General features: G+C 46.2%; 1 protein-coding gene across 6 annotated transcripts; it reads right to left on the reverse strand.

The window, feature by feature from the left end:
- Positions 1-1,178: 1,178 nt before the first annotated feature.
- LOC132386779 (NACHT, LRR and PYD domains-containing protein 3-like) lies at positions 1,179-47,533 on the reverse strand. Of its 6 annotated transcripts, none has more exons than XM_059959111.1 (11): positions 47,414-47,531; positions 43,541-43,727; positions 42,758-42,925; positions 33,987-34,079; positions 27,400-27,566; positions 26,332-26,503; positions 26,167-26,232; positions 10,626-12,360; positions 5,654-5,740; positions 2,177-2,344; positions 1,179-2,012 (listed from the first exon to the last, which is right to left on the reverse strand). In XM_059959111.1, exons 4-11 carry the CDS (start codon positions 34,045-34,047, stop codon positions 1,904-1,906), a joined length of 2,565 nt encoding a protein of 854 aa, XP_059815094.1. In that variant the 5' UTR covers positions 34,048-34,079; positions 42,758-42,925; positions 43,541-43,727; positions 47,414-47,531; the 3' UTR covers positions 1,179-1,903. The 6 variants fall into 6 exon arrangements, with proteins under 6 accessions (XP_059815094.1, XP_059815095.1, XP_059815092.1 ...); XM_059959112.1 differs by having other exon boundaries at positions 43,541-43,730; positions 47,414-47,530; XM_059959109.1 differs by lacking the exons at positions 43,541-43,727; positions 47,414-47,531 and adding exons at positions 45,255-45,352; positions 46,685-46,921.
- Between the last annotated feature and the right edge of the window lie 24,556 nt (positions 47,534-72,089).

Here is a 72,089-nt window from a genome sequence, read left to right on the forward strand (position 1 = left end):
TGGTGCAGACGGTGCTTCACTGTGTGTTTGGCATTGCAAGTGTGTGTTGGGAGGGTGTGGAGGGAGATTCACTCTGTGTCTGACCCCGGGTGTGTGTGATGGGATGGTTTTGAGGGAGATTCACTGTGTCTGACCCCGGGAGTGTGTGATGTGATGGTGTGGAGGAAGCTTCATTCTGTGTCTGACCCTGAGAGTGTATAATGGCATGCGGTGGAGGGAGCTTCACTCCGTGTGTAATGTCGGTATTCCATCCCCCATCCGTCTCGTACTCGGGGCCTCAGTGGTTTACAATATACTTTAATGATTTAGATGAAGGATTAAAAGTAACATTAGCAAATTTGCTGATGACACAAAGCTGGGTGGCAGTGTGAATTGTCAGCAGGATGTTATGAGAATGCAGATTGGGTGAGTGGGCAAATGTATGGCAGATGCAGTTTAATATGGATAAATGGGTTATTCAATTTGGTGGCAAGAACAGGAAGGCAGATTACTATCTAAATGGAGTCAAGTTAGGAAAAGGGAAGTACAAAGAGATCTATGTGTTCTTGTACATCAGTCCGTGAAAGCGAGCATGCAGGTACAGCAGGCAGTAAAGAAAGCTAATGGCATGCTCGCTTTTATAACAAGAGGAATTGAGTATAGGAGTAAAGAGGTCCTTCTGCAGCTGTACAGGGCCCTGGTGAGACCCCACAGGAATATTGTGTGCAGTTTTGGTCTCCAAATTTGAGGAAGGACATTCTTGCTATTGAGCGTACGTTCACAAGGTTAATTTCCGGAATGGTGAAACTGTCATATGTTGAAAGATTGGAGTGACTGGGCTTGTATACTCTGGAATTTAGAAGAATAAGAGGGGATCTGATTGAAACAGATAAGATTATTAAGGGATTGGACACACTGGAGGCAGGAAGCATGTTCCCGCTGATGGGTGAGTCCAGAACTAGAGGCCACAGTTTAAGAATAAGGGGTAGGCCATATAGAACAGAGATGCGGAAAAACTTTTTCACCCAGAGTGTGGTGGATTTGTGGAATGCTCTACCCGGACTCTGCCAGTCCGAGCTCTCTCAGCCTGGAGCTGAGACGCTACTGTGTCAGTGAGAGGAGCTCCGACCCACTGTTGCAGTGCACAGGGTGCGGGGGGCAGCAGAAACCTCAAGTAAAACTCGAGTCCGGCACCAAGACAGGAAGGTACAGCGGTTTATTGATTCCATTATGACAAATGTAAATGAAACAATGTGTGAGCTGCTGACGTGCGGGAATAAATAAGCTGCTCCCGACTCACTCACAGTCACACACAATTAACTGACCGGCGACAAGGAGTGACCGTTGAATAATCAGTCCCGTTTCTCACCGTCACTCTGCATCGGGGAACCGATGATTATAAAATCACACTTCTGGGCCGTGTCCGGGATCGCTACAGATCCAGGGTCACTGCCGAGGGATTTGTCCATTTAACATCATTATATCGGCCAGGCTGCCGAATGCACCGTCCTCATCAAAGGGGGCAAAAGGATTCTCTCCCGGGATCATACCCCCCACCCCGGGACACCAGTGTCCCAGACTGAGCCCCGGACCCCGGGCTCTTCCTGTCCGGGTAATTCCCCGGGGAGTCACGTCGGTGTCTCGTACACGCACTTCCGGCGGAAGCTGTCCCGCCGGACAACAGGCGGAAACACGTCACTGCGGGACCGCTCCGATCGACGCACGCAGCGCGAGGCCCGAGCCGGGTCCGTTAAAACCGTTGGGAATCAGCCCCGGCGCGCGGCCGTTAAAGGTAAGGGCGGGAGTTAAAGGGGAGGGCGGGGAGTCGGCCAAATGTCCCCATCCCGCGGGCGGGGATGTTCACACATTCAGAGGTTCACAGATCCACCATCAGTCCGGGTCTGGGTTCCAGGTAAGATAAAGGTTAAAGGAATCGGCCAAATGTCCACAGATCCACTCTCAGTCCGGGTCTGGGTTCCTGTAGAGATCTCAGTTCCTTCTCCCCGGTCTCACTGAACCGATTCCCCACCAGCCTGAAACAGATGGGAGAATAAAGATGAAATAAACAGATCACACAACAGTGTCAGTAACAGGGGACCGGGGTTAATGTTTCAACAACTCTCACAGACAAATATCACCAGAAAACCTGCGGATCCGCTGATATTTTATCACATTGAACATTAACACAAACACTCACCAGATCCGCTCCAGACTCGGGAGGGTCAGGATGAGGCGGCGGAGAGCGGGGACAGATCGGTCTGTCAGAGAGTTTGATCCCAGGTACAGCTCCGTCAGTGATGGGTTTGTACTGAGAGCGGAGGCGAGATCCTCGGCACCAGAATCTGTGAGACCGACACGGTTCAGCCTGGAGATGAGAGAGACTGAGAGTGAAGGACACAGAGAGACAGGAGACGGTACAAATCCCCAGTGTTTATCAGTAACACAATTACTGATCACATTAATGTTCAGTGTCAGACACCCAGTAACTGTAAACACAATCTCCCACAGTCTGGAGATGAGAGAGAGTGAGGGTGAAGGACACAGAGAGACGGGAGACGGTACAAATCCCCAGTGTTTATCAGTAACACAATTACTGATATTTTCTTCAGCACGACTGGGCAAGTCGGCCAGTGGGAACAGCGAGAAGAGTTTAAAAGGAAGACAGATTTACAGAGCGAGCGTCAGAGGAGCGGGAGACAGAGTAGGAAGGCTTTGACTCAACGGGGCTTCGGCGATAAAGGGTCGAGGCGAGGTAGGTTATCTGTTTACAATACAGACAGAGAGTATGTGTGTGAGGCTGGTTTTCTGTGCTCGGTGTCAGATGTGGGAGATCCTGGAGACTCCCAGCCTCCTGGACGGCAACATCTGCACCCGGTGTGTCGAGCTGCAGCTCCTTAGGGACCGAGTTAGGGAACTGGAGATGCAGCTCGATGACCTTCGTCTGGTCAGGGAGAGCGAGGAGGTGATAGAGAGGAGTTACAGGCAGGTGGTCACACCGGGGCCACGGGAGACCGAGGAACTGGGTCACAGTCAGGAGAGGGAAGGGCAAGAAGCAGGTACTAGTGAATACCCCAGTGGCTGTTCCCATTGACAATAAGTACTCCGGTTCGAGTACTGCTGGAGAGGGAGCAACAAAAGCTGCACCTCTGGCACAGTCTGGCCCTGTGGCTCAGGAGGGTTGGGAAAGGAAGAGGATGGCAGCAGAGATAGGGGACTATAGTTAGGGGGTCAGACAGACGATTCTGTGGACACAGTAAAGCAACTCGGATGGTAGTTTGCCTACCAGTTTCCAGGGCCAGGATGTTCCTGATCACGTCCAAGATATCCTGCAGTGGGAGGGAGAACAACTGGAGGTCGTGGTACATATTGGTACCAATAACAGAGGTAGGAAAAGGGAAGAGGTCCTGAAAGCAAAGTACAGGGTGTTCGGAAGTAATTTGAGAAGCAGGACCTCAAAGGTAGTGATCTCGGAATTACTGTCTGTCCCACATGACAGTGAGAATAAGATTAGGATGAGGTGGAGGATAAACGCGTGACTGGGGAATTGGAGCAGGAGGCAGGGATTCAGATTTGGAGACAGTGTGAAAGGGAGGATACGCAGGTGATAGAGAAGGGAGGCACTCAGTCCGATGGTTTGAGATGTGTCTATTTTAATGCAAGGAGTATGATGAATAAAATAAATGATTGTCTGTGTCTGAGTGAGTCTCTGTGGGTGGAAGTTAGGAACAGGAAGGGGTCAATAACTCTACTGGGTGTATTGTATAGACCACCCAACAGTAACACGGACATCGAGGAGCAGATAGGGAGACCGATTCTGGAAAGGAGTAACAATAACAGGGTTGTTGAAGTGGGAGATTTTAATTTCCCAACTATTGATTAGCATCTCCCTAGAGTGAGGGGTGTCGATGGGGTGGAGTTTGTGATGTGTGTTCAGGAAGGTTTCTTGAAGCAATATGTACATAAGCCTACAAGAGGAGAGGCTGTACTTGATCGGGTTTTGGGAAACGAACCTGGTCAGGTGTCAGATCTCTCAGTGGGACAGCATTTTGGAGATAGTGATCGCAATTCTATCTCTTTTACCATAGCATCTTGGAGGAAGGGGGATGGGGAAGACAGATCCCACAGCAGGAAGGGGATGGGGAAGAGAGATCCCACAGGAGGAAGGGGATCGGGAAGAGAGATCCCACAGCAGGAAGGGGGATGGGGAAGAGAGATACCACAGCAGGAAGGGGGACGGGGAGAAGAGACCCCACAGGAGGAAGGGGGACGGGGAGGAGAGATCCCACAGGAGGAAGGAGGAAGGGGACGAGATCCCACAGGAGGAAGGGGGAAGGGGACGAGAGACCCCACAGGCGGAAGGGGGTCGGGGAGGAGAGACCTCACAGGAGGAAGGGGGACGGGGAGGAGAGACCCCAAAGGAGGAAGGGGGATGGGGAGGAGAGACCCCACAGGAGGAAGGGGGACGGGGCCGAGAGACCCCACAGGAGGAAGGGGGAAGGGGCCAAGAGACCCCACAGGCGGAAGGGGGTCGGGGAGGAGAGACCCCACAGGAGGAAGGGGGACGGACAGGAGAGACCCCACAGGAGGAAGGGGGACGGGGAGGAGAGACCCCACAGGAGGAAGGGGGACGGGGAGGAGAGACCCCACAGGCGGAAGGGGGACGGGGACGAGATCCCACAGGAGGAAGGGGGACGGGGAGGAGATCCCACAGGAGGAAGGGGGACGGGGAGGGGAGATCCCACAGCAGGAAGGGGAGATCCCTCAGGAGGAACGGGGACGGGGAGGAGAGATCCCTCAGAAGGAAGGGGGACGGGGAGGAGAGATCCCACAGAAGGAAGGGGAACGGGGAGGGGAGATCCCACAGGAGTAATGGGGACGGGGAGGGGAGATCCCACAGGAGGAAGGGGGAGGGGGAAGGGAGATCCCACAGGAGGAAGGGGGACGGGGAGGAGAGATCCCACAGGATGAGGGGTGACGGGGAGGAGAGATCCCACAGGAGGAAGAGGGATGGGGAGTGGAGATCCCACAGGAGGAAGGGGGATGGGGAAGAGAGATCCCACAGGAGGAAGGGGGATGTGGAAGAAATATCCCACAGGAGGAAGGGGGATGTGGAAGAAAGATCCCACAGGAGGAAGGGGGATGTGGAAGAAAGATCCCACAGGTAGAAGAGGAATGGGTAGCAATCTCCGAGGAGGAGGATGTGAAATGTGGAAACCATAGACAGGGTGCAGAGGAGATTTACAAGGATGTTGCCTGGATTGGTGAACATGCCTTATGAGAACAGGTTGAGTGAACTCGGCCTTTTCTCTTGGAGTGACGGAGTATGAGAGGTGATTTGATAGAGGTGTACAAGATAATGAGAGGCATTGATCATGTAGGTTGTCAGAGTCTTCTCCCCAGGGTTGAAATGGCTAGCATGAGAGGGCATAGTTTTAAGAATGGGCTGCTGGAGGCGAAAACTTTAAACTCCAGGATGGTTACATGGAGCTTAGAAATATAGAGCACTATGGGTAAAACCGAGATAATTCTAAGGTAGAAAAATGTTCAGCACGGCTTTGTGGGCCGAAGGGCCTGCATTGTCCTGTATGTTTTCTGTGTGTCTACTGATCACATTCATTCTCAGTGTCAGACACCCAGTGACTGTAAACACAATCTCCCACAGTCTGGTACTTACCACAGTGTCTGTATTTTACACTCCGGGTTCCTTAGAGCCGCAGACACCAGTTTCACTCCTGAATCTCCCAGTTCATTATGCCCAAGTCTAAACACAAACAGACAGATTGATAAACAAAGTGATTCAAACCGTGGGTCTGGGGGAATTTCTCTCACTCGGATATTTCAGGAAACATTAAACTGTCCAGTAAATCACTGATCGGAGTTCCCATCACTGTCAATGTCCCTCACTGCCCAGCTCCAGTGTATTTACCCAATGTCGGTAATTTCGTCTGTCGGTGTGACCCTCTAAACCCCACATATACTGTCCCATTCCCCAATGGAGAGAAGTGTTTCTGACCGAAATGCAGAAATGTCAATGGGACACAGCGAAATAGACCCACCTAAGCTAAAGCGATGCGGAAGAGAGATCCCACAGGAGGTAGGGGGTTGGGGAAGAGATCCCACAGGAGGAAGGGGGATGGGAGAGAGAGATACCACCAGAGGAAGGGGGATGGGGATGAGAGATCCCACAGGATGAAAGTGGATGGGGGAGAGAAATCCCACAGAAGGAAGGGGAATGGGGAAGAGAGATCCCATAGGATGATGGGGCATGGGGAAGAGAGATGAGACAGGAGGAAGTGGGTGGGGAAGTGAGATCAAACAGGAGGTTGGGGGATGAGTAGGAGAGATCCCATAGGAGGAAAGGGGATGCTGAGAAGAGATCCAACAGTTGAAAGGATGGGGGATTGGGAACAGAGAGCCCAGAGGATGAAAGGGGGATGGGAAAGCGAGATCTCACAGGAGGATTGCTACCCGTGCCACGTGCCAGTGAGGCTAGAAATAGGAAGATAATGCAGCTAAATACGTGGCTGAGGGGCTGTTGCATGAGGGAGGTGTTCATGTTTCTGGACAATTGGGATTTCTTCCAGGGGAGGTGGGACCAGTTCGAATTGGACAGTTTGCACCTGAACTAGAGGGGACTAACATCCTTGTCGGTAGGTTAGCAAGTTCTGCTCCGGGGGTTTTAAACAAGGTTGCAGGGGGAGGGGAACCAGAGTGTTAGAGCAGATAGTGAGGTGGTGGAGGATAAGGGTCATGCGAGGACTGCTTGTATAGACAGATATCAATGGTTTGTATGTGATAGAAATGTTCTCAGGTGCATCTATTTCAATGCAAGGAGTATTGCAGGTAAGGCAGATGAGTTTAGATCGTGGATTGGCACGATGATATCGACATTATTGCTATTAGTAAGACTTGGTTTGCAGGAGGGGCAGGACTGGCAGCTTCATGTTCCGTGTTTCCATTGTTTCAGATGTTTCAGGGATGAAAGGGGAAGGAGTGGCATTACCAGTCAGGGAGAATATCACAGCTGTGCGTAGACGGGACAGCCCAGAGGGTTCGTCTACAGAGGCCATATGGGTGGAGCTGAGGAACGGGAAAGGTGTGACCACACTAATAGGGTTGTATTATAGACCGCCCAGTAGTCAGAGAGAATTCGAGGAGCAAATCTGTAGAGAGGTAGCACACCAAATTAAGAAACAGAAAGTCATAATCGTAGGGGATTTTAAATTTCCACATATTGACGGGGACTCCCATTCTGAGAAAGGGTTAGATGGCGTGGAGTTTGTCAAATGTGTCAGGAAAGTTTTCTAAATCAATATATTGAGGTATCAACGAGAGAGGGTGCAGTACCTGATCTCCTATTAAGTAACCAGACAGGTCAGGTGACAGAAGTATGTGTAGGTGAACATTTTGGGTCCAGTGACCATAATGTCATTAGTTTCAAGATAATTATGGATAAGGATAGGACTGGTCCGCCAGTTAAGGTTCTGAATTGGAGAAGGGCCAATTTTGTGGAAATGAGAGAGGATCTGGGAAGAGTGGATTGGGATAAGTTGTTTTCTGGCAAGGATGTGTTCAGTAAGTGGAACGCCTTCAAGGGTGAAATTTTGAGAGTGCAGAGTTTGCATGTTCCTGCCAGGATTAAAGGCAAAGTTAACAGGCAGAGGGAACCTTGGTTTTCAAGGGATATTGGCGATCTGCTTAAGTAGGTGTTTAGCAGCTATAGGAAACAAGGAACAAATGAGGTACTTGAAGAGTATAGAAAATGTAAGCAAATACTAAAGAAGGAAATCAGGAAGGCAAAAAGAAGACATGAGGTTGCTTTGGCAGATAATGTGAAGGTAAACCTGAAGGGTTTCTACAAGTATATTAAGAGTAAAAGGATAGTAAAGGACAAAATTGGTCCCCTAGAAGATCAGAGTGGTCGTCTCTGTGTGGAGCCTCACGAGATGGGGGAGATCTTAAACAGTTTTTTTTGCGTCAGTGTTTACTCAAGAAACTGGCATAGCGGATATGGAATTAAGGGAAACAAACAGTAGTGTCATGGAACATATAGAGATTAAAGAGGAGAAGCTGCTTGCTGCCTTACAGTGAATAAAGGTAGATTAATCCCCCGGGCCTGACATGATATTTTCTCGGACCTTGAGAGAGACTTGTGTAGAAATTGCAGGGGCCTTGGCAGAAATATTTAAAATGTCCTCAGCCAGGGGTGCGGGGCCGGAGGATTGGAGGGTAGCTCATGTTGTTCCGTTGTTTGCAAAAGGCTCCAAAAGTTCACCAGGTAATTACAGACCAGTGAGCCTGACATCAGTAGTAGGTAAATTATCGGAAGGTGTTCTGAGTGATCGGATATACAAGGATTTGGACAGCCAAGGGCTGATTAAAGATAGTCAGCATGACTTTGTATGTGGTAGATCATGTTTAATGAATCCTGTAGTGTTTTTCAAGGAGGTTACCAAGAATGCATATGAAAGAAAGGCTGTGGATGTTGTCTACATTGACCTTTGTAAGGCCGTTGACAAGGTCCCACATAAGAGGTTAGTTCTAAACATCCAGTCACTAGGTATCCATGGAGAGGTTGTAAACCGGATTCGAATTGGCTGAGTGGGAGAAGACAGAGAGTGGTAGTGGATGATTGCTTCTCAGACTGGTGGCCTGTGACTAGTGGTGTGCCCCAGGGATCTGTGCTGGGACCATTGCTGTTTGTTGTCTGTATCAATGATCTAGATGATAATGTGATAAATTGGATCAGCAGGTTTGCGAATGACACTACGATAGAGGCGTTGTGGACAGCGAGGAAGGTTTTCAAAGCTTGCAGAGGGATCTGAACCAACTGGAAGAATAGGCCAGAAAATGGCAGATGGAATTTAATGCAGACAAGTGTGAGGTGTTCCATTTTGGAAGGACAAATCAAGGTATGACATACACGATAAACAGTAGGGCACTGAAGAGTGCGGAGGAATAGAGGGAGCTGGGGGTTCTGATACATAATTCCCTGAAAGTGGCGTCACAGGTAGACAGGGTTGTAAAGAAGGCTTTTGGCATCCTGGCATTCATAAATCAAAGTACTGAGTATAGGAGTTGGAATATTATGGTGAGGTTGTATAAGACATTGGTGAGGCAAAATTTGGAGTATTGTGTGCAGTTCTGATCACCTAACTATAGGAAGGATATCAGTAAGTTCGAAAAAGTGCAGAGAAGATTTACTAGGATGTTGCCGGGTCTTCAGGAGTTGAGTTACAGGGAAAGATTGAACAGGTTACGACTTTATTCCTTGGAGTGCAGAAGAATGAGGGGAGATTTGATAGAGGTTTACAAAATTATGAGGGTACAGACAGGGTAAATGCGAATAGGCTCTTTCCACATAGATTAGGAGAGATAAATATGAGAAGACATGGCTTCAGCGTGAAAGGGGAAAGGTTTAGGGGGAGCATTAGGAGGAACTTCTTCACTCAGAGGGTGGTGAGAGTGTGGAACGAGCTGCCATCTGATGTGTAAAATGTGGACTCAAGCTTTAAGAATAAATTGGATAGATACATGGATGGGAGAGGACTGGAGGGTTATGGACTGGGTGCAGGTCAATGGGACTAGCGGAATAAGGTTTTGGTACAGACTCGAAGGACTGAATGGCTTGTTTTCTGTGCTGTAGTGTTCTATGATTTTATGATTCTATGGGGAGGAGAGTTCCCACAAGCAAAAGGGGAATGGGGATGGGGAAGCGAGATGCCACAGGAGGAAGGGAAATGGGGAAGAGAGATCCCACAGGAGGAAGGGGATGGGGAAGAGAAATCTCACAGGAGGAAGGGGGATAGGGAAGAGAAATCCATAGAAGGAAGGGGGATGGGGAAGAGAGATCCCACAGGAGGAAGAGGGATGGGGAGGAGAGATCCCACAAAAGGAAGGGGGATAGGGAAGAGAGATCTCACAGGACGGGTGGTGGGGTGTGTGGACAAGACATCCCACAGGAGGATGAGGAAAGAGTAATAGAGAGTCCACGGGAGTAATGGGGATGGGGGCGAGATTCCAAAGAATGGAAGGGAGATTGGGATGAGAAGTCCCACAGGAGGATTCCAAGGGTAAACGATAATCCTACAAGACGAGAGGACACAGAAATTTTTTGTATGTGTGTGTTGGGTCTGAACAGAGACCCAGAGTAGATGCGCCCTCGCTCTTTGCGTATCTGGAAGTGAGCAAAGTCACACACGGGGAAGGGCAGTGGGAGGACAATCTCACAATGGTATTTCTTTCCTTCTCACTGGGACAGTCTGCTGACGGTCTCTTGTCCCTCACCGGGAAGGGGGTGTGAATCTCTGACCCACCTGCTGCAGTCAGTGTCCGTCTGGGTGTCAGTAACAGTGAGAAGGAACATTGTCAATGGACGTGTCACAGGCAGCGAGAAACACGGCCATTCCTGAGATTTACTACCATTAAACCAATGGTCATTGTTAACTGATCTGATGAAGTCTCCAACATCCCTTCACAAGGAACCACAGAACCCTCCCGTCCTTGGGGAATTACTGACTGATCCCCTGGGCATTTGTCACAATTCTTCACAATCTGATTTACTACAAATTTACTAAAATTCCTTTACATTGAAACAACACAATGGAACAGTTTCACAGATCAGAGTGAGAGATAAATCAAGTTACCTCAACTCCTGGCACTTGTGCAGCCCGGGTCCCAGCCGCTGGATTCCTTCACACTGAATGTGGCAGTTCTCCAGGTCGAGCTGTTTTATTGTATCACAGAGTCCGATGACATGAGACAGGACTGCGCAGTCAATCGGGGTCAGTGTCATTCCAGTGAGTGAAAACCTTTCCACAGATCCCAGTGCAGCCTGAGCCAGTCGACGATTCTGAGACTCAAACAGGTAGTGCAATGTGTTCAGGAGGCTCCTTTTACCAGCTTCACTCTCTGTGTTTCCACTCCGGCGTTTAACCTCCTCCTTCACCCAGTCAATCACCCGGCAGGTTGTTTCATTGGGAAATGGACCCAGAAACTCCTCCAGGCACCGAGCTGTCATTGGGTTGGAGAGTCCAGCAACAAAACGGAGAAATACCTCAAATCGCCTATCCCTCACGCAATGGGCTTCAGTGAGGAGTTTCGTAATATCTCTGCCATCTGGATTCAGGAATTGTGCGACTGCAGCTACAAACTCTTGGATGGTCAGGTGTGGGAATGTGTACACCACGCTCCGGGCAGAATCCTCTCTATCCAAAAGCTCCATCAGGAACCCGGACAGGAACTGGGAAGGCTGCAGATTGTACTTGATCAAATCTCCATCTGTAAACACAATCTTCCTCTCGGACACTCCTCTGAAGGCCATCTGACCAACCCTGAGTAACACATCACGCGGGTTCTCAATCTCACGGCCGTGGTTTTTCAGGATGTTGTAAATATAGTAGGAGTACAGTTGGGTGATGGTCTTGGGAACTCGCTGCGGGTCCCTGACTCTTTGTGTGAAGAAGGGGCCCAGTGTCAGAGCGAGGATCCAGCAGTAGGAGGGGTTGTAGCTCATGGTGTACAGGATCTCGTTCTCATTCACGTGTTTGAAAACAGCTGCCGCCACCGTCTGATCTTCAAAATGTCTGATGAAATATTCCTTCCGTTCCTCACCTGAAAATCCCAGGATTTCAGCTTCGGTACCGATCTCAGCCTTTTCCAATAAATGTAACGCAGTGGGACGGGTGGTCACCAGCACTGAACACCCTGGGAGCAGCTTGTGCTGGATTAAACTGTACACAATGTCAGACACCTTGCACTTGTATTCAGGATCTATGCATGTGTACCGAGTTTCCGTGTCTCTCCGACTGTCAGAAAAATTAATTTGGTCATTGAATTCATCCAAACCATCAAATATAAACAGCGATCCCTCTGGGTTCTTCCAGACCTCTCTCAGGATATTCCCAAAGTAAGGATACTGATCCAGAATCAGTTCCTTCAGGTTTATTCTACAGTTAATGGTGTTTAAATCCCGGAATTTGAAACTGAATACAAACTGGAACTGTTGGTATATTTTCCCCGTGGCCCAGTCGTAAACAATCTTTTGTACCATTGTTGTTTTCCCAATCCCTGGGACTCCGGCCACTGCTGAACTCCCAGATTTGGAGTTAGTTTGGGAAAAGCTGCTCTGGAACAACTGATCCATCTGAAGTTTCTCCAGCTCTCCGCAGAGATGTTTTTCTCTCCACTCCTCGTGGTCTCTGCCTCTTGCCAGTAGCTCATGTTCCACCAGTCTCCGATCTCGAACAGTAGAAATGACCGTGAGCTCAGCGTATCGATCAACCAGCTGGAAAACCTTCACCTTCTCCCTCATCAGGATCGTGTTCACTCTCAGTGTTTCAGTTTGTGCCCGCAGAGTCTCCTTGTGTTTCTGTTGAGCATCTTCCATGGGAACAGATAGTGGACAAACAGTTAGATGCCTCAGCTCAGAACTCAGTATTTAAGCACACAAGAGTTAGCTCAGAGCTGTTGCATTAATTGGATTTGTCAATGGTTGTTCGTACAGTAAAGTAAATTTGATTAACAGACCTCTGACTGGACAGAGAGGCCTGTTCCAGATAAACACCAGATCATCACATTTCCACATTAACTGTGCTGTGAAGATGAGTATTTCCCTGGCAGTTTACTGACCCCCAACTGTCCCGTACTGGACAACATCTCACTACTGCCACAGATATTATTGCTCCTGAGGAAGTATCTTTTAATCCCTTGTGTTGATGTGGCGTATGGAGATAGAGAAGAAGGTGGTGGGCATTCTGTCAATGGAACAGGTCGGGGAATCACAGCTCACCCTCCCCTCCCACCATCACTGAATCAAAATACAAAGCAGCAGATTTGCTGATCAGAACATGAACTGTGGGTGGGTGGGTGGGGTGCGTGGGATCTCAAACTGTGTTCGAAACCTGTCGGGGTGTGTGGGGTTATGCACTGTGTCCGGCCTCTGCCAGGGATGTATGGGGAGAGCACAGTGTGTCAGGACCCTGTCAGGTGTGTGGGGTCTCACAGTGTGTCAGGAACCTGTCAGGGATGTGTGGGGTCTCACAGTGTGTCAGTATCCTGTCAGGTGTGTGGCGTCTCACAGTGTGTCAGGACCCTGTCAGGTGTGTGGGGTCTCACAGTGTGTCAGGACACTGTCAAGTGTGTGTGGGGTCTCACAGTGTGTCAGGACCCTGTCAGGGGTGTGTGGGGTCTCACAGCGTGTCAGGACCCTGTCAGTGGTGTGTGGGGTCTCACAGTGGTTCAGGACGCTGTCAGGGGTGTGTGGGGTCTCACAGTGTGTCAGGACCCTGTCAGGTGTGTGGGGTCTCACAGTGTGTCAGGAACCTGTCAGGGATGTGTGGGGTCTCACAGTGTGTCAGTATCCTGTCAGGTGTGTGGCGTCTCACAGTGTGTCAGGACCCTGTCAGGTGTGTGGCGTCTCACAGTGTGTCAGTATCCTGTCAGGTGTGTGTGGGGTCTCACAGTGTGTCAGTATCCTGTCAGGGGCATATGGGGTCCCACAGTGTATCAGGACACTGTCAAGGGCGTGTGGGGTCGTAAAGGTTGTCAGCGCCCTAACCGGCATGTGTGGTGTTTCACGGTGTGTCAGGACCCTGTCAGAAATATGTGGAGTCTCGTAGTGTGTCAACCTGTTTAGGGGTGTGAGGGGTCTCAGCATGTGTCAGTATCCGGTTAGGAGTGTGGGGTCTCACATCCTGTCAGGACAGTGCCAGCGGTGTGTGGGGTCTCAGTGTTTCAGGACCCTGTCAGGCATGTGTGGTGTCTCACAGTTTGTCAGGATCCTGCCAGGAGTGTGGGGTCTCAGGGTTTGTCAATTGATAATAGACAATAGGTGCAGGTGCAGGCAATTCAGCCTTTTGAGGCAGCACCGCCATTCAATGTGATCATGGCTGATCAGCCACAATCAGTACCCCGTTCCTGCCTTCTCCCCATATCCCTTGACTCCGCAATCTTTAAGAGCTCTATCTAACTCTTTCTTGAAAGCATCCAGAGAATTGGTCTCCACTGCCTTCTGAAGCAGAGCATTCCATAGATCCACAACTCTCTGGGTGAAATTTTTTCCTGAATTCCGTTCTAAATGACCTACCCCTTATTGTTAGCTGTGGCCTCTTGTTCTGGACTCCCCCAACATCAGGACCATGTTTCCTGCCTCTAGTGTGTACAATCGCTTAAAAATCTTATATATTTCAATCAGATCCCCTCGCATCCTTCTAAATTCCAGAGAATCAGGACCCTATCTGGAGTGTGTGGCATCTCATGGTGTATCACGAACCTGTCAGCGGAGTGTCGCGTCTGACAGTGTGTCAAGACCCTGTCAGGGATGTGTGGGGTCTCACAGTGTGTCAGGTTCCTGTCAGGGGTGTCTGGGGTCTCACAGTGTGTCAGGATCCTGTCAGGGGTGTGTGGGGTCTCACAGTGTGTCAGGACCCTGTCAGGGGTGTGTGGGGTCTCACAGTGTGTCAGGACCCTGTCAGGGATGTGTGGGGTCTCACAGAGTGTCAGGATCCTGTCAGGGGTGTGTGGGGTCTCACAGTGTGTCAGGACCCTGTCAGGGGTGTGTGGGGTCTCACAGTGTGTCAGGACCCTGTCAGGGGGGTGTGGGGTCTCACAGTGTGTCAGGACCCTGTCAGGGGTCTGTGGGGTCTCACAGTATGTCAGGACCCTGTCAGGGGTGTGTGGGGTCTCACAGTATGTCAGGACCCTGTCATGGGTATGTGGGATCTCTCACTGTGTCAGGACCCTGTCAGGTGTGTGTGGGATCTCACAGTGTGTCAGGACCCTGTCAGGTGTGTGTGGGATCTCACAGTGTGTCAGGACCCTGTCAGGAGTGTCTGGGATCCCACAGTGTGTCAGGACCCTGTCAGGGGTGTGTGGGGTCTCACAGTGTATCAGGACCCTGCCAGGGGTGTGTGGGGTCTCACAGTGTGTCAGGACCCTGTCAGGGGTGTGTTGGGTCTCACAGTATGTCAGGACACGGCCAGGGGTGTGTGGCGTCTCACAGTGTGTCAGGAACCTAAAATGAGTTTGTGGGGCATCAGTGTGTCAGGACCCTGTCAGGGGTGTGTGGGGTCTCACAGTCGGTCGGGACCCTGTCAGGGGTGTGTGGGGTCTCATAGTGTGTCAGGACCCTGTCAGGAGTGTGTGGGGTCTCACAGTCGGTCGGGACCCTGTCAGGGGTGTGTGGGGTCTCACAGTGTGTCAGGACCCTGTCAGGAGTGTCTGGGATTCCACAGTGTGTCAGGACCCTGTCAGGGGTGTGTGGGGTCTCACAGTGTATCAGGACCCTGCCAGGGGTGTGTGGGGTCTCACAGTGTGTCAGGACCCTGTCAGGGGTGTGTGGGGTCTCACAGTCGGTCGGGACCCTGTCAGGGGTGTGTGGGGTCTCATAGTGTGTCAGGACCCTGTCAGGAGTGTGTGGGGTCTCACAGTCGGTCGGGACCCTGTCAGGGGTGTGTGGGGTCTCACAGTGTGTCAGGACCCTGTCAGGAGTGTCTGGGATTCCACAGTGTGTCAGGACCCTGTCAGGGGTGTGTGGGGTCTCACAGTGTATCAGGACCCTGCCAGGGGTGTGTGGGGTCTCACAGTGTGTCAGGACCCTGTCAGGGGTGTGTGGGGTCTCACAGTGGGTCGCGACACTGTCAGGGGTGTGTGGGGTCTCACTGTATGTCAGGACACGGCCAGGGGTGTGTAGCGTCTCACAGTGTGTCAGGAACCTAAAATGAGTTTGTGGGGCATCACAGTGTGTCAGGACCCTGTCAGGGGTGTGTGGGGTCTCACAGTCGGTCGGGACCCTGTCAGGGGTGTGTGGGGTCTCACAGTCGGTCGGGACCCTATCAGGAATGTGTGGGGTCTCACAGTGTGCCAGTACCATGGCAGGCGTGTGTGGCTTCTCACTGTGTGTCAGGACCCTGTCAGAGACTTGTGGGATCTCACAGTGTGTCAGGACCCTGCTAGGGGTGTGTGGGGTCTCAGAGAGTGACAGGACTCTGTCAGGGGTGTGTGGAGTCTCACAGTGTGTCAGGACACTTCCAGGTTTTTATGGAATCTCACAGTGTGTCAGGACACTGCCAGGTGTGTGTGGGATTTCACAGTGCGTCCAGACCATGGCAGGTGTGTGTGGCTTCTCAGTGTGTGTCAGGAACCTAAAATGAGATTGTGGGGAATCACAGTGTGTCAGGACCCTGTCAGAGACGTGTGGGATCTCACAGTGTGTCAGTCTCCTGACATGGGTGTGTGGGTCTCACAGTGTGTCAGTCTCCTGACATGGGTGTGTGGGATCTCACAGTGTGTCAGGAACCTGTCAGGGATGTGTGAGGTCTCAATGTGTCAGGACCCTGTCAGGGATGTGTGGGGTCTCACAGTGTGTCAGGACCATGCCAGGGAATGCGGGGGTCTCACAGTGTGTCAGTCTCCTGACAAGGGTGTGTGGAGTCTCACAGTGTGTCAGTCTCCTGACATGGGTGTGTGGGATCTCACAGTGTGTCAGGAACCTGTCAGGGATGTGTGAGGTCTCAGAGAGTGTCAGGAACCTGCTAGGGGTGTGTGGGGTCTCCCAGTGTGTCAGGACCATGCCAGGGAATGCGGGGGTCTCACAGTGTGTCAGGACCCTGTCAGAGACGTGTGGGATCTCACAGTGTGTCAGGCTCCTGACATGGGTGTGTGGGATCTCACAGTGTGTCAGGAACCTGTCAGGGATGTGTGAGGTCTCAATGTGTCAGGAACCTGTCAGGGATGTGTGGGGTCTCACAGTGTGTCAGGTTCCTGTCAGGGGTGTGTGGGGTCTCACAGTGTGTCAGGATCCTGTCAGGGGTGTGTGGGGTCTCACAGTGTGTCAGGACCCTGTCAGGGGTGTGTGGGTCTCACAGTGTGTCAGGACCCTGTCAGGGGTGTGTGGGCTCTCACAGTGTGTCAGGATCCTGTCAGGGGTGTGTGGGGTCTCACAGTGTGTCAGGACCCTGTCAGGGGTGTGTGGGGTCTCACAGTGTGTCAGGACCCTGTCGGGGGTCTGTGGGGTCTCACAGTATGTCAGGACACTGTCAGGAGTGTGTGGGGTCACACAGTGTGTCAGGACCCTGTCATGGGTGTGTGGGATCTCTCACTGTGTCAGGACCCTGTCAGGGGTGTGTGGGGTCTCACATTGTGTCAGGACCCTGTCAGGTGTGTGTGGGATCTCACAGTGTGTCCGGACCCTGGTAGGTGTATGTGTCTTCTCACTGTGTGTCAGGAACCTAAAATGAGTTTGTGGGGCATCACAGTGTGTCAGGCCCCTGTGAGGGGTGTGTGGGGTCTCGGACTGAGTCAGGACGCTGTCAGGTGTGTGGGGTCTCAGAATGTGACTGTATCTTGTCAGGTGTGTCTGGGGTTTCACAGTGTATCAGGACCCTTCAGAATTATCTGTCTCACAGTGTATCAGGACCCTTCAGAGTTATCTGCTGTCTCACAGTGTGTCAGGACACTGTCAGGATTGTGTGGGGTCTTACAGTGTGTCCAGACCCTGTCAGGGGTGTGTGAGGTCTCACAGTGTGTCAGGAACCTGCTAGAGGTGTGTGGGGACTCCCAGTGTGTCAGGACCATGCCAAGGAATGCGGGGGTCTCACAGTGTGTCAGGACCCTGTCAGTGACGTGTGGGATCTCACAGTGTGTCAGGACCCTGTCAGGGGTGTGTGGGGTCTCACAGTGTGTCAGGACCCTGTCAGCGTTGTGTGGCATCTCACTGTGTGTCAGGACCCTGTTAGGGGACTGCGGCATCTTACAGTGTATCGAAAACCTGCCATGGGTGTGTGGCATCTCTAAGACCCTGTGAGGGCCATGTGGTCTCACAATGTGACAGGACCCTGACAGGCGTGTGTGGGGTCTCACAGAGCGTCAGGACCCTGTCAGGGGTGTGTGTGGTGTCCCAACGTATCTGGACCCTGTCAGGGCTGTCTGGGATCCCACAGTGTGTCAGGACCCTGTCAGGAGTGTGTGGGGTCTCACAGTGTGTCGGGACCCTGTCAGGGGTGTGTGGGGTCTCACAGTGTATCAGGACCCTGCCAGGGGTGTGTGGGGTCTCACTGTATGTCAGGACACGGCCAGGGGTGTGTGGCGTCTCACAGTGTGTCAGGAACCTAAAATGAGTTTGTGGGGCATCACAGTGTGTCAGGACCCTGTCAGGGGTGTGTGGGGTCTCACAGTCGGTCGGGACCCTGTCAGGGGTGTGTGGGGTCTCACAGTGTGCCAGTACTATGGCAGGCGTGTGTGGCTTCTCACTGTGTGTCAGGACCCTGTCAGAGACGTGTGGGATCTCACAGTGTGTCAGGCTCCTGACAAGGGTGTGTGGAGTCTCACAGTGTGTCAGGACCGTGTCAGGGATGTGTGACGTCTCACAGTGTGTCAGGACCCTGCTAGGGGTGTGTGGGGTCTCAGAGAGTGACAGGACCCTGTCAGGGGTGTGTGGAGTCTCACAGTGTGTCAGGATCCTGTCAGGGGTGTGTGGGGTCTCACAGTGTGTCAGGACCCTGTCAGGGGTGTGTGGGGTCTCACAGTGCGTCAGGACAATGTCAGGGTTGTGTGGGGTCTCACAGTATGTCAGCACACAGCCAGGGGTGTGCGGGGCCTCACAGTGTATCCGGACCCTGTCAGTGGTGTGTGGGGTCTCACAGTGTGTCAGGACCCTGTCAGTGGTGTGTGGGGTCTCACAGTGTGTCAGGACACTGTCAGTGGTGTGTGGGGTCTCACAGTGTGTCAGGACCCTGTCAGGGGTGTGTGGGGTCTCACAGTGTGTCAGGACCCTGTCAGGATTGTGGGGGTCATACAGTGTGTCCAGACCCTGTCAGGTGTGTGTGAGGTCTCACAGTGTGTCAGGATCCTGCTAGGGGTGTGTGAGGTCTCAGAGAGTGTCCGGAACCTGCTAGGGGTGTGTGGGGTCTCCCAGTGTGTCAGGACTCTGTCAGTGACGTGTGGGATCTCACAGTATGTCAGGATCCTGTCAGGGGTGTGTGGGGTCTCACAGTGTGTCAGGACCCTGTCAGGGGTGTGTGGGGTCTCACAGTGTGTCAGGACACTTCCAGGGTTTTATGGAATCTCACAGTGTGTCAGGACCCTGTCAGGGGTGTGTGGGGTCTCACAGTGTGACAGGACACTGCCAGGTTTTTATGGAATCTCACAGTGTGTCAGGACCCTGTCAGGGGTGTGTGGGGTCTCACAGTGTGTCAGGACACTGCCAGGTGTGTGTGGGATTTCACAGTGCATCCAGACCATGGCAGGTGTCAGTGGCTTCTCAGTGTGTGTCAGGAACCTAAAATGAGTTTGTGGGGCATCACAGTGTGTCAGGACCCTGTCAGAGACGTGTGGGATCTCACAGTGTGTCAGTCTCCTGACATGGGTGTGTGGCATCTCACAGTGTGTCAGCCTCCTGACAAGGGTGTGTGGAGTCTCACAGTGTGTCAGGACCCTGTCAGGAGTGTGTGGGGTCTCACAGTGTGTCAGGACCCTGTCAGGGTTGTGTGGGGTCTCACAGTGTATCAGGACCCTGCCAGGGGTGTGTGGGGTCTCACTGTATGTCAGGACACGGCCAGGGGTGTGTGGCGTCTCACAGTGTGTCAGGAACCTAAAATGAGTTTGTGGGGCATCACAGTGTGTCAGGACCCTGTCAGGGGTGTGTGGGGTCTCACAGTCGGTCGGGACCCTGTCAGGGGTGTGTGGGGTCTCACAGTCGGTCGGGACCCTATCAGGAATGTGTGGGGTCTCACAGTGTGCCAGTACCATGGCAGGCGTGTGTGGCTTCTCACTGTGTGTCAGGACCCTGTCAGAGACGTGTGGGATCTCACAGTGTGTCAGGCTCCTGACAAGGGTGTGTGGAGTCTCACAGTGTGTCAGGACCGTGTCAGGGATGTGTGACGTCTCACAGTGTGTCAGGACCCTGCTAGGGGTGTGTGGGGTCTCAGAGAGTGACAGGACCCTGTCAGGGGTGTGTGGAGTCTCACAGTGTGTCAGGATCCTGTCAGGGGTGTGTGGGGTCTCACAGTGTGTCAGGACCCTGTCAGGGGTGTGTGGGGTCTCACAGTGCGTCAGGACAATGTCAGGGTTGTGTGGGGTCTCACAGTATGTCAGCACACAGCCAGGGGTGTGCGGGGCCTCACAGTGTGTCCGGACCCTGTCAGTGGTGTGTGGGGTCTCACAGTGTGTCAGGACCCTGTCAGTGGTGTGTGGGGTCTCACAGTGTGTCAGGACACTGTCAGTGGTGTGTGGGGTCTCACAGTGTGTCAGGACCCTGTCAGGGGTGTGTGGGGTCTCACAGTGTGTCAGGACCCTGTCAGGGGTGTGTGGGGTCTCACAGTGTGTCCAGACCCTGTCAGGTGTGTGTGAGGTCTCACAGTGTGTCAGGATCCTGCTAGGGGTGTGTGAGGTCTCAGAGAGTGTCCGGAACCTGCTAGGGGTGTGTGGGGTCTCCCAGTGTGTCAGGACCCTGTCAGTGACGTGTGGGATCTCACAGTGTGTCAGGATCCTGTCAGGGGTGTGTGGGGTCTCACAGTGTGTCAGGACCCTGTCAGGGGTGTGTGGGGTCTCACAGTGTGTCAGGACCCTGTCAGGGGTGTGTGGGGTCTCACAGTGTGTCAGGACCCTGTCAGGGTAGTGTGGGGTCTCACAGTGTTTCAGGACACTGCCAGGTGTGTGTGGGATTTCACAGTGCATCCAGACCATGGCAGGTGTGTGTGGCTTCTCAGTGTGTGTCAGGAACCTAAAATGAGTTTGTGGGGCATCACAGTGTGTCAGGACCCTGTCAGAGACGTGTGGGATCTCACAGTGTGTCAGTCTCCTGACATGGGTGTGTGGGATCTCACAGTGTGTCAGCCTCCTGACAAGGGTGTGTGGAGTCTCACAGTGTGTCAGGAACCTGTCAGGGATGTGTGAGGTCTCAGAGAGTGTCAGGAACCTGCTAGGGGTGTGTGGGGTCTCCCAGTGTGTCAGGACCATGCCAGGGAATGCGGGGGTCTCACAGTGTGTCAGGACCCTGTCAGAGACGTGTGGGATCTCACAGTGTGTCAGGCTCCTGACATGGGTGTGTGGGATCTCACAGTGTGTCAGGAACCTGGCAGGGATGTGTGGGGTCTCACAGTCGGTCGGGACCCTGTCAGGGGTGTGTGGGGTCTCACATTGTGCCAGTACTATGGCAGGCGTGTGTGGCTTCTCACTGTGTGTCAGGACCCTGTCAGAGACGTGTGGGATCTCACAGTGTGTCAGGCTCCTGACAAGGGTGTGTGGAGTCTCACAGTGTGTCAGGACCGTGTCAGGGATGTGTGACGTCTCACAGTGTGTCAGGACCCTGCTAGGGGTGTGTGGGGTCTCAGAGAGTGACAGGACCCTGTCAGGGGTGTGTGGAGTCTCACAGTGTGTCAGGATCCTGTCAGGGGTGTGTGGGGTCTCACAGTGTGTCAGGAACCTGTCAGGGATGTGTGAGGTCTCAGAGAGTGTCAGGAACCTGCTAGGGGTGTGTGGGGTCTCCCAGTGTGTCAGGACCATGCCAGGGAATGCGGGGGTCTCACAGTGTGTCAGGACCCTGTCAGAGACGTGTGGGATCTCACAGTGTGTCAGGCTCCTGACATGGGTGTGTGGGATCTCACAGTGTGTCAGGAACCTGGCAGGGATGTGTGGGGTCTCACAGTCGGTCGGGACCCTGTCAGGGGTGTGTGGGGTCTCACAGTGTGCCAGTACTATGGCAGGCGTGTGTGGCTTCTCACTGTGTGTCAGGACCCTGTCAGAGACGTGTGGGATCTCACAGTGTGTCAGGCTCCTGACAAGGGTGTGTGGAGTCTCACAGTGTGTCAGGACCGTGTCAGGGATGTGTGACGTCTCACAGTGTGTCAGGACCCTGCTAGGGGTGTGTGGGGTCTCAGAGAGTGACAGGACCCTGTCAGGGGTGTGTGGAGTCTCACAGTGTGTCAGGATCCTGTCAGGGGTGTGTGGGGTCTCACAGTGTGTCAGGACCCTGTCAGTGGTGTGTGGGGTCTCACAGTGTGTCAGGACACTGTCAGTGGTGTGTGGGGTCTCACAGTGTGTCAGGACCCTGTCAGGGGTGTGTGGGGTCTCACAGTGTGTCAGGACCCTGTCAGGATTGTGGGGGTCATACAGTGTGTCCAGACCCTGTCAGGTGTGTGTGAGGTCTCACAGTGTGTCAGGATCCTGCTAGGGGTGTGTGAGGTCTCAGAGAGTGTCCGGAACCTGCTAGGGGTGTGTGTGGTCTCCCAGTGTGTCAGGACCCTGTCAGTGACGTGTGGGATCTCACAGTATGTCAGGATCCTGTCAGGGGTGTGTGGGGTCTCACAGTGTGTCAGGACCCTGTCAGGGGTGTGTGGGGTCTCACAGTGTGTCAGGACACTTCCAGGGTTTTATGGAATCTCACAGTGTGTCAGGACCCTGTCAGGGGTGTGTGGGGTCTCACAGTGTGTCAGGACACTGCCAGGTGCGTGTGGGATTTCACAGTGCATCCAGACCATGGCAGGTGTCAGTGGCTTCTCAGTGTGTGTCAGGAACCTAAAATGAGTTTGTGGGGCATCACAGTGTGTCAGGACCCTGTCAGAGACGTGTGGGATCTCACAGTGTGTCAGTCTCCTGACATGGGTGTGTGGCATCTCACAGTGTGTCAGCCTCCTGACAAGGGTGTGTGGAGTCTCACAGTGTGTCAGGACCCTGTCAGGAGTGTGTGGGGTCTCACAGTGTGTCAGGACCCTGTCAGGGGTGTGTGGGGTCTCACAGTGTATCAGGACCCTGCCAGGGGTGTGTGGGGTCTCACTGTATGTCAGGACACGGCCAGGGGTGTGTGGCGTCTCACAGTGTGTCAGGAACCTAAAATGAGTTTGTGGGGCATCACAGTGTGTCAGGACCCTGTCAGGGGTGTGTGGGGTCTCACAGTCGGTCGGGACCCTGTCAGGGGTGTGTGGGGTCTCACAGTCGGTCGGGACCCTATCAGGAATGTGTGGGGTCTCACAGTGTGCCAGTACCATGGCAGGCGTGTGTGGCTTCTCACTGTGTGTCAGGACCCTGTCAGAGACGTGTGGGATCTCACAGTGTGTCAGGCTCCTGACAAGGGTGTGTGGAGTCTCACAGTGTGTCAGGACCATGTCAGGGATGTGTGAGGTCTCACAGTGTGTCAGGACCCTGCTAGGGGTGTGTGGGGTCTCAGAGAGTGACAGGACCCTGTCAGGGGTGTGTGGAGTCTCACAGTGTGTCAGGATCCTGTCAGGGGTGTGTGGGGTCTCACAGTGTGTCAGGACCCTGTCAGGGGTGTGTGGGGTCTCACAGTGCGTCAGGACAATGTCAGGGTTGTGTGGGGTCTCACAGTATGTCAGCACACAGCCAGGGGTGTGCGGGGCCTCACAGTGTGTCCGGACCCTGTCAGTGGTGTGTGGGGTCTCACAGTGTGTCAGGACCCTGTCAGTGGTGTGTGGGGTCTCACAGTGTGTCAGGACACTGTCAGTGGTGTGTGGGGTCTTACAGTGTGTCAGGACCCTGTCAGGGGTGTGTGGGGTCTCACAGTGTGTCAGGACCCTGTCAGGATTGTGTGGGGTCATACAGTGTGTCCAGACCCTGTCAGGTGTGTGTGAGGTCTCACAGTGTGTCAGGATCCTGCTAGGGGTGTGTGAGGTCTCAGAGAGTGTCCGGAACCTGCTAGGGGTGTGTGGGGTCTCCCAGTGTGTCAGGACCCTGTCAGTGACGTGTGGGATCTCACAGTGTGTCAGGATCCTGTCAGGGGTGTGTGGGGTCTCACAGTGTGTCAGGACCCTGTCAGGGGTGTGTGGGGTCTCACAGTGTGTCAGGACCCTGTCAGGGGTGTGTGGGGTCTCACAGTGTGTCAGGACCCTGTCAGGGTAGTGTGGGGTCTCACAGTGTTTCAGGACACTGCCAGGTGTGTGTGGGATTTCACAGTGCATCCAGACCATGGCAGGTGTGTGTGGCTTCTCAGTGTGTGTCAGGAACCTAAAATGAGTTTGTGGGGCATCACAGTGTGTCAGGACCCTGTCAGAGACGTGTGGGATCTCACAGTGTGTCAGTCTCCTGACATGGGTGTGTGGGATCTCACAGTGTGTCAGCCTCCTGACAAGGGTGTGTGGAGTCTCACAGTGTGTCAGGAACCTGCTAGGGGTGTGTGGGGTCTCCCAGTGTGTCAGGACCATGCCAGGGAATGCGGGGGTCTCACAGTGTGTCAGGACCCTGTCAGAGACGTGTGGGATCTCACAGTGTGTCAGGCTCCTGACATGGGTGTGTGGGATCTCACAGTGTGTCAGGAACCTGGCAGGGATGTGTGGGGTCTCACAGTGTGTCAGGACCCTGTCAGGGGTGTGTGGCATCTCACTGTGTGTCAGGACCCTGTTAGGGGACTGTGGCGTCTTACAGAGTATCGTAAACCTGCCACGGGTTTGTGGCATCTCTAAGTGTGTCAGGACCCTGTCAGGGTTGTGTGGGGTCTCACAGTGCTTTAGGACCCTGTCAGGGGTGTGTGGTGTCTCACTGTGTGTCAGAACCCTGTCAGGTGTGTGTGGTGTCTCAAAGTGTTTCAGGAGCCTCTCAGAGTTGTGTGTGGTCTCATGGTGTGTCAGCACACTGCCAGGCGTGTCTGGGGTCTCACTGTGCGACAGAACCCTGTCAGTAGTGTGTGTGGTGACTATTCAATGTGTTGGGCTGTGATAGGGAGCGTAGGAAAACACTGATCCTGGATATTCACTTTCGAGAATGTGACAGTGGCAGAAATGATGTTCTTCAACAATCAGGGAGTGTATCAGTTTCATATTCAGAAATGGGTTTGGGAATTTCTCTGTCTTGTCTGTTCCCTCTGCAACCAGGATGAAGGACAATGATGATCAAACTTGTAGCGATTTACTAAACCCGTGTTCAGGGGCACTGAGGGGTTTCATTGACCGGGTGTGGACTGGAGCAATATTTACAGAGGTCCCTGAAACGTGAGTAGTTTGTAAACTTCCTGATTCGTCTATCTCTGCTCCCATATTTAAATTATCATCGTTGGGATTTGTTATTGTAAATGAGAGAGACTGAGCCAGGGTTCTGGCCAAGATTCCTTGTATTTCTGGTAAGAGCTGCTCTGTGGTTGAACAGACCAGTTGGGATGTTACCTGCTTTTCTAATTAAAGTGATGTTATTATTACTATTCTGTGACTGGAACTTCAGTGACGCCCAACTCTACGAAAAGATCATCTGCGGGAACTGGGGGAGTTTAGAAAATGGTTCAGGATGAGGCTGTTCAGGAGGGGGCAGTGCCTGGCAACAGAAGGTTTTGACTTATTGGTGTGAAGAAATATAAGATTATTTTTCCATTCTCCAGATCGCCCCTTCTCCACTCAGACTCCGGTGGGGATCTGTAGTTGCAGGCCCCAGAGCAGTGTGACCACCTTCCTCAAACTCGCCAGCTCTCTGCCTCTTTCCTCAAAATGTCCTTTGAAAACTCTCCCTCTAGCAAACACGTTTCCCTGTGTCTCACTGTGTTCTCTGTCACAGTGTCAACATTTACCTGGTCAGATCCTGTTGGCTCAACAACTGAACCGCCCGACGCAAATTACAACCGTTGGTGGAAACAGAGGTCAAGTTTCAACTTAATGAAATTTGCTTCAGCCTCATCTGGGTCATTGCGTACCGTTCCGATCACCACACTACCGGAGGGATGTTGAGGCTTTAGAGAGGGAGCAGAAGAGATTTACCAGGATGCTGCCTGGTTTAGAAGCATTTGCTATCATGAGAGGCTGGATGAAATTAGCTTGTTTGCTGTGGTTCATCAGAGGCTGAGAGGAGCTCTGACACAGGTTCACAAGATTATGAGAGGCTTGGATAGAGTGGACAGAGAGAATCCGTTTCCCACAGTTGAAATGTCTATTACCAGAGGGAATATATTGAGGGTGAGAGGGTGTAGAATGAAGGGGGATGTGAAGGACAGCTTATTTTTTTTAAATTAGACAATCGTGGCTGCCTGGAACACACTGCCTGGTAAGGTGGTCGAGGCAAATTATTAGAAGCTTTTAAAGGACTTTTGGACAGTCATATGGATGTAAGGAAGATTGAAGCATGTGGACATGGTGAAGGAAGGAGAGATCAGTCTTCAGGTTTGTTTGATTTATTTCTTCGCTGATTCAGCACAATATTATTTGCCTAATGGCCTGTTCCTGTGTTATACTCTTCAATGTTCAATGCATGTTCACTTACCTTTCAGCTCACTGAGAACCTTTAGTAAAAGTTGAGTGGAAATTGGTCGATGGGAAGGATCACAACCTGTTTAAATATCAACAAATTGAGGGAAATCATTTTTGTAACATTTTAAAGTGTGCTGTATTCAATCCAAATTTAAATTAATCTCTGATATTATCTCACCATATATCTGTAATTCCTTCAGTATTCTGTCCAGCTTTGGGACACCAATCCGCATTTTCACAAAGGTTTCCCACATCACCCTCCGGGCGCGGGAGCCTTTCTCCATCACCAGGCTCAGGAGGAGTTTAGAACTGTCCGCCCGCTCTCCCTTATCAGCGAGATCAGAGATTTTCTGTGAACAGTAACGGTGAACATATTGGGGACTGACAGATTCACACAGAGAATGAGACGTAAATGATGTGCTCTGTAACGGGATCACACTGAGCAGTCACCCGGACGGGTGCTGGTCCTATCTGGACATGGACATGCAGAGCACACGGAGGGACATTCACCGTGAACCTGGTCCACCAGTCAATGAGATCCTGGCTGGTCTGTGACCACTTCATTGATGTGGCTCCAAATCCATAAATATTTCCTCACCGGATTTGACCGTGTAAAACAAAATCAGAAAATAACGATCACAGATGAAGAAAGAAGTCAGGAGGGTTTTTGTATCAGCGTGAACAGTCTCTGGGAAGTTGCAGAAATGATGATGTGATTCATCTCCTCAGTCCGCCAGTGTCCAACATGACAGCGGATTTCCGGCTGACACCTGATGCCTTTCCTTTGCCTTTTCCTGTGGAGGTTTATTCAGTGATTACACATTACAACATGGCAGTATTCCCCGATCCACACTGTTTGCAGTTACAGATTGTCACAGAATGATCTCCACCCAGAGCAGAACACACTCGAGCTCCTGTGGCATCCGGTCGTAATGCCCCGGTTCTCACTGAATCCTGCCGTCACTCTGTACACTCTTCCCGAAATAAAAATTTCTACCGTATTTCCATTTAAGCTCGTTTATTGCAACATCATAGAAATGTTGCCTACTCGCCTCGCTCTGAACATTGAGCCACCAGCAGGGGTATTTACAACTTTTTCAATCATCGCTTGAGATTCACATTTTTAAGAATTATATATATTTATTTCTGATTTGTTTTTATGCTTTATTATCCGATGAGTGAGAATTCCGACACCCATCAGTCCTGTGATGTGTGAAAATTCAAACCCATTCTCCCTCCCACTCACCCGATGTTCCTCTCCGCTGAACTGATTCTCGGCCGTTAACGCCAGGCTCACTCCGTGCACCCCTCCTTCCATCGCCTGCTCCAGCCTGTCCCGGTAGAAATCCGTCAACCGCAGCAGCTGGGAATCGTTCCAGCTTGCCAGGAGCTCGGTGATCGCTGAGCTCAGACCTGTGAAGGAAAATAATTAGGAGCATTAAAGAAATTTCAACACCATACTGGGTGGTAACTTTCTCTCTGGAACCTGAAGATCACAGCAAAACATAGTCCGGGGGGTCACGTGATGACGTACGATCGAGACGCGGGAAACCAGCTCCCGTAAAAAATCAGTAAATTAATGTTTACGTGAAGAAAAGTTAGTAAATACTTAGTTAGTAAAGTTACATAAACTACTCCGGATTGTTTCAAACTATGTCTCATGAACAGAAGATGAAGAAAACTACTACCGTGAAGACAACGCAAGTTGGAACAGAATCAAGGGCCGCTGCTGCCAGAGAACCGCGGACTCAGGTACATTTTACCTGCGGTGATACAGAACAGGAAACTGCGGCAACATCGCCCATTTCCAAAGAAAAAGACCAACAAGAACTGCGCAAACGCGAGCAACTCGAACTACAAATCCCAGTTACGATTGAAACCGGAAGTGAAAGTGAATCTGCGGCCGATTCGGATTCTCTGGATAAATCAGACGAAGATGGAGGTAAAAGTTTTCCTGGAAATATAGAAAAAACTTTGATGCAAATAATGCGTAAATTAGAAAAAAATAAACGCATTAAAAGAAATTAAAAAAAAGATAAATATGGAGATTATTTTTGATAAAATGATAAAAAGACAGGAAAAAATGGAAAAGAGAATTATAGACTTGGAAGCCACAACGGAAGACATGGTTGAAAGAATGAATAAAACGGAAGATAATATCTCTGCCTGGACATTAGAAAGAAAACAATTGTTGGAAAAAGTGGATAAGCTTGAAAATTTTAGCAGACGAAACAATATTAAGATTGTTGGACTTAAAGAAGATATCGAAGGAGAAGATCCAATAAAGTTTTTTCAAATATGGATCCCTGAAAGCTTGGAAATGGAAGAAGAAACTCTAATTGAAATTGAAAGGCCTCATAGTGCCTTAAGATCAAGACCTCAAGCTGATCAAAATCTGCAACCAATTTTGATAAAATGCTTAAGATACTAAGATAAAGAAAAGATCCTGAAGGCGGCTGCCCAATGTGCCAGAAAGAGTAAAGGGACATTGATGAAAGAAGGGAAAGCAATTCTTTTCTATCCTGATATAAGTTATAACTTTATGATGAGAAAGAATGAATTTGACGCAGTGAGAAAAGCTTTATGAGAAAAGGGTTATAAGTGCATAATGCGTCACCCAGCAACACATAATTTTTTTGGAGGATGGAAAAAGATTTTTTACTGATTATCGAGAAGCGGAGGAATTTGCACAAAAACTCGTAGTTATTCGCTAACTACACATAGAGATTTCCAAGTGTAATGGATTAAAGATGAAGACAGAGACAGTGAATGGAATTGATGGATATTTAAGGATGATACAGGGGGAGACAGGCAAAATTTGAGAAATATTAACTGCAAGTAGTATTTCTTCTTTTTCTTCTCATATATATACTTCTCTATGTCGCGGGGGAGCTGGAGGAGCTTCGGATCGATTGCTACGGGATTCACGTGTGTAATCATAGCGATTGCCATGACCCGTACAACAGAGGGGGGTAATATTGTGTTCTTTTTTATCCACAACATTAGTAGGGGGGTACTTTGTTTTTTTCTTTATAATCTATTTTTCTTCTTTTTTTTGCCTGGATGATCGGTGGGGACACACATAGCAGCATGGAGAATTTTAAAAAGATTCCCCAAGGTACCACGAAAGTTGAAAGATTAGGTATTATTATAGATTGGAGTAACCCAATTAAAAATAATGACTAATTTACTAAATTTTTAAAGTTCTAATGTTAATAGGCTTAAAGGACTGGTGAAAAGTAAAAGAATCTTAACACACATTAAAAAAATGAAAATAGACATTTCTTTTTTACAAGAAACACACTTAATAGAGAAAGAACATCAGAAATTAAAAGGAGATTGGGTTGGAAATGTTATTGCAGCTTCATTTAACTCAAACGGGAGAAGAGTTGCAATCTTGGTTAATAAAAATTTACCAATTAAAATACAAAATGTATTAATTGATTCAGCGGGGAGATATGTAATTATACAATGTATTTTTTTTTTCTGAACTATGGACTCTTACGAATATTTATGCACCAAATGAAAATGATGTAAAATTTATACCAGAGGTCTTTTTGAATTTGGTTAATACACATGACAAAATATTAATAGGTGGAGATTTAAACTTTTGTCTAGATTCAGTTTTAGTTCGATCAACAAAGGTTGTCACAAAATCAAAATAGCAAAATTAACTTTATCATTGAAGAAAGATTGATATATGGAGAAGAATTAACCCAAAAGTAAGAGATTATTCATTTTATTCAATACACATAAAACTTATTCAAGGATAGATTTTTTTTCCTATTAACAACAAATATTCAAGACTGAAAAATTATGGAACATAAAGCAAGAATATTGTCAGATCATTCTCCTTTGATAATGATAATGATAGATAAAGAGGAACAAATTATTGATGATTTAATTCAATATTAATAAAATGTAAAGATTTTTGTGATTTTATGAAAAAGCAGATTCCGTTTTTTTAGATACAAATTCACATTCAGTTGATGATAAATTTATATTGTGGGAAGCAATGAAGGCATATTTGAGAGGTCAGATAATACTTCTAAAATTAAGGAATATATGATAGAAATAGATCAATTGGAAAAAGAGATTACAAAATTAGAAGAAAAACGAAGACAACTTGTTAATAAGAAGTTACAATATAATACATTTCAGATATATCGAACAGAAAAAGCAATTATGAGAACTAAACAGAGATATTATGAACTAGGTGAAAGATCACATAAGGTTCTTGCTTGGCAGTTAAAAACAGACCAGACTTCTAAAACGATAAATGCAATTCGAACAAGAGTAAATAAAATAACTTCGAAACCTTTAGAAATTAATGAAACTTTTAAGAATTTTAGAATGTATAAATCAGAACCACAAAATGATACTGTCAAGATAGAAAGGTTTTTATCACAAATAACTCTTCCAAAATTGAATTAGGAAGAACAGAAGGGATTAGATATGCCTTTTACATTAAAAGACGTCGAAGAAGCTCTATGATCATTTCAAAGTAATAAATCCCCAGGAGAAGATGGTTTTCCGCCTGAATTTTAAAAAAAGTTTAAAGATTTATTAATTCCTCCTCTTATGGAGTTAATACACCAAGCGGAAAGAATGCATAAACTTCCAGAATCTTTTTCAACAGCTATTTTAGTAGTATTGCCAAAAAAAGATAGAGATATTTTAAAGCCAACATCATATAGACCTATTTCTTTGTAATACACTGACTATAAAATAATAGCAAAAATCTTATCTAACAGATTATCTAAATACTTACCAAAATTAAAACACATGGATCAAACAGGATTTATTAAAAATAGACAATCGGCAGATAATGTATCTCGGTTATTTAGCATAATTCATTTGGCTCAAAAGAGGGAGGAAATGAGTGTGGCAGTTGCTTCAGATGCAGAAAAAGCATTTGATAGATTGGAATGGGATTTTTTATTTAAGGTATTTGAAAAATATAGATTAGGAGTATCCTTTATAAAATGGACTAGGAGTATCCTTTATAAAATGGATTAAAACCTTAAATACTAATCCCAAAGCTGAAGTAGTGACAAATGTTCAAATTTCAACACCATTTCAGTTAACAAGGTCAACTAGGCAAGGTTGTCCATTATCACCTGCTTTAGTTGTGTTGGCGATAGAACCATTAGCTGAATTAATTAGAATGGACCCAGATATTAAGGGTTTCAGAGTTAACCAGGAGGAATACAAGATTAACATTTGCTGATGATGTTCTGTTTTATTTAACAAACCCATTGTACTCGTTGCGTAAATTATCCTCTAGATTAGAAGAATATGGGAAAATATCAGGCTGCAAACTAAATTGGGATAAAAGTGAAATTTTACCTCTTACTGAAGGAGATTATAGTCAATGTCGATAAATCACTCAATTTAGATGGCCGATAAACGGTATAAAATATTTAGGTATCAGAGTTGATAATGATATACAGAACATACAAATTAAATTATTTACCATTATCGAAAAGAAATCAAGAAGATCTTGATAAATGGATGATATTACCAATAACATTAGTAGGTAGAGTAAATACCATAAAAATGAACATATTCCCTCGATTACAATACTTATTCCAATCACTACCAATACAACTTCCCCAGAAGATTTTTCAAATAAATATGTGAGGAAGTTCCTTTGGAAAGGTAAGATGTCAAGAATATCATTGGAAAAATTGACATGGAAATTTGATCTAGGAGGGTTACAACTTCCAAATTTTAAGAATTATTATAAAGCAAATCAACTTAGATTTATTGCATTTGTTTTTGAGAAAGATAGACCGACATGGATTAGAATAGAACCAGATAAAATAGGAGAAAATACACCAGAAGATTTTATATATAAATGGGAATCTAAATGGATATGGAAAAAGAAAGAATCTCCTGTATTAAAACATTTGATTGATTTCTGGAATAAGATAAATGTTGATGACGAGATACAGAAATCTTTATTAGCAAAGAGATCTTTAATTCAAAATAGAAATTTCTTTAACAATGGTAATCAACTTTTATATAATTGGTTTCAGAAAGGGATTAGATATATAGGAGATTGTTTTGAAGGAGGTATATTAATGTCATTTGATCAATTAAAGAATAAATGTATAATATATAACAACACTCTTTTTTGTTACTTCCAATTAAGGGCTTATTTAAGAGAAAAATTGGGTTCAAAAACAGGCAATTAAACAAGGAATCCATAAGTCAAGACAAAAATGGGAAATTGACTTGAATATTAAAGTTGAAGAAACAAATTGGTCAAGACTATGTCTTGATAGAATGACAACTACAATAAATGTCCGGTTAAGATTAGTGCAATGTAATTTTTTACATCAATTATATATTACACCACAAAAATAAATTAATTAAACCCAAATTTATCTGATCAGTGTTTCCGATGTAACCAAAAAATTGGTACTTTCTGACATTCTACTTGGTCTTGTTCTAAAATTCAACCTTTTTGAACAAATTTAAGAGTTTTACTGGAACAAATTATTCGAACACAAGTTCCACATAACCCAATATTATTTTTATTCGGCGATATTGAAGGGATAAAACCAAAACCCAAATTGAATAAATATCAGAAAGAATTCATAAAAATTGCACTGGCAGTAGCCAAAAAGGCTATTGCAGTTACTTGGAAATCGGATTCATACTTAAGTATAGATTGTTGGAAGAATCAAATTTCCAGCTGTATTCCACTTGAAAAAATTACTTACAGTTTAAGAGATAAATATGAAACATTTTTGAAAATTTGGCGCCTTTATTAACAAAAGACAGGATTAAATATATAGGTGCTCCGAAGATAAAATAATTGGTTATTTGGGGAAAGAAATTAATATATATACTAAAGTTATTATGAACTCCGTGGAGCATGTGGGGATCTTCTGATATTCAGGCATTCTTTCTTTCTTTCTTTCTTTCTTTTTTCTTCTTTTTCTTTTTTCTTTTCTTCAATAGGGATGTTAGGGGGGAGGGGTAGATAATTTTTTTTCTTTCTGTAAACATTTGAAAACTCAATAATTTTTTTTTAAAAAAAAACAAAACACAGTCCGAAATATATATATGGGAGAACGGGTTTGGGCCTGAGGGTAGGGGTCGCCGGGGTGTAGAAGGTGGTATAGTTCCATCTGTTGAAGTCTGCTCTTTCGTGTCCCCTGGAAAATACCTCCCTGTTTTGAAAGGACTCTGCTTATTGCTGAGAATATAGTAACCATCACCATCACTCTCCTGGTACTGCCCATCACCACCGCTTTGCTCTGGGTTACTGTCTGCCTGCCTGGACAACCCCTTCCTCAGCAAATCTCTGGCATATCTCACAAAATGCTGCAGGTACTCAGCAGGTCAGGCAGCATCTATGGAGGAGAATAAACAATCAACGTTTCAGGCCAAGGCCCTTCATTGGACTGGAAATGAGGGGACAGAAATTCTAGATATTGTTACATTACTTTCTGTTCCCCGTGGTCTTGATCTGAAATGTTGACTGTTTATTCCTCTCCATGGATGCTGCCTGCTGCTGAGTTCAGCCAATATTTTGTGTCTTTGTGTTGCCCAAAACTGTCATCTTTCGGAGAATGTCTTGTCTTCTGGTGTAACTCGCTATTTTAATGTGCATCACAATCTGTCAGAGGAGCAGGAGCAGACGGTAACTGTACTCCTTCCATGTGTGATTGTGTTTCCCCAGAGATGTCAACTCTCTCTCTCTCTCTCTCTCTCTCTCTCTCTAATTTCCCTGCTCAGATTTCACAAATATTTTGTGAATTGCCTATATTGCATTAAACACAGACGCAGAATCCGCAGAGTATTTATAAATTTAAATACCCGTGTCCTTTCTCGATGTTGACTTCACTGGAGCTCTTCCACTGCTCGAACCTTGACGCATTTTGGTGAGAGGTGTGATCAGTTTTTACTGTTCTATAACAAAACAAAACAACAGGAGGGACAGACATTAATTAAAGGAGAATACTGTTTTGTTTTTGAACGGAGGCAAACACTTCCAAACATCTTGGGCCGATCCACTGAAGCCTTGACATGGCCGGATCCACCTGCACCCATCCACCCACAGTCACACAATGTCCATTTCCGATCTCTCCATGCATCGCACACTGGGCCAGGATTCTCCAGGGTATCTACTCTCTGTATTGCAGGCAATTCCCTGTTAGGAACCAATCTTGTGTCCTGGACCAGGAGTGTTGCGTCTACAGAATGCAGAGGCAGATTGAGCCGTCAGCGCCCACTGTTTTGGTTCTCCTACCACTGGTGGCGCTGTGGTGAGTAATGGACAAGTGTTACAACAGTGTGGGGTGAAACATTCCTGCTGACGATGAGACGATGCCGACGATTCCTCTCGTCACTGGATTATACAGATTTCTCAGCCACACCTGATTCCCACCGTCTCCTTTCAGGTTAACATCGCCTGGCCTTGACACCTACGGCAATATATGATTTGAGTCGATAGAGAGACAGTCTGACATCCTGAACAATGCAATATTACCTATAGCATCGTGACATCTTGTCCTGAACCACTATAGTTTTTTTTTTTTTCCGGCAGGATTTTAAGACCATTATTAGCTCCAAAACTCTGTTAAGATTTCTTTCAGCATATCACCTAACTATTATCAGATAGTAAGTTATATGACACCTTGTCAAACACAATGACAACATGCTATACATCCAGAACAACAAGTTGGGAAAAATCATTAAAATAAATAAAATAAGATGCTGGAGTTATTCAACAAGACAGAGAGTATGTTAATATTTCAGGTGGAAGACCCTGTATCAGAGCTGAGCCTGTGTGTAGGAGCCATGTATCTGTTCTCTATCAACATTGCATCCTGCGTTGTGTATTTATGATGTTTTTTATGGTAACTAGTCGCATCAGTGGGGGTGTGGTACGTACAAAGGGAATCAGTTATGTATCTGTGCTTTGTTCCATGCCGTGCACAGCCCTAATGACCTTCCTTCAGACAACATTGGTGGCGTGGGGAGGGGAGACTTGCAGCTCGGGCTACTGCCGACCTTCCATAAAAAACATACCTTGCCCAGGCTTGCGCCCTGGAAACTTCCCAAGGTGCAAATCCATGTCTATCGAGACTAACGGGGGCCGACTACACTACCAAGCTGGGGACTGACGGATGTCATATATTTTGTTATTATCCACTCAAATACGCTGAACTTAAACTTGGGTTCAGATCAGTTTCATCGCTTCAAGATTGTATGTTTACTGATTGTTAATAAAGGATCGAATACTTATCACTGACATTTGTAACAATCATTATTGGATTTGAGGGCACGTCATGTAAGTAGAACAAATTTGTGGGGGCTCGCCAGCAATGGCAAATTAGCTTGGTTACATTTCACCGCTACATTCTCAACAAATGTTTCTCAACCTGCCGATCATTGAAATATTCTGAGATACTGAGTATTTTGCTTCAGTTCTCACCAGTGAAAAGGCCCTTGGCAATTGTGGGGATGACTTACAGTGGACTGAAATAAATGTACAGACTTTAAGAAAGAGCATGCGCTGTATCTTTTGAGAGGTGTTAAGTTAGATAAGTTGCCGGGACTGAACGAGATATACCCCATGCAAATGTAGGAATCGAGGGAGGAGATTGCTAATCCCCTGACGATGATCTTCGCATCATTAATGAGGTGGGGAGAAGTACCAGAAGATTGGAAGTTTGCAAACGTTGCTGTTTTGTTCGAGAAATTGAGTAGAGATAACTCAAGAAATTATAGACCAGTGAGTCTTACTTCAGTGGTGGGCCAAATTTAGAGAAGATCCTGAGAGGCAGGGTTTATGAGCATTTGGAGAGACATAATCTGATTAGGGATAGTCAGCCTGGCTTTGCCGAGGGCAGGTCATGCCTTATGAATCTGACTGAATTCTTTGAGGATGTAACAAAACACACTGATGAAGGTAGAGCAGTGGAAGTACTGTATATGGATTTCAGTAAGAGGTGAGCAAAGGTTCCCCAAGGAAAGCTCATTCAGAAAATAATGAGGGATGGGATCCAAGGAGACCTTGCTTTGTGGATCCAGAATTGGCATGGCCACAGAAGGCAAAGGGCGGCTGTAGATGGTTCGTATTCTGCAGGGATAATGATGACTGATAGTGTTCCGTTGGGTCTGTTCTGGGACACCTTCTCTTTGTGATTTTTACAACTGACCCAGATGAGGAAGTTGAAGGATGGGTTAGTAAGTTTGCTGAAGACACAAACGTTGGGAGTGTTGTGGATCGTCTACAGGGTTGTCAGATGTTACAGTGCAACATCGATAGGGTGCAGAATTGGACAGAGAAGTGGCAGATGGAGTTCAATACTGATAAGCGTGAAGCGGTTCATTTCGGTCAGATTCCAAGATAATGTAATATTAATGGTAATACTCCTGTCAATCTGGAGGATCAGTGAGATCTTGGGGCTAGTGTCGATAGTACACTCAAGGCTGATGCACATGTTGACAGTGTTGATAAGAAAGCATATGGTGTGTTGACATTTATCAGTCACGGAATTGAGTTCAAGAGCGTGAGGTAATGTTACAGCTATACAAGACCTTGATTAGATCCCACTTGGGAATACTGTGTTCAGTTCTGGTCACCTCACTACAGGAAACGATATGGCTGCTATAGAGGGAGCACAGAGGAGATTTACAAGGACTTCCTTTGGATCCAGAATAACAATCATTTTGTTCTCTTTTACACTTGTAAACAATCTTGAATCTTGAACCTTGGGGATAATCCCACGACCAACCACATTATCTATGCTCCCACTTGATTTCATAAACTCCTACAATGTCACCCTCATTCTCCTCTGGAATAAAGATCCAGCTCGGCCAACCTCTGCCTATGACTCGGCCCTCTAGTCCAGGCAACGTCTTCAGCAATCTCGTCTGCACCCGATCCAACTTGATAGTATATTTCCTACAGCAGGGTCAACACAACTGTACAGAATACTCTGTGTCGCCACACCAACAATATAATGCCCATAATCCAGAACTCAATGCCCTAACTGATGAAGGCCAGCATGATTAAATCCTTCTTTTCCACCCTCTATACTTGCACGTCCACTTTCAGTGACTGTACTCTTGTACTCCCAGGTCGCTCTGTTCCACAACATTTGGTGCCCTCCCATTCACTATACCAGTCCCACCTAGTTTGACTGTCCACAATGCACCATCGCTCACCCGTCCAAGTTGAAAACCATTTGGCATTGCTCAGCCCATCTCCATAACTGACCAAGATGCCTTTGAAATTCATTGTCACCTGTTGCCTGATAAGCCAATCACCCGAATTTAGTCTCCGTCTGCACATGACTGTGTCGCCACCCACAGCTCTCATTAAGTTTGTCGACGGCACCGCATAGATTGGCCTCCTCTCAAGCAATAACGAGGTGGCCTAAAGGCAAGAGGTCATCTCTCTGACACAGTGGTGGCAAAGTAACAACCTTTCACTCAATGTCGCAAAAACAAAGGAGCTGGTTGTGGACTACAGGAGGAATGGAGACGGTGTAACCCCTATTGACATCAGTGGATCTGGGGTTGAGAGGGTGAACAGCTTTAAGTTCCTCGGCATCCACATCACCGAGGATCTCACGTGGTCTGTTCACACCAGCTGTGCGGTGAAAAAAGCATAAAAACACGTCTTTCACCTCAGACGATTGAGGAAGTTCGGTATCGGCCCCCAAATCCAAAGAACTTTCCACAGGGGCACAATTGAGAGCATCCTGACTGGCTGAATCGCTACCTGGTATGGGAACATTCCTTCCTTCAATTGCAGGACTCTGTAGACAGTGGTGCGGACAGCCTGGCGTATCTGCAGTTGTGAACTTCCCATGATTCAGGACATTTATAAGGACAGGTGAGTAAAAAGGGCCCGAAGGATCATTGGGGACCAGAGTCACCCCATCCACAATCTATTCCAGCTGTTACCATCCGGGAAATGGTACCGCAGCATAAAAGCCAGGACCAACAGGCTCTGGAACAGCTTCCTCCACCAGGCCATCAGACTAGTTAACTCACGCTCAATTGAGTGTACTCTGTATTATATGGACTGTTCAATATATTATAAATTATTATAAATTACTTTCATTGCACATTTGGACCGAGACGTAACTTTAAGATTTTTACTCCACATGTATGTGAAGGATTTAAGAAATCTACTCAATTTAAGTCAATTCAAACTTGCTCACCGTGCCATGTACATGCATATACAAATCAATGGCATGAATTAATTACAGAGGTCTCGACACTGACACAGACATCTCACTCATCACAGGGCTCCATTCGCTAAAACCATCTTCAATCATCTCCCTCTGCTTCCTGTTCTCGATCCCGGTGTGAATCCACCTCGCCAGCTCCCTGTGAATCCCACGTGACCGAACCTTCCCGATCAGCTGCCATGCGGGATCTTGTTACAGACCTTACCTAAGTTCAGATGAAGAACATCACTGCCCAACTTCACCTAACTCCCTAGTTAACTCTTAAATAATCTCCAAAATACTTCACTGACATGATGTCCTAGTGGACATTTTGGACGGTGATCTTCCGATAACCAATGTCCAACATCACGGGATTGCAGCTTCACCGCAGACTGAGGAAATTCCGATCCCATCTGTGGAATTACCAACCTGGGCTGTAGCCCGTATACTGCCAGTTCCATATCCTCAGAGTCACCAGCCCAATATCATCACGCATACAAAGACGCTTTGGTGCCGGTGATTTGCCGTGGTGTTCCTGCCATTTCCGGTTCACAAACTAGCGTGGAATGACAACCTAATAACCCTCTGCCGGGTCCGGTGCTCAGGCTGGTTCCCCGGTCTGTATAGAGGATGCGGATACACTTCAGCCTGACCCCAGCAGCTAAACCGAGCACATTTGATGACGACCTTCCTGCTGTGTGGGATCTTGCCCAGCACAGCTGGCTGCCATGTTTCCTGCAGTGTAGCAGGAACAAACTGTAAAATTATAAAGTAGAAAATGCTGGGAACTCGGTGCATCAGACTACATCTGCGAAAGGAGAAATGGTGGAAGAACCAGTTCCAGAACTGAGACTGCCCGAGATGCTGCCGATCTGCTGAGCGTTTCCAGTATTTTCTGCTCTTCATTTTAAATTTCCTGCAACTGTAGTATTTCTCCCTCTTCATTTTAATGCACAGATAGTAAACTGATTGCCACCCTAAACTGTAAATACCATCCCACCCCAACCACTCTGTTAGTTCTGAGTTCATTCTGACCCTGGTGTAAAACATTTCGTACAGTCAATGATCACAGCATCCTTTCCTCCCACTATCACTCTGTTACATTTGCTGCTGACGCCACTGTCTCTCCGCTGAGAGGCGGTGACCACAGAGCGATAAAAAGTGCAACACTTGCTGCAGCTCTGAAGGGCCGTTACCCTGGAATCAGAGTAAATGGCTCACCGAAAATAAACAAAACATGAAATAACAAACTCAACTTCAGATGCTATGGGTTACATTATGGGAAAGGTTAACACTGTAGCCATTTTGTAACGGTGAAACTAAAATTGAAATGGCTGCTTTTTACCCTGCCACGTGCTGTGTTCAATTAAACCTCTGGTAGTCCTAACTGTCAAAAAACAATTCTGGAAAAGATGCAAAGCAAAACTTCACAATGAAGGCAAGTTTGAAAGAGAGACTGCTGAAATATATCATTGTAACAATGGGAACAGTCTTGGCAGAGGTTGAACAAGATGGATGATATATATCACTGAGGTGGTGGGATACAGACTGGACAGAGGTTGAACAAGATGGTTGATATATATCATTGAGGTGGTGGGATACAGACTGGACAGAGGTTGAACAAGATGGTTGATATATATCATTGAGGTGGTGGGATACAGACTGGAGAGAGATTGAACAAGATGGTTGATATATATCATTGAGGTGGTGGGATACAGGCTGGACAGAAGTTGAACAAGATGGTTGATATATATCATTGAGGTGGTGGGATACAGGCTGGACAGAAGTTGAACAAGATTGTTGATATATATCATTGAGGTAGTGGGATACAGACTGGACCGAGGAGTAACAAGATGGTTGATATATACTGATGGGATACAGGTTGGACAGTGTTTGAACAATATGTTTGATATATATCATTCAGGTGGTGGGACAGAAACTGGACAAAGGTTGAACAAGATGTTTCATATATATCACTGAGGTGGTGGAAAGCAGGCTTGTCAGAGGTTGAACAGGGTGGTTGATATATACCATTGAGGTGATGGGGTACAGGCTGAACAGAGGTTGAACAAGATGGTTGATTTATATCATTGAGGTGATGGGATGCAGACTGGAGAGGTTGAACAAGATGGTTGATATATATCATTGTGGTGGTGTGATGCAGACTGGACAGCGGTTGAACAAGATGGTTGATATATATCATTGAGGTGGTGGGATACAGGCTGGACAGAAGTTGAACAAGATTGTTGATATATATCATTGAGGTAGTGGGATACAGACTGGACAGAAGTTGAACAAGATGGTTGATATATATATATAATTGAGGTGGTGGAATACAGACTGGACCGAGGAGTAACAAGATGGTTGATATATGCTGATGGGATACAGGTTGGACAGTGTTTGAACAATATGGTTGATATATATCATTCAGGTGGTGGGACAGAAACTGGACAAAGGTTGAACAAGATGTTTCATATATATCACTGAGGTGGTGGAAAGCAGGCTTGTCAGAGGTTGAACAGGGTTGTTGATATATACCATTGAGGTGATGGGGTACAGGCTGAACAGAGGTTGAACAAGATGGTTGATTTATATCATTGAGGTGATGGGATGCAGACTGGACAGAGGTTGAACAAGATGGTTGATATATACTGATGGGATACAGACTGGACAGAGGTTGACTAAGATTGTCGAAATATATCACTCAGATGATGGGGTACAGGCTGAACAGAGATTGGATAAGATGGTTGACATATATCTCTGAGTTAACCTCTTTGTTAATCCTCTATAGAATTAAATTCCATCTTCTGCAGCCCCGTGTTGCCCCAACCACTCACCACCCCACCCTTGTCACTATTTCCACCTTCCCACCTCCCCCTCACCTGGATCCACCCCTCACTTCCCAGATCTTGCCCCATCACCACTCATCACTTATTTTCTCTGACTATTTCCCGCCAACTCTCAGTCCAGAGGGAGGGTCTCGGCCCGAAATGTTGACGGTCCATTTCCCTCCACAGATGCTGCCCGACCCACTGAGTTCCTCCGGCAGTTTGTTCTTTGGTCTGTATAACCCATGTTAGTATGGGGAGCGGGATTTTACACCATATTCCAAGTACAAGCTCAACTACGCCCAAAGAAGTGAAGTCATGTCACTCCTTTACACAATAACATTTACAATAAGCACAATGTACCTTCGACCTAACCCCCTACCCACTGCCGGGAATGTGCAACAATCCTTGTTCCAAGCCTGCACCGGTATCGGTTCCCAACTTCTCTGACACAACACTGCCGAATGCATTGGTGCTTCTTCCTGCAACTGCTGTCAAGTTTACGTAGTCCATTTACTGACTCGAACTATCTTTCTTCATCTCAGGAGGTCATATATCCACTGACATCTTGTATGAACCCATTGATTCCCACAGTTACCTGCACTGTACCTAATCCATCCCTTCTCTCAATTCCTCTGTCTCCGCCGCATACGCTCTCAGGATGAGGCTTTTCATTCCAGAACTAATGAGATGTCCTTCTTCTTCCCCAGCAATGCTGCCCTGATCCGCATTTCCTCCACCCATCTTCCGTCTGCCCTCAGCCCATCCACCCGCGGCTCCACAAGGGAGAGGTTTCCTCTGGTCCTCATCCACCACACCACCAGGTTCTGCGTCCAGCGCACAATTCTCCGTAACTTTCGCCATCTCGAACGGGATAGTAGCAACAAACATATCTTTCCCTCACCCCCAACCCCACACTTCCGCACCCTACGCGACTCCCTCGTCCATTCTTCCTTCCCCGCTGATCGCCCTCCTTGAGGTTTTCCTTGCGAGCGTCACATGTGCCAGACCTGCCCCCAGGAAGCACAAGTTCCTCTTTATATTAGATACTGTCTAATCTTGCTGTTAACATTGAGTTTGTTACAGGTCCCCAGAGTCTGCAAACAGGTGGTTGTTAGGAAGCAGAAGCTGACTGTGAGAAGCTGTTTCTTGGACTTGAGTTCCGCGCTTAGTGATGTTCCCGGGGTTACACCTATTACTACTTGTCGTGTATATCGATAATTTGGTTGCGAAGGTACAGGGTTAGTCAGTCGGCACAAATTAAGTTCAAGCAATTACATTTCTGAAAGATAGTAAGTATAAACAAACCCCTCTCATTCCCGCTCCCCACTCAGAACTGACCAAAAACTACTTCAAAACACGCAAAAGTTTGAAATGAGCAAACACTGAGGGAATATGAGTGGCTTTAAAGAGCCGGGCTGCGGACAACACATTACCCGACTTGGAGTGATTGCAGCTGGGTCTGACAGAGGCATACCTGGCACATTCAGTCTCATTCCAACTGTTTCCTACTTCCTTTGTATAGATATGTAATGTCTAAAGGACCAGTGTTTGACTAAATGAGACTCACCAGACTTTCTGCTGACCGAATCAATGGAAACTCTGAGTCAGGAGGCTTCTCTCCAGTCGGTGCTCTCAGTCTTCGGGCTGGTTCACTTGTTGCTGTCCCATCGTTTTCAGTCGTGGTTTCCTTCCAGTTGCGGTTTTTCTTCCAATAAATCTCTCACCGCAGGTCTAACTTTAACCAGAGAGATAATAAAGCACATTAACAATACAAATGGGAAAACAATATTTCCGTTTATCGAAGTTTAAATGTTGAAGACAGATATAACGATCTGAAAGAACAAATCTGAAATTTCCCCTCGCACTTCCCAATGCCTGATATGGGATACGAAGGGGTCATCGTTCAGTTATGGTCCGACACAAGATGTAGGAGGAGAATTAGATGATTCTGTCCATCGAGTCTGCTCCACCATTCAAACATGATTTTTATTCCAACACCATATTCCTGCCATCATCCTGCTATTGAGCAATCACGAACATATTAAAATCTACCATAAATATGCGCAAAGGTCAGCCTCCACCACCCTCTGCGGCAACAGTTTCCACACAGCAGCCATCCTTTGGCTGAAGAGATTTTTGTCAAGCAAGACTTCAGGCCCGGATGGTGTCAGCCCCAGGATGCTCAAAGCCTGTGCCCCCCAGCTATGTGGAGTACGTCACCATGTCTTCAAACAGACCCCGAGTCTCCACAGGGTTCCTGTGCTGTGGAAGACGTCCTGCCTCATCCCTGTACCAAAGCTGCCGCGCCCCAGTGGCTCCAATGAATACAGATCGGTGGAAATGACCTCACCCATCATGAAGACACTGGACAGTCTTGTTCTGGAGTAGCTGTGGCCTATGTTTAGCCCCGACGAGGAGTTGAGGATGACTTCTTCTACCTGCAGAACCTTGTCTATGACCACCTGGACAAGCCGGCGAGCACTTTGGGGGTCAGGTCTTTTGACTTCTCCAGTGCGTCCAACACCATTCGCCCTGCCCTGCTGGGTGAGAAATTGACAGTGATCTTCCCTGGTGTCATGGAATATTGATTACCTGACTGGCAGACCTCAGTACGTGCGTTTGCAACACAGTGTGTCAGACAGAGTGGTCAGCAGCACTGGGGCTCCACAGGGGACTGTACTGTCTCCCTTTCTCTTCACCATCTACACCTCAGACTTCAACTACTGTACAGAGTCTTGCCATCTTCAGAAGTTTTCTGATCACTCTGCCATAGTTGGATGCATCAGCAAGGGAGATGAGACTGAGTACAAGGCTACAGTGGGAGACTTTGTCACATGGTGCAAGCAGAATCATCTGCAGCTTACTGTGGTGGACCTGAGGAGCATCAAGGCACCAGTGAACCCTGTCACCATCCACAGAGTCAGTGTGGACATGGTGGAGGATTACAAGTACCTGGGGATACGAATTGATAATAAACTGGACTGGTGAAAATACACTGAGGCTGTCTACAAGAAGGGTCAGAGCAGTCTCTATTTCCTCAGGAAACTGAGGTCCTTTAACATCTGCCGGACGATGCTGAGGATGTTCTACGAGGCTGTGGTGGCTGTTGCTGTTGTGTGCAGGGGCAGCAGGTTGAGGGTAGCAGACAACAACAGAATCAACAAACTCATTCGTAAGGCCAGTGATGTTGTGGGGGTGGAACCGGACTCTCTGACAGTGGTGTCTGAAAAGAGGAAGCTGTCCAAGTTGCATGCCATCTTGAACAATGACTCCCATCCACTCCATGACGTACTGGTTAGGCACAGGAGTGCATTCAACCAGAGACTCATTCCACCGAGATGCAACACTGGGCATCATAGGAAATCATTTCTGCCTGTGGCCATCATACTTTACAACTCCTCCCTTGGGGTGTTAGGCTTGTCCTGGACTTAATTCAACTGGCATAATTTACTTACTATTATTTAATTATTTCTGGTTTTATTTTGCTATATTTCTACTCTATTCTTGGTTGGTGCAATTGTAACGAAACTTAATTTCCCTTGGGATCAATTAAGTATGTCTGTCTGTCTGCCTTTCTGTCAACACAATTTTAAAGGTAGGCTTCTTTATTCTGAGAATGTGCTCTCAGATCACAGACTCTCTGTCTAATGGAAGCATCATCTCCATGTCCACTGTATCCAGGCCTTTCAGCATTCGGTAGGTTTACTTAACCATACATCCCCCTCACCACCCCTACCGTCCCTCTGAACTCCATTGACCATAGGTGCAGAACCATCAAATGCTCCTCATACATAAAACCGATCATTCCTGAGATTATTCATGTGAATAAGCATCAACTGCACTGAACAGATTCCCAGGAACAACAGGCAAATGGATACCAGAACAATTTAGTGCCATTTCCATTCCCAGGTTAAATCAGGTCAATTTCAGGAAATATAACACATTCCAGGGTGTAATAATTACATTCCAGAATGTAATAAAAGGAAACTGGAATTATGGGGAACACTCAGCAGGTAAGGAACAGCTGTGGGGAGAGGAATACATTTGACGATTGAGGTTCACACCTTTCGTCACAATTACTTCAAACATTTTCAGTTTTTACTGCAGATCTCCAGCATCTTGAGTTTCTGTTAGATTTCCACTGCCTGGCAAACGTGTGACACTGAAGGGGAATTTACAAATACGGTTTGAAAAATGAACCCACAGACCAGAAATACTCACTCAACACCTTATAAGCCTGGGCAAGTAGACCCCCGGGTTCATTTTACTTGATCTAAAACAATGATATCCCATGATCCAACCTCACAGGGTCACACAGCTGAACCTGTCACTTACCGACGCCAGAAACCTCGCACATCGTCCCCACATCTCACAGCAAGTGGTGTATTCAGGGATATACCCACAGCCATTGTCCAGATGCCCGAGACTTCTGATTCATTTGGAAGGAGGAGCATCATGTCCCATCTGTATAAGTACTAAGAATTACAGCCCAAACCTCAACTCTTGGACTGCTTGTTACCGGTATAATGATGCAGTGTTTCAGCCAATCAGAGTTCAGAAACTAACACTCCATCAACCTATGGCAGAATGGGAGCATGATGATCATCTGACTGGACCAATGATCGGGCTGGAAAACCTGGGCATGTGTCACCAGATACCGGGGATACGTTTCACGTTGTCTCCGGCAGCTAAACTGAACACAATTTATCATTATCTTATAGTTTAAAGAGGTCTGGCCCAGCACAATTGGCCATCACATTTCCTGTAGGCTAACAGGAATAAAACGCTTTTAATCTAACATTGAAATAATAGTGCTGGAAACTCGTTTCTTCAGATTAGATTTGTGGAAAGAGAAACTGTGGAAGACCCAGTATCTGAACTGGGACTGTCCAAGATGCTGCCCGATCTGCTGAACGTGTCCAATGTTCTCTCTTTTTACTTTAATTGATGCACAACTATTGACTGATTACAAGATGTTTGTGACGGCCTGAACAAAGTCGCACAAATGTAAGTCCCACATTCATTAGTTTTGTCTTCATTTCAACACAGGGATAATACAGTCAATACAGTCAGTGCTCAAAATCCTCCCCAGCCCACTATCAGTCTGTCACATCTGCTCCCGAGGCCGCTGTCTCTCACTGAGGGACCGTGACCAGAGAGCGATAAAAATGAGCACCACTCCCTGCAAGTCACATGGGCTGTTACCCTGGCAACAGAGAAAGTGGCTCTCCAAAAATGAAAAAAATAAATGAAATAACAGACTCACTTTAAATGCTGTCAAGATTAACACTTCGCCATTTTGTAACGTTGAACCTAAAATTGTAATTATTGATGCCATACAGACTGTCATTGGGGTGGTAGGATACAGGCTGGACAAAGTTTAAACAAAATGCGCGGGGAATAAGCAGATGGGACCAGATGGGAAAAGGGATCATCAATAATTTTCTCTTCATTCCAACACAGGAATAATTCAGTACACGCAGTCAATGCTCACAGCATCACCACCACCCCTTTATCAGTCTGTTACATCTGCTCCTGACGCCACTAACTCTCACTGAGCAACGGTGACGAGAGCGCGATAAAAATGTTTACCACTCCGTACCGGTCACATGGGCTGTTATCCTGGCAATGCAGAAAGCGGCTCTCCAAAAGTGACCGAAAATGTAAACAGGGTCAATTTCAAACGCTGTGAGTCTCGTTATGACAATGTTAACATCATTCAATATTGCATGTGCTTGTTCAAAATAAGTCTGTGAACCTTGGCTTTCATTAATTGATGTGACCTCCCCCCACCACCGACACCGCCGCGCCCCCAATCCCCCGTACAGCAATAACTTCAACCATATGCTTCCGTTAAATGTTGATCCTCCTGCACATCGGCTTGGAAGAATTTTATGTCATTCCGACTTACAAAACTGCTTCAACTCTGGGATGTTGGTGAGATTCCTCGACGGAACTGCTGCTTCAGGCCATCCCACAATATTCCAATGGGATTAGCGTTAGGACTTTGACTCGGCCATTCTAATTTTCTTTTGAAATTATTTTCTTATTGATTTACTGCTGTCTTTTGGATCATTGACTTGTTGGGTTATCCAACTTCAATTAAACTTCAGTTGACAGAGTGCTACCCTGACATTCTCTTGTAAAGTGTCTTGATATAAAATTAACACATAGTTATTTTATAACATTGAAACTAAAATTGTAATGTTTGCCTTTACCTTACCTCAGGCTGCATTCAATAAATCCTGTGCCATTCTTAGGTAACAAACACTGATATTGAGGCAAAAAACTTCACAATGAAGCGACAGTAATAGTTTCAAGGATTACAGCTCAAACAGCAACTCTCCCAGGACTCCTTGCTACCAGTAATATGATACAGTGTTTCGGCCAATCAGAGTTCAAAACCTAATACTGCGTCAACTTATGGCAGAATGGGAACCTGATGGTCATCTGACTGGACCAATGATCAGGCTGGAAAACCTGGGCGTGAGTCACGAGATACTGGGGATACGTTTCACATTGTCCCCTGCAACTAAACCGAATTCAATTTATCATGGTCTTTTTGATAAATCAGGTCTTGCCCAACACAACTGGTCATCACGTTTCCTGTAGGCTAACAGGAATAAAATGTTTTTAATATAAAATTGAAATAATAGTGCTGGAAACTTGTTTCCTCAGATTAGATTTGTGGAAAGAGAAACTGTGGAAGACCCAGTATCAGGACTGGGACTGTCCAAGTTGCTGCCTGATTTGCTGAACGTTTCCAGCATTTTCTCTGGTTACTTTAAATTATGCACAATTATTGACTGGTTACAGGATGTTTGTGACGGCCTGAACTAAGTTGCAGAAATGTAATGCCCACATTCATTAGTTTCGTCTTCATTACAACACAGAGTTAATACAGTCGTTACATTCACTGCTCACAAAATCCTCCCCACCCCACTATCTGTCTGTTACATCTGCTATCGAAGCCCATGTTTCTCACTGAGGGACCGTGACCAGAGAGAGATAAAAATGAGCACCACTCCCTGCAAGTCACATGGGCTGTTACCCTGGTAACGGAGAAAGTGGCTCTCCAAAAATGACAAAAAATGCAATAACAGACTCACTTTAAAAGCTGTCAAGATTAACACTTCGCCATTTTGTAACGTTGAACCTAAAATTGTAATTATTGATGCGATAAAGACTGAGCAGAAATTGACAAGAAGTTTGATATATATTTCATTGAAGTGAGGGCATACAGACTGGACAGAGGTTGAACAAAATGGTTGATACATATTATTGGGATGGTGGGATACAGGCTGGACAGAGTTTGAAGAAGATGGTTGATATATATCATTGAGATGGTGGACACAGACTGGACAGAGTTTCAACAAGATGGTTGATGCATGTCATTGGGATGGTGGGTTACAGGCTGGACAGTGTTTAAACAAGATGTGCGGGGAATGAGCAGGTGGAACCAGAATGGAAAAGGGATCATCATTAGTTTTCTCTTCATTCAGTACACACAGTCAACGCGCTTCAACTCTGGGATGTTGGTGGGATTCCTTGCCTGAACTGTTGCTTCAGGCCATTCCACAACATTCCTATGGGATTAACGTTAGGGCTTTGGCTCGGCCATTCCAAAACGCGAAATTTTCTTTTGAAATTATTGTCTTATTTATTTTCTCCTGTCTTTCGGACCATTGTCTTGTTGCGTTATCCAACTTCAATTAAACTTCAGGTGACAGACTGCTACCCTGATATTGTCCTGTAAAGTGCCTTTATATAAAATTAACACAGCTGCCATTTCATACCGTTGAAACTAAAATTTGAAATGGCTGCCTTTACCCTACCTCATGCGGCGTTCAATAAATCCTCTTCTAGTTCTAGGTAACAAACACTGAGTGCGGTAATAACTCAGTGAGGCAGAATACTTCACAATGAGGTGGGAGTAGGAGAAAGATTGCTAATGTATAATTATTGATAAGATACAGGTACAATATGAACAATACAGCACGGAATGAGCAGATAGAACTTGATGGAAGAAGACATCAAGGACGATCACTGATGGTCCTACAGAAATAGACAGTTACTGAATTAACAGTATAAATGATATAAATGATCCTGAAGTGAAAAAGCTAGAACGAACCAATGTACACTTTGCATATGCCCTTTGAAATTATGCATGCCTTGTAATCCAGGAAATTTCCTGGTCTAGCTCGTCTGCAATCGCTCCAAAACCACGACATCCTTCCGAGAATGAGGTTACTAGAACTGTATGAAATACTCCAGATGTGGTCTAACTCGTGCTTTAACATAACTTCCTGACATTTGAAATCAACGCCTCGATTATAAAGGTAAGCATGCCATTTGCATTCTTAACTACTCTGTTGATCTGAGTAGTCTCTTTCAGGGAGCGGTGATCTTGGACTCCAAGATACTTCTGCTCATCAACAATGGTCAGGTTCTTGTACTTAACAGTGTTCTGTCTCTACATTTGACCCACTGAGATGACAAGATGATAATCAAATCTCACTGAGTTTTGTGGGGTCCTGTTGAATTCATTACGAAGTGCACAACTACGGGAAGGCCCAGGTCCAGAGAAACACTGAACTGCAACAGCATCGCAGGCAAGTACATTCAGATAAAACACAGAACACAAATTAAACAATTGTGCCATTAACAATATCGAAATGTGTTTTATGTCATTAAATACAGGTTCAATGAAATGATATAATATATATTATGTATCAATAATATATAATATAATATAATGTATCAATAACAGACAGAAATCCCATCAACAATGTAGAGATATAAGTTTTAGGTCCTTAACAATATCTTAATATACATTTGTGTCATTATCAGTATATAACTATACTTACATGTCTACAACAGACTTAGAAATGTTGGATTTGGTCCCTCGGTCAGATTGCTGATAGAGTTTGTAAAAAACTGGGCTCCAACCACCGGTCATTACAACACACACTGAAACATCTCACAGACCTAGGAAGGATTTGGTTATTCCATCTCCTTAAAAACAGAGACAACAGGAACCGGAGCAGGCCACTCGGCCCTTCCAGCCTGTACTGTCATTCAATAAGATCCCGGGCCAGTCCATCATTGCCCCACAACACCACTCCTATCCCCACTTTTCCCAGACCATTGACCCGTCCTGGAGGTCAAAAGTCTTTCGGTGTTTGTCCACCAGCTCACCACCACCATGGTTTCAGACATTTCCCAGCTGAACCCCTCCTATCCCCACAGGGACAGATATCGTCTTTGCTCCTTCTCACACCACCGGTATCCTTTCAATAAAATCCCCCTCTCCTCCGTCTTCTGCCAGGTTCCCTAACTACCCCGGGAGCTGATTCAAGCTGATGGGCCGAGCGGTTTACTCCAAACTCTCAGCGATACATCAAAATCCGGCCGCAGGAGACACTTCACAAGCGCCGGAAATTCCCTGGGAGGGAAATGGAAATAAATCAAAAAGAGGGACATTTACTTTGGGGTTGGCTCCGCTTTGACGGGGTGCTCGCTGAGGGAGCGGGGTTACCGCACTCTTGGATGCTCTCCATCCGCTATTGGGTGTAACCAGTGATTGATATCACTTCGCACCAATGGGACAGCTCAGCTCCAGAATCCCTGTTGACGGCAGTGTGTGGGTGACGCCACTTGTGGAAGAGAGCTCGTAATTAAAAACACCTGAATGGACGATTCTTATGATTTCAGTGGGACAACGACATTAATCACGGATTTCATCACTGAATCCAGTGTTGTGGGATGTAAAGTCCCCTGTTATGTGTCCGGCTGTGCCGTGTTGTTGGTGGAGTGGGCAGCGTGGTGTTTGTCTCGATTCGGGTCACAACACCAGAATTGGCAGCGGGGTCCACACACAGTGTATTAGTCAACAGAAAACCTCCCGTCCCTGCAGTCTTTGTCTCCTGGTAAACTCAACAACCTTAACATGTGGACCATAGATATCCCGTCCTCTAAAAGTCAGTGAATATTTTGGACAGCTGAGCGCAGAAAAGAATTAAGTTTATTGGTCATAAAGCCTCGCACAGACTTGGTTGGATGGATTTAGTTTGGAGTTCGGGATGTCACAGTGAAAGAGCCGGACGGCTGAAATCTCTCCATTGTCCAAACATCCTTCCAGATAAGGCAACAGTTCAGTTGCGAATCCCCCTGTGGTCGCCTAATTCGATGCAGCCTCCTCTACACTGGTGACACCAACTCCTCCACATTTGTGCGGCGTTAGGTTTTATTTTGGGGGAGAGGGGGTGTTGATGTTCTTGTTGCATTTTTTGAGGGGAGAGGAGTTTTTTGAGTTTGACGATCGGTTTGCCATTCTATTTATGTTTGTGTATGTGTGTGTGTGTGGGGGGGTTATGTTTCTCTCTGAATGGCGTTCATGTTCTTTCTTTGTTTCATGGCTGTCTGGAGGAGAAAAAAAATCAGAGTTGTATATGGATACATGCTTTGATAATAAATTAACCTTTGAATTATCTGCTATGAGTGGGACTTCTAGACACTAGACACTCGAATACTACAGCATAGTACAAATCCTTCAGCCCTCAATGTTGTGCCGACCCATATATTCCTTTAAAATGTACTAAACACACTCTACCCCGTAATCTTCTAAATTTCGTTCATCCATGTGCCTGACCAAGGGGCTCTTAAATACCCCTAATGTTTTAGCCTCCGCTAACATCACTGGCAAGTCATTCCAGGCACTCACAAACCTCTGTGTAATAAACTTACCCCTGATGTCTCCCCTAAGCTTCCCTCCTTTAAACATGCACATATGCCCTCTGGTGTTCGCTATTCGTGCCCTGGGGAACAGGTACTGAATATCCATCTTATCTATACCTCTCATAGTCTTGTAGACCTCTAGCAAGTCCCCTCTCATTCTTCTACGCACCAATGTGTCTCATAAGACTTGATTTCAAATCCAGACAACATCCTGGTAAATCTTATCTGTACTGTCTCCATAGCTTCCACATCCTTCCTATAATGAGGTGACCAGAACTGAACACTGTACTGTAAGTGTGCTCTTGCCAGATGTTTGCAGATTTGCAGCATGTCCTCACTACTCTTGAACTCAATCCCCCTATTATCCCATAGGCCTTCTTATCTATCCTATCAACCTGTGCAGCGACATTGAGGAATATATGGATTTCAACCCCAAAGTCCCTCTGTTCATCCACACTCTTAAGTAACCGACCAATAACCCTGCACTCAGCCTTCTGGTTTGTCCTTCCAAAATACATCACCTCACACTTCCCCGGATTGATCTCCATCTGTCGCTTTTCAACCAATTCTGCATCCTGTAACTTTCGATAACCTCCAGCTCCACCCACAACTCCTCCAATCTTCGTGTTATCTCCAAACTTCCATCCACCTCTTCATCCAGGTCATTTATAATAATCACAAGCAGCAGGCATCCCAGGACAGATCCTTGCGGCACTCCACCAGTCACCGACCTCCAGGCAGAATACTTTCCTTCCACTACTACACTCTGCTTTCTTCCTGCAAAGTAGAAAAAATTTGCCCACGGCTATATAGTTTAAAGGTATCCCATAATGTTCCACTGGAAATTTCTTCCGTTGAGTTAGTTGATAAGAAAAATACAATTTGTTCTTTAATGAAATTAACAAAAATTAAATCCTGAAGCAAAGCAGAGTTGAACCACCAGGGTCGATTGGACCTCTTGCGCGTACTAGGCGCTGTCTCCGCGCCGGCTTTCGAGTCTCCGTATTTTTCTTCTCGGGTGTGTTCGGTTCCTGCCTCCAACGCTGGAAATTGCCCAGTGTGTTCCGTTACTAACAGGACTCTGTATGAGAGTTTCATCATACCACTTTGCGCTTTCGTTACAACAGCAGTATTTTGTGGTCACAGAGACGGGGAGAGAGGATGAATATCGCGAAGACAGGTCGAAGAAAGTGAGATCGCGGATACGGTGTGGGAAGGACTCGGGTCAAGCAGGCGGGGTGGGAGAGGTCAGAGAAATGGCACGGGTTGCTTGTTTCAGAGGGACTATAGAATGTAAGCGCTGTAATCCCAGAATACCCCGCAGGTAGGAAAGTCAAAATCGCTCAGTGTATTTATGTACAGTATTCTCTGACTCACAATTCCCTACCTGATCCAAGTCTCTCTCTCTCTCTCTCTCTCTCTCTCTCTCTCTCTCTCTCTCTCTCTCTCTCTCTCTCTCTCTCTCTCTCTCTCTCTCTCTCTCTCTCAACCCCAGTGTCTGTTTCCCTCCCCAGCTCTTATAATATTCCGTCTCCCTGTATTCACCCATCTCCCCAACTCCTCTGGCCACCAGTACCTAAACCCACCTCTCCTTCTCTCCATTGACTCCCCAATCCTGGTTTCTCCCTCACACGAGTTTCTCTCTCTACATGCCGACACACCTACTCTACCCATCAGACAGCCGCGTCTCGGAATCTCTCCTTCTGTTCTCTTCGAATCTCCCTCCACACCCCGATTCCCAAATATCGCTCCTCACCCCAGAACTCTCGACTTCCCCTGCCCCCTCCCCCGTCGATCTCTCTCTACTTCACCGGTCTCTCTCCCAGACTCTCCCCTCAGTCATTTCGTCCCAAGTCTCTTGCCTCATCTCTGACATACAATTCTCACTTTACCCCGCCCCACTCTGTCTCGCTCAGTTTCCCTCTACTTCTGCCGTTCTCCTCTCCTAGAATCTCGGCGGCATCTCTCTTCTCCCACCCCCACCATCCTTCTATTCTCAGACACTCGCCGCCGTCTCTCTACATTCTCCAGTCTCTTTCTCACCCCACCAGTCTCTCACATTCTCTCTAACCGATCACTCCGTAACCGCGGCCTCTCTTTCCTTGCCTCTCTCTCTCTCTGTCTCTACCTACCCCAACCGTTCGACCTCCTCTGGAGATTCACTCCGCAAATCTGGTTCTCATTCAGTCATTTTATCGGCCTGGGGTATCTGCTCCGTCCCCCTCTCCGTCGCGTTTCTCTCTCCCAGCTATCCCCCTCCCGCTTTCTACCGACACCAAATTCCCGACTCCGATCTCACTCCACATCTGATGTCAGTCTCGAAACCCTGATCTCTCTCTACATCAGATACCTCGAACTCCCCAGGGTCTTTCTCTGCCATCCTCTTTCTCTCGCTACCTCACCAGTCTCTGTCCCCGTCTCTTTCTCCCGAGTCCCTCTCTCTGGCCAGCCTCGAATCGGTTCCCGGGTAATGACTTTTCTGTTCATTGACTGCTCATGGAGTGTCGTGGAGTAAAGACAGCGTCTGAACCTTCGTGTTTTATAGTTGAAATAATAAAACATACTTGCTGATAAGTGCAGATTCTCTGTACATCACTTATCATTATTACAGGGATGATTTTTGTAACAGTGGCGTCCATCACTAAAGTTGCCCACCAACAGGACATGCCCTCGACACAGTGTTACCACCGGGAGGGAGATTAATTGTACCGCTACCGTGAAGTTAACAAATTTCACGACGTGTGCCTGTGATATTAAATTTGTTTCTAATTCTTTTTCACTTGCAGTGGGGATGTGACATTCTGAATTAGTTGAAAGTATGTTACAACCTCGTGAGACGAAGGGTTGTACAATGCCGTAATGTTCTATGTTCTGTGCTCTATCTACTGTACCACATCTCACTATTTAAGTCCAGTCGATTATTTATTTAAAGCTACGACACCTTCGTTTCCAGACTGCTCTCAATGCGCCTGATAATATTGCAGGATCATTTAACTATAGGCCATAACTATCAGTGACAGCCACAGGATGATAATGATAGTTTTGCCGCGAAGGGACTCGTCAAGTTCTACGTAAGGAGGAATTGTCCTCGGTGTTAAATCTACGCTGGTCATGGGGTATGAAGGGAAGTATATGAACAAACAGGAACATTAGCGATAGTCGGGATGGGCCAGTGTGTAGTAGGTCATGTCTACCGAAACGTACAAAGTTTTACGAGGTAGTTACCAGCAATGGTGTTGACGGGAAGGCAGTGGATGCCGTCTGCAGGGACTTCAGCGAGGAACTTGAAAGGTTTCACATGGGAGGATGCTCGGGATGGGTCAGTCGCTTGGCTTTCATAATGAGGAAGTAAATTGGGATCCTTGCAGTGTCCGTTGTTATTTGTAATCTATATCAACGATCTGGATAATCATGTCATCAACTGGATCAGCAAGTTTGCCGATGACAACAACATTACGGGTGTAGTCGAGGGCGGAAAGAGTACCGGAGCTTGAATCAGGATCTGGACCAGCAGGAAAAATGGGTTGAAAACTGTCAGATCGAATTTAACGCACACAACTGTTAGATGGTGCACTTTGGGAGGACCAGCCAGGGTTGGTCTGACACAATGAGAAATAGGGCATTGAGGAGTACGATAGAGCAAACGAATCTGGGAATGCAGGACCATAATTCAATGGAATTTGCGGCACAGTTAGAGAGCATCTTGAACTTTTCGCACGTTGGCCTTCCTAGACCAAAGTACGGAGTACCGGAGTTTGGATCTTAGGTTGCTGTCGTTTAAGACTTTATTGGGGCTTAATTTGGAATATTGTTTACGGTTGGGCTCAACTACCAGCAGGAAAGATGCAAATAAGATTGAAAGAGTACAGGAAAAATGTTACACGGCCATGGCTGGGACCGAATGTTTTGAATTAAAAGGAAAGATTACATATGTCAGCACTTTATTTCCGAGCGAGTAGAAGACTAAGGGGAGATTTGATAGAGGTAGACAACAGTATGAGGCGAATAGAGAGTGTAAATGCAAGCGGGCTTTCTCCACTGACGTTGGGCGAGAATACGACTGGAGGTCATGGGTGAAGGGTGAAATGTGAAATGTTTAAGGGAAACATGAGCGGAGGCTTCTTCACCCAGAGGGTCGACAGAGTGTAGACGGTGCTGACAACACAAATGGTAACTGAGATACCGATGTCAACGTTTAAGAGATGATTGGAGAAATACACGGATGAGAGTGATTTGCATGAACTGATGTGAAATTAGAAGGCCGCATATCTTTCCGAAATTCTCTGAAGTGCTGATGTATGTGAGCCTCAGCTATGAAGCGTTAGTGTTGTTGAGGCTCAGATCTCCACATCTCACTCTCCTAAGTTCATTAGAATAGGTGCTGAGGCCTTTTGTTTTGGAAGTTGTGGATGGCCACGGTCCGGGCCGTAAAACAAAACGAAGCTTTTGACTTCATTTGACTTCATAGGCCAATGTACTGAGTACAGGAGTGAGGATGTTATGTTGATGTTCTTTAAGACATCATTGTTGTCTCATTTGGAATATTGTGTGCTGTTGGGCTCATCTACCTGCAGGAAAGATGTAAATAAGTTTGAAAGAATATAGAAAACAAATGAAGACTGTAGTTCCGTGTTGGAGGTGGGTGTGACAGTGGTCTCAGTCCGGTGAACAGATCTGTTGCTTCAGAGGTGCTAGTAGATGAAAGGGATGATTAGCCGCGATACTATACAACAAAGGGTCATTTAATCCGAATCCTATCCTTGGTCAGAAATTGGAGGTCAGTAATCCTGCAAGCCGTTGGAGGTTTGGAGACGTCATGTTCTAATTGTGTTGAATATTAACTCGTGGAGGACACGTTACCTTCTGCGCCTCTTTGTCTTGGAGTCGAAAGGCTTCATTACATTGTTTTTGATTGCAATTACAGATGTTTGTTAACGATTGAACAAATAAGAGCATGTTACTTTCTGAAATATTTGGAAAATATGAATGCATTGTAGCGATTTGCATAACATTTGCCACCTTCGAATCTTCTAGTTCTTCTTCCGTGGTCAGGGAAAAAAAAAAATATCCTGTCCGGAATCTCAGCAATGTCTCCGTTTTCCTTCCCAAATCCGCAGAACTGTATCCATTCCGGCACCGGGGAATCATCTATCATAGTGTTTTCCAAGTTTCCAGCGCATCCTCTTTCTCAGCGCCGGCACTTTCGAGCATGTCTGCCTTTTGACGCTGTGTTCACATTCATTAATGTATTCGGTGAGGAGCTTGGTCTCCAGACGCAAGATTTCCTCTTTTGACTCTGATCTGCCCACACTGTCAATACCCGTGCCAATATCATGGCCGACGTCAAATATCGGCTTCCCGATCGGATCTTTATCGTTCCCGTTGCACTTATTTGTTTGATCTGGTGGACGACTGTATAGAATACTCCAAACGGAGTGATCAGCTTCATGTGTGTGTGTTAGCCACACTACCTATTAATAAGCAAACGCTCCACGTTGTCCTCCCTTTCTGCAGCTGCGATACTATCCGTGGTTTCCTATTGCGCCCCCTTTACACTCTGTTCCACCACCATGTCCATTTTGAAAAAAAAAAACTAAATCCAGAAGAGTTCTGAAGCCATCCCTGCCCTTGTGACAGTCGAGTGTCTGTGATAGTTTGGAACATAATTCAGCCAGTGTAACCATCACGCCAGCAGCATTGAGCGTTTGTATTGCTATCTACCTGAATTGTATCAAGTCAGCAATCTTCCGCCAATTCTGCAATTTCCGGATGCCCAGGTATATGATTATTCCAATTTATGACATATTTGTCAAAACTGTTCATCGTAAATCGGCTTTATTTGAAAGCTCTGCAGAATTGCAATTGGAGGCCGGCGTTATCTACACAGATGGCCATTTAATGTAAACACATACTTCATTCCATTCCTCAGCTCTTCTCTGAATTTCCTCTGTGTCAGTGTATAGATACAGGTATTGGTGCACATGCTGAGAATTTGTAACATAAACCCAAATTGTTGTAGGATGTATACCGGGGAACTCAAATATCTGTCCTGGTAATAATAGTTTTGTACTTGCCATTTCAGGGAATGGGCTACATTAGGCATCCACAATAATATGAAATTAGCTGATATAGAAAACAGCAAAATCATCGATTTTCTGCGTTTTTCCACCTCGGCATCTTTCTGATTGTCGCCACTGTGCCGAAGCCTTCTGCGGACTCTATTTGCCACAACGATATGTCTTATGGTTAACCCGTTAAACACCAGGATTAAGCCGATTGGCAGCAATGGTGTTAAAATACTGTTGAGTAATTCGTATCCTCTCCACACGGGTGAAGTGGTGTATTCATATGTGGCGGCACAACGCCAGGGCGTGTTGTCAATGATGACGTAAGGTTCAAGGGCAAAGTAAAACGGGGCACATCTCCCGCAGCTCACTATGACTACCGTCACGATAACCACCGTTGCTGTTCTCACGGTGCAGTATCGTTCCCGCAGCTTTCGGCAACATATTGCGATAAATCGATCGAAGGTAAAACTGACCGTGAGCCATACGGAACAGTCCCTGGTTACGACCCGAAATACAAGTGTCAGAGCGCAGACAGGAGTGATGAGCAAGGATCTGGAATAAATGTAGATATTGTTGGTCTGTTCCACTAAAGCAGCAACGGTAACCACCATCAGATCCGCTGTTGCCATTCCAACCAGGTAACGGGTGATGCATTTGGAGAGTCCGCATTTTCCCCGAGATAGGATCACAATCGCCGTTAAATTAACTGCAAGAAATTTGGAATCAAAATAGAAATATGGTCAGTTCCCTCAATGCCCCCATTCTACCGATGCTATGCAGGGTATGGTCTGTTTGGAAGTGGAAAGCGGGAATCCAGTGTGTGCGGTATCGGTCGCTGCATTGCGGCTGGAGGACAATGACGGATGTGTGTGTCAGTGGATTGGCGAACTTCACTCCTGTTAGCAAAACCGTTTCCATTACTGGTGGTGAAAGAACTGAAGGGATTGTTTGCAGCCGTGACAAAGTGGAATCAAAAGATACAAAGCACAAGTTATCATTTCAAGACCAGACCTACGTGCCGAAAATAGACTGGAACATCACTCAAATAAGCTGCCACGTTGTTATAAGTCGAAGTGTCTGCACTGATAGAGACACGGACCTAGAAAAGCAGAGACGTGCATCACTTCCGAAAGCCTAACGAGGTGAAATTATGAAACAGTGACAATACCGGGACCAACTTAATTGAGAAAAGAAGAAAACTGCGATCAAAGTACGGACAATAGAAATAAAACCATTAGATGCCTGAGTCCTCCATTTTCAGCCGACAGTAGCATCTGTGGGTAGTAGCAGTGCGGATACCGCAGCAGATTAACGACGGCACCAGACATAAAGTAACCAGCTCCGGCATCTTACCGGGGACACCAACCGCTACAAGTGTGGGATAGAATATGGCCGCGATGTGGTAAATCGTCGAATATCCCATATTCCGTCAGAAACAGCGTTCAGTTGTACGGAGCGTTTCAGCTGCTGAGATGGACTGGTGATCGGTTTAGCAGACTTTTATTGAGCAGAGAACAATTCCACTGAGGCAATTAGCGTGGCTAATACGTCAGGGACATTAGTGACAACCAACTGTACAAAGTCAAAATATTTATCCTCACTCTGTCCCCGTGTCATGAATTTGACTCCTCAATAGAGTCCATTACTGTAAAACAAAATATAATGTGTTTTTTTCCATGTTATTTTGCATGATACCTGGCTTCAGCTATTTAAATGGCATTTTTATATCATTATTGCATTAAAACAGGCATTCATCTTGAAGTTGATTTCTTTTGTAATATTTAACCCTGCACATTCTCTTCTGAAATTGAGTGAAGGAGTCTGTTATGGCAGGTGAAATGAACAACACTTCCTTATTAAAGGAGAACATTCGTTTGTTCTTTTCTTTCGTTCGTTCCAGTCATTCCGGTCTGTTTGTGGATTGAAAATCACAGTTACAGCTGACATAAAATAAAATACACTGCAAGTATTTCTGCAAACACTGTAAAAGATCCACAGCGATATCCCAGAGACCTGTGATCAGAACGGGAGCGTGTCCTCGGGAGATTAGCGAGGGTTGTGGACAGTTTGAAGAACAATGTTTTCCAGCGCACACATGGGCCACATAAAAACACAAAAAGAACCCTGGGTCTCAGGCAGATCTCTTCAGGACACCTATCACCAACATACCCATGACGTGCAATGCCTTCTACTTAACCTTAAAGATATTCTCAAATCTGCCACTATTCTACCGCTAATTTTCCATCCATTCTCTGTTTCAGTAAATATAGTAACTAAAATCTATGGACAATCCGCAGGTTCTCAGGCCGTTCTGTCATTTCCCACGAAGTTGTATTTTTTGTTCCTGATTTACTGTCAGGTATATTGCCTTTCGAGCGTCACTATGAGTATGTGCAGAACAGCTGATGTGGTCAAGCTCACCTGCCAATCACACTTCCTTCTGCAGAGCACCGCTCCGTGCCGGTTGTGATACACGTAGCGATGAGCGGCCCTCGACTGATTGGACAGAGTCATCACTCCGTTTCCATTGCTGAACTCGTACTAATGTGCGGCCCTCGATTGACTCAAGAAAGTATCACCTCTCCCTTCAAATCCGTCCTCCCAAAATAGATCACTCCGTAACCTTCGGGGTTGAACTCCATCTGTAACTACTCAGCGCTGCTCTGCATCCTGTCAATGTCCTGTTGTAATCTCTGAACAAACTTCTATACTGTCTATAATTCCACCAACCTCCACATCACTGGAAATACAATAAACTATTCTTCCACATAAAAACACAAAAAGAACCCTTGGTCTCAGGCAGATCTCTTCAGGACACCTGTCACCAACATCCAGAGAGAAAACCCTCCATCCACAACTATCCTCTGCCTTCTGTGGGCGTCATTTCTGAACCTAGCAGCTAATTTTCCATGGATACGAAACCATCTGACGTTATGGATGATCCTACCATGATTAACCTTAACGCCTTGTTAAAATCCGTTCATATCATATCAATTATCCCACACTTTATTTCCAGAAGACCACACAACAAACACGTTCTCCCATCTGTTTCTCTCTTCCATTGACTCCAACATAGCTCGGGCGAGTGCAAAGATGTGACCTATCCTCATCCTACGGGAGCAAACTGCAAGTAGTTGCCCAAGTCACTGAGGGGGCAACTGCTCCTTCATCCCCATCACCGTCGATTGCCTGAAACATAAATCTAAGAGGATCACTCATCTCGGTCCAGAGCATCCCATTGACAATATATTTTCTGGAACTCAGCTACTAGAGGACAATGACTATTTCTAAAGGGTTTGAGTTTATTAATATGATACTAACCCAACTTGCTTGGAGCAGTCTGAATTCGATATACTGATGGACTGGTTCTGTGCCGACAAAACTGGAAGGTGTAAAGGGTCTCGGCTGATGTAGTGACATCATAACCTTCAGTCCTATTTTAAACGCCCGCGGTTTTGCTCGAACCTCGAAACAAGCTTCGCTCTGCCGCTTCTTCCGTCACGTACTAGGGGCGGCATCATAATAGGCCTCCTTAATAGAGTCAATTAATTGCTGCTTGCATTCGTCCTTTTCAGCGCCATCATACTCGGCCTGTGATAAATCTAGCCAAGAAAGTATACAAACACACTCATTTTTTTCTCCCAATTGTCAACTTAAAACGTATAAATGCAGGAGAGAATGCTTTTGTGGTGAACACTATCATAAGAACATAGAGTAAGACAGTGACCCATGAGCCGTTTAGTCATTTTGGACAACATTGTTGTTAAAGTCCAGTTCATCCGTTCAACAATCGCACTGCATTCTGGTCGATAGGGGATATGGAACAAGGATTCTAACACTTTCATTCTAACTAAAATTGTCATTAAAGTTGTGTTCATCCATTCAGCAATTGCACTGTATTGCGGTCGATAAGCGATACCAACTGTGTTTTACCCCCAAACAGTTTCATTAGATATTGTATCACCTGTACAGTGTAGCGGGGACCGTGATCTGCTTCTGGAGTCCCCAACGGGTAAAGACGGGGAAATCCTGGCTGTGACGTCAACACTTTTCATTGTCTAGTTGTGGAAGCCTCTATCCACTTGGTGACCGCATCCACTATCTCGAGGATATATTTATATATTTCAGGGGATGGATGCGAATATCCAACAAAATAAACCTGCAAATCAACACGTGGTCATTCTACGGGACGTGTCTTAAAACTGCTTCTCGAGCCGATTTATCTGGGTTAGCTCAACATAGATAAAATCCAATTACTTTCATATTACTATCGCCCACCAAGAGAAAGTAAAATTCGAAACCCCTTACAAGTCTTTTAAATATTTAGCCATCATTATGCCAAAAGATTTGGCAAAATGATCAGAATGTAACTATCAGCCTTTATATAAAAAAAGAAAAATAAGGAAGATGTGGCAAGATGGAGCCTGATTCCTTTTCTCAGTCTCAGTTCAAGGATTGAGTCTATTCAAATGAATATACTGCCCAGACTATTATATCTCTTTCAGACCCTAAAAATAGAGATTAATCAAAATCAGTTCAATGAATGGAACAAGACGCTATCAAGGTATATTTGGCAGGGCAAACGGCCTAGTATTCGTCTAAAAACTTTGCAATTAGCAAAGGAAAAGAGGGGATGGGGCTTGCCTTCGCTTAGAGGTTATTATTTTGCAGCACAGTTGAGAGCTGTGATATGTTGGTGCAACACATCATATGACGCTCAATGGAAAAACATTGAGGAGCGGGTACTTCCCATCCCCGTACAAGCAATTTTGGCAGATAACAACCTGCAAAGGTACTTAAATACTATTGCTATCCCATGGGTGAAATTGACTGTTGAAATATGGAAATCTACTATAAAATAATATAATCTAGAGGGAGATATTGCAATTCTTATCTGGTGTGCCTATGACTTGGATTTTACACCGAATAAACTGTATGCTAGATTTAAGGACTGGACGCTAAAGGAATAACAGTTCTTTGCAACATAATGACAGAAGGAACACTGTTCAGTTTTGAAATGCTTAATGAGAAGCACTTTTTAGAAAAAACAAGATTTTTATCGGTATTTACGGATGCGACAATGTTAATAAGACGCTTAAAAATGTAGCCAAGGCAATTACATGCTTGATTGAACTCTTTAGAACAGCATATAATTCAGATAATGGTAGTAGAATAATTTCAAGTATGTATAATGGGATGTTAAATCTCAAAACACATTTGACTTCATACATTAAAACAAAATGGGAGAAGGAAGGAGGGATAATTATATCTGAGGAAGAATGGACAACAATATGGAGGTATCAATGGAAGTGTACCAGTTCACAGAAATGGAGGGAGTTCGGATGGAAAAACTTGATACGATATTTTATTACACCCTCTCAGAAATACCATTATGATAGTCACCTCCCTGTTTGCTGAAGAAATTGTGAAAATCAAAATGCAAATCATTATCATATTTTTTGGCACTGCCCCGTTATCAAAGACTACTGGAGGAGGATACACGATGCCCTACAAGACATCTTTAAATGTGAAATACCCTTAGAGTGTAAGACCATATATTTTCTGTACATAGCGGAAGAATGGTTGAAAAGAGATAAATATTTAATGAACATACTGTTGGTGGCTGGTTAAAAAGACACTTGCTAGGAAATGATTATCACAGGAGAGCCCAACTTTAAATGCATGGATAGAAATTACAATGGACATTTACAAAATGGAGAAGAGAACAGCATCTGTTAATCATAAGCTGGAACAATTTGATTCATACTGGGAAAAATGGCTTAACTATATAATGCCTCATAGTCCTGATTTTATTCTCACAAATCAATGAATCTGTTGTAAAAAAAAACGATGACGCCCTACTTGTACATAGTTCGTTCCTTTTGCTTATTTTTTTTTCTTTCCACTCTTTTCTATAAGTGTATACCTTAAATCAAGTCAAGTCAGGTCAAGTCAAGTCAACTTTTATTGTCATTTCGACCATAACTGCTGGTACAGTGCATAGAAAAAATGAGACAACGTTTTTCAAGACCATGGTTTACATGACACAGTACAAAAAACTAGATTGAACTACGTAATAAAAAAAACACCGAGAAAGCTATACTAGATTACAGACCTACACTGGACTGGATAAAGTGCACAAAAACAGCATTACAATAAATAATAAACAGGACAGTAGGGAAAGGTGTCAATCCAGGCTTCAGTTATTGAGGAGTCTGACAGCTTGGCGGAAGAAACTGTTACATAGTCTGGTCGTGAGAGCCCGAATGCTTCGGAGCCTTTTCCCAGACGGCAGGAGGGAGAAGAGATTGTATGCGGGGTGCACTGTCCATTCATATTGCTGTTTCCTTTTCGGATGCACCGTGCAGATAAATACTTTGTGGAGATTTGTGATATATATGATTATTTGGTATATATGTACAATGTCTGAAATACATCTTATGGAAATATTTTTTTTAATGATGAACTTCAATAACAAATAAATTACAAATCAGACAGTTCTTACAATAACATTGTACATCTTCTCTCAATTTCGACCTCCAACACAGATTCTTCAACTGCTCCTTGATACACACAAATGTAATGGTGACAATACATCACCTGGTTTCCTTCACATTCTGGCACAAAAAAATACCATTATTAAGTACAATCCGATTCCGTGCCTGTATCCCTGGATATTTCCCAAACGCTTCAGAATCCTCGCCTCTTTCTAGCTTTGCTAACTCCTGACCCTGTTAATGAGTCATGACTAAGTCTATATCTGTACAGTTTGCTGGTTTCTCTGTCATCCCTACCTCTACATCTGGATTCCCTTTCAGCACCCAGATTGATTCTAGTTTGGCGAACTCACCAGCCTTCTTGATTCCTTCCGGGGACATCTGTAAATGAGCCTTCACCTTTTTGTTTAATCCATAAGTGTTTCCACTTCCCTCCTAAAATATTTACTTCAACATGGGCGCTGATGGTACTGGTTTGTCATCTTTTGAGTTATATCCTCTAGCTTCCCATAACGGTAAGTATTAAGCCAAAGCTCCTGAATATGAAGTGAATGAAGGGAGATGGGTCAGGTACAGTCATCAGAGTTCAATCTCATTCGAGTTGTTATTCAGCGCAGAAGTAGTGAGTCAAAGGGCTTGTTCCCGTGCTGTACTGTTCCCAGGATCCCAACATCTCCAGCCGATGTGTTCACATTGTAATATCAATTTATTAATTATCATCTCTCCATTCTCCTCCATTCATACTCATTCTTCAGCACTGTGTCCTATAAGCCACAGTGTCCTGCAACACAGGAGCCTTCTCTTCCTTCCATCCTGTCCCAAACGGGCGGAACAGTCCCGTCCGGTCTGTGACATAACCAGTAACGTCAAATTTTCAGGAGGTGATCAATGAATCGGATGCTGCAATGTGGAACTTGGATAATGCGAAAGGTGGAACTTGACTTTCCCTCGCATTCCTATTCACAAACTCTCTCAGCCACTCAGAACAACGGAGACAGAATTTTATCAATGGAAAATGCAAGGCATATTGCAGACAAATCTGAAATTATCAAGTCTTATGCAAAACCTCCATCATCCACCCTGGTACATTCAAACGACAACAGACCCGAGAAAGTTACAGTCATATCAGATTGAATAGTTCATAAAACACTGTTGGCCAGAAGAAACCAAAGTCTGATCAAGGACAAGGGAGGCAGACAAACCAGTTCACTCTGTCTTCCCCCACTTTGTGGACTATGAACTGATTCTTGACTCTGGGACAATCTAATCAGAGCAGTATACCTGAGACCATGCTCAGAGGAGCAGCTATTTGTTATGTGAAATGCCAGACATATCAAAGAAGCAATCTGCAGTCTTGTTAGACTCTGTCTGGGTTGCCTCATTTAAATGGTTTGGACTAGTCAGGGTGTAAAAGATAAGAATACTGAAGGCTGGGGTGGGCAGAGCCAGGTAAAATATGTTGGTTGTAAGTCCGTACAATGATCAGTAACCAGGTGACCCAGGTGGGTCGGGTGACCTTGTGCCAATGGTTTGGGGATCCAATGGTTCAACTGATGAGGAACAATATAAGATTCCGGAGCTTCAAATATGCCGGTGTGATAACTCTCCAGCGGCCAGAGACCAACCATTGTCGAAAAGTAGAACCACACGGACACGTGGAGATCGGGAACATGAGGATTGGAAGATGATGAGATCCATTGGTCGTGTGGATATTAAGAATCTTTTTTCCCAGGGCTGAAATGGTTGCCACAAGAGCACACAGGTTGAAGGTGCTGAGGCGTCGGTACACAGGAGATGTCAGGGTTAAGTTTTTTTTACTCAGTGGAGAGTGCGTGGAATAGGCTTCCGGCAACAGTGGTGCAGGCGGATACGATTGGGTCTTTTTAAGAACCTTTTGGATAGGTACATGGAGGTTAGAAAAATTGAGGGCGATAGGTAAGCCTAGTCATTTCTGAGGCAGGGACATGTTCGGCACAACTTTGTGGGCCGAAGGACCTATATTGTGCAGCAGATTTTCTATGTTTTCTATGTTTCTATGGAATGTCTTGCCAGCGTAGACTCTGTTCCCGGATAATACCTTTTCTCTTAACTGACTGTTCATCGAGTGTCTGGGTTTCCAGTAGGGTGCACTCAGGAAGATAGTGTGTAAATCTATGTGCTTTTAGTAGAAATGATAAAAGATACTTGTTCGTAAATACTAATTCTCTGTATTTCATTGATCATTGTCTCAAGGGATGATTCTCGTCACAGTGACGCCCGTCATTATCATTGCCCACTGACGGGACGTGCGCTCTACACAGTGTTACCATCGGGAAGGAGATACTGAAGCCTGAAAGCTCAGGCTCAGCGAGTCAGGAACAGCTTTCTCCCCGCTGCCACCTGTATCTCAGTTTTGTTTTCTCTATATTTATTTATCCTGTATTTCATTGTACTGCTACCGTAAAGTTAACAATTTAGCGACGTATGGCTGTGATATTAAATCTGGCTCTGATTCTTTAAATGAAAGTCGATTAATTATTAAAAGCCATGACGCCTTGCTTTTCCAGAGTCCTCTCAATGCGTCGGATAATAAAGTGCGTGAGAAATTATAAAAAAAACAATAGGCCATTAAATCAGTGCCGACCGCTGGATGATCTCGATAGCTTTGCTTGGAAGGGACTTGCCAAGTATTATGTAATGAGGAATTGCCCTCGGTGTTCAGACTACCCTGGTCATGGGGTATGAAGGGAAGTATTTGGACAAAAAGGAACATTAGCGATAGTCAGGATGGGCCAGTGCGTATTAGGTCATGTCTAACCAATCTCACAGAGCTTTACGAGGTAGCTACCAGGAATGGTGTTGAAGGCAAGGCGGTGGATGCCGTCTACAGGGACTTCAGCAAGGAATTTCTCAAGGTTCCGTAGGGGAGGATGCTGGAGAAGGTTCAGTCGCTTGGCTTTCATGATGAACTATTAAATTGCTGTCACCATTGGCTACGTTGTGGAAAGTAGAGTGTGGTAATAAATGGTTGTCTGTTTGTTTGGCGACCTGTGCCGAGTGGAATTCCGCACGGATCGTTGCTGTCATCGTTGTTTGTTGTTTGTCATCTGTATTAACGATCTGGATATTGATCTCGTTAACTGGATCAGCAAACTGCCGTTGACAGCAGCATTACCTGTGTAGTTGAGAGTGAGGAAGAGTCCCAAAGCATGGTACCTGAAACGGGACCAGCTGGGACAATGGGCTGAAAGAAAGCGGATCTGGTTTAACACAGACAAGTGTTAGATGTTGCAGGTTTACGGTGACACAAAGGAGACTGCAGACGCTGGAAATCTCCTGCGATACACACACTGAGCTGGGAGAGCTCAGCAAGTCAGACAGCATCTACGGATGGGAATATGCAGTCGACGGTCAATCCGAGACACCTTATGAGGACTGGAAGAGCAGAGGGAAAAACTGGAAAAGGAAGATTTACAAACTCGCTCTCTCTCGGCATTGACAAATCCAGTACGGCGCAACAGACTGTAGCACTCTAGCTGCAGTGCCTGTGAAGTGTATTTACCCCTTGGAATTTATATATTTGATTGTTTTAAAACAGTGAACCTCAGTGGATTTAATTTGGCTTCCTTGACACTGGTAGACAGAAAAAGAAAATCTCCATGCCAAAGTGAACAAAGATCACTGAAAAGTGATCTACATTATTTACAAATATAAAGCAAAGTAATTGATTGCATAAGTATTCACCCCCTTTACTATGATACACCTAAGCATCACTGCTGTGGAGATTTAAAAATCGCCAGAGAGTAGTAAATCTTTGGAATTCTCTTCCACACACTGCGGACGAGGTCAAGGTCGTGTGCATGTTTAAAGAGAAAGTTGATCATTTCCTGATCGGTCAGGGGATCAACGGATAAGACGAGAGGTCAGGTGTATGGGGCCGATTGGGATCCAGGATCAGCCATGATGAACTGGCGGAGCAGACTCGATGGGCCTAATGGCCTAACTCTGCTCCTGTGTCTTCAGATCTTATGGAGCATCCAATGAGTCATATAAATAGTTAAATGGAGACCAAAGTGTACAGTCAAAGTGTTTCGATTTAAGGTTGTCTAAACACACCTGCACCTAGAAGCTGCAACTGCTGGTGAGTATGTATCCTGACAAAAATTACACCACGAAGACAAAAGGACCATAACGGTTATTGAAAAGCACAAGTCAGGAGACGGATAAAGAAAATTGATTGTAAAATCACTAAATATCACTCAGAGAAGAGCTGAGACAATGATCAAGAAATGGAAACAATATGGCACGGCTACAAATGTGTCTAGAGCATGCCGACCTCAAGAACTGCAAGACGGGGACTAGTGAGTGAGGCCACCCTACAGACCTGTGACAACTCTAAAGGAGTTACAAGCTTCAGTGCCTGAGTTGAAGGAGACTGCGCATTCAATAACTATTGACCGGATGCTTCACCCGTCGCATCTTTATGGGAGAGTGGCAAAGAGAATGTCACAGTTAAAAAGAAAACTCACATGATATCTTGGGAGAAGGTATGTGGGAGGTTCTGAAGTCAGCTGGAAGAAGGTTCTAATGTCTGAGGAAACCCAAGTAGAGCTTTTGGCTATCAGACAAAACGCTACGTCTGGATTCCATATCAAATGTAATGTATCTGAAGCCCGGGAGATAGCAAATGTGTCTTTATATAAGGGAAGCAGAGATAAGCCTGGAAACTGGTGAAGAGTGCCTTTGAATAGTGGAGAGTCATCTAATAGATGGGACTCGGATGGGCAGGATTTACCTTCAGAGACATGTAATGTCTCCGGCGGGGATTTAGTTTCACAGAATGGGCAACGGAGTGACAGATGGAATGCAGCCTCCGGAAGTGTGGGATATACACTTTCAAACCAACGATTAATGTGTAGAAACGTTTCTGACTTGGGAGAAAATAAGAACTCAGAGACATATGGCCCTGGATGTCCTGGTGACCATCTTGCAGGTTCAATTGGTGGTAATGAATGCAAATTCAGTACTGGCATTCATTTCAATTCGATTTTAACGCAACAGAAGTTGTGGAGGTCAAGTCATCCTTGCAGCTAAGGAAAGTATAACGAAGTATTCTTGCCTGCTGAGGAAGGAGACTGGGGTTGAGGAACAGATCACACAAACAAATAAACACGGAAAAGCTTGATGGTACGAATGGCTCAGTTCCGCTTCTGCATCCAATGCCACTTGATCGTCTAAATTAACCATTGGCTCTTCGCCCATAACCTCAACAAAGTGTTCATCAGCGGCTTCTACCATGTTGCGGTCATTGAGATGCGTTCTTCCCTCCTTAGGAACACACGGGAAAAAATAAATGACTGTGCCTTCCTCGCAATGTCATGCAAGCTACCGTGAGAAATAGATCTTTCCTGTGAATTTAGCCCGATTTGCTTTTGAAGGAAATACTTCCGCAAGGTGCGCCGAGAAGAAACGATGTTGTAGGTCATTTGACTGATCAGTATTTACACTGGAGAACCGGATTCTTCATCGAAAGACGTGTGGCCGGGAAGAAGGCGAAGTTATGTGAACAATAAAACTAAAATGTCGGGTGAGTTTACCAGTTGGTAGGAGGTTGAGGCCGCGATCTGTGGGTGACGGAGTTTCTGTTCCCCCGCCGTATCTCTCTCGGGCTGTAAACCAGTTTTATTCTCGCCGCTGTCACGTTTCCAATGATCGCTAATTCAGTAGTGTTCAGGTCGAAAACACAACCACCGCCTCTGAGAAGAACTTAAATATTTTGATTCTTAATTAGTTGAATAACTAACGTGAAGGGATATTTCACCGCGCTGCTGAACTGCTTTCTGAACTTCGACTGAGTTATTCCATAAATAAATGTGTTTGTACAGCTACTTAATATCACCAACATCTCCCCAGAGTGTTCAAGTATGTATTCCGAATTGTTGTAATTATTTTGATCCAATCTGGCAATGGTATAATAAAGGAATTCGGCAACATTTATCGACCACAGGACGACAAAGCTTCCGGAGATGGTGAGAAGTAAAATCACAGACCTCCTCCTGCTCTCCATCTCAGGATCACTGCGGTTCTCCGCCTTGCTCTGACCCCTCAGCCCCTTACGGACGCGACTGGTCACTAGAATGTGTCTGACTGTCAGAGCGTTGAGCAGGAGTATTAACACGAACGGGAGTAATGGCGTTAGAACGGTGGTAAACCAGTCATATCCCAGCCATCCGGGATTCGTGTAGCAGCTCGGCTTTCGAATACAGTCCCAGGGTATATCGTCAATCACTTTCGCAGGATGATAGATAAAGAAGTAGGGCACATTATTGAAACAGAAGAAAACGCCGGTTGTTGTCAGAACCACAGCCGCAGTTTTCCCGGTGCAATACTTCGTTTTCCGCTTCTGGCAACAGATGGCGACAAACCGATCAAATGTAAAAGTGACGGTGAACCAGACAGAACAGTCAGTGGCTGCCAGTCCCAATGCAGCGATCGCACTGCATACGGGGGTGATGTCCAGGTAAGTCCCGGGGAAATAGTAATAACTGACCCGCCACAATATGGCATCAAAAATGATAGTTAGTAGATCCGCCGTTGCCATGGCTACCAGGTAGCGAGTGGTGCAGGTGGAGAGGCCGCACTTTCCCCGGGACAGGATCACAATCGCCACCAAATTCACTGGGGGAACAATAAAAAGAATGAGTAAATTACCGTTTCGCCTCTCAATGGGTCTCAGGGCAGAAATAGGCTGGAAATTCAGAACAATCAAATTTTGTGGACAACTCATTTCTGCAGGCATAAAAGCTGCAAAGCGAGAGTCTTAGATGCACAACACGCGTGTATGTTGCGTAAACGGTAACGACACTCGGTACTGGGAACGATTTCAGTGACTGGAATCACGAGGCGCTTAGATGAAATCAAAATGAATCTCCCACTATTTGGTTTTCGACTGGTGTGTAAAGATCAGTCGATGGTGATTGCCGCGATCTTGTCATCTACCTTTTTGCACTTTTCCCATAGAGCGAAGTCACGGTCTCCTCCTACCTCTGTCCAGGTAACAAGTTCACAGCAAATTTATTTCACCCGTTCTCATGTCTTGAAATCCTCCTGACCCGTTTGTCACCCGCCCTCAGCGGCCCCGCTTACTTCGCTTCTTTTGAATTCTGCAACTACTCTTGGCGGGATTCATTCACACTATTTATAGGTAAACGATCAGAAATGTCCAATTTTTGCTTTTAAATTTTTTGACATACCCGCTGACCGAGATTTTCCGCCATCGTGATTGAACCATCCGATTTCCAAAGCAAAGACAATGGAGGTACTTCAAAACATCTGCCTCGTTTAGGGGTTGCTCCAAATTACTGCAGCATCATTCTAAACGCTTTGATTGTTATTGTTCCAGATCATCACCTGTATCTTACCCGGTCTGACCTCTAACGGACATTTCACCTCACGGATAATAGCGCGGAGAAACAGAACCCGGCCCGCTAAAACGCACACAGATCCTCATTCGAATTTTCGAAACTCCCGATGGGTCGGAGTCTAACTCAATGGTGATGTCTGCCGCTGTCCCCTGAACCTCAGCGGGGTTCAGCTTCCTGGGTTCCCTTCAAACTTG

This window comes from Hypanus sabinus, unplaced genomic scaffold (assembly GCF_030144855.1).
Source record: "Hypanus sabinus isolate sHypSab1 unplaced genomic scaffold, sHypSab1.hap1 scaffold_131, whole genome shotgun sequence".
NCBI classification, from domain to species: domain Eukaryota; kingdom Metazoa; phylum Chordata; class Chondrichthyes; order Myliobatiformes; family Dasyatidae; genus Hypanus; species Hypanus sabinus.

Bases quoted from the DNA above. Each gene is read 5' to 3' on its own strand.
- LOC132386779 (XM_059959110.1), bottom strand. From the start codon at position 34,047: ATGCGTCAAGGTTCGAGCAGTGGAAGAGCTCCAGTGAAGTCAACATCG. The intron at 26,233-26,331 runs GTGAGATAATAT...ATATTTAAACAG, and splicing joins GAAGGAATTACAGATATATG to GTTGTGATCCTTCCCATCGA. The intron at 2,013-2,176 runs GTGAGTGTTTGT...CATCTGTTTCAG, and splicing joins CCGAGTCTGGAGCGGATCTG to GCTGGTGGGGAATCGGTTCA.